The 72,089-nt window shown below is 39.5% G+C and overlaps 2 protein-coding genes across 3 annotated transcripts; one reads left to right on the top strand and one right to left on the bottom strand.

The window, feature by feature from the left end:
* Positions 1-16,880: 16,880 nt before the first annotated feature.
* AFG3L2 (AFG3 like matrix AAA peptidase subunit 2) lies at positions 16,881-52,321 on the top strand. 2 transcript variants are annotated; one of them, XM_039846222.1, is made up of 17 exons: positions 17,057-17,216; positions 21,696-21,795; positions 22,171-22,248; positions 24,335-24,441; positions 24,599-24,751; positions 26,834-26,908; positions 30,051-30,175; positions 31,917-32,190; positions 33,431-33,568; positions 36,095-36,248; positions 37,768-37,875; positions 37,965-38,090; positions 39,928-40,038; positions 42,879-42,994; positions 45,976-46,176; positions 47,522-47,716; positions 51,531-52,321. In XM_039846222.1, exons 1-17 carry the CDS (start codon positions 17,100-17,102, stop codon positions 51,771-51,773), a joined length of 2,421 nt encoding a protein of 806 aa, XP_039702156.1. In that variant the 5' UTR covers positions 17,057-17,099; the 3' UTR covers positions 51,774-52,321. The 2 variants fall into 2 exon arrangements, with proteins under 2 accessions (XP_039702157.1, XP_039702156.1); XM_039846223.1 differs by lacking the exon at positions 26,834-26,908 and having other exon boundaries at positions 16,881-17,216.
* Positions 52,322-54,816: 2,495 nt separating this feature from the next.
* TUBB6 (tubulin beta 6 class V) lies at positions 54,817-69,764 on the bottom strand. Its single transcript, XM_039846235.1, has 4 exons — positions 69,604-69,764; positions 69,117-69,225; positions 67,333-67,443; positions 54,817-56,313 (listed from the first exon to the last, which is right to left on the bottom strand). Exons 1-4 carry the CDS (start codon positions 69,658-69,660, stop codon positions 55,250-55,252), a joined length of 1,341 nt encoding a protein of 446 aa, XP_039702169.1. The 5' UTR covers positions 69,661-69,764; the 3' UTR covers positions 54,817-55,249.
* Between the last annotated feature and the right edge of the window lie 2,325 nt (positions 69,765-72,089).

Raw genomic sequence — 72,089 nt, 5'->3', positions numbered from 1 at the left:
TCTGCACTGGACTATCTGACCTATTCATGGATGGAAGCAGAGCCTTACTCATCTGTGTGTACCCAGGATCTACCCTGGTACCTGGCAAACAGTAGACACTTGACAATTGCTTGTTCAGTGAGTCAAGGGTGACTCTGAGGGAGTCATGAGCCTGGGAGTAGCTTGGCTGAGGGCTGGGTGGGGCTCCATATGGTGTAACCATGGATAGAACCATCTAGTCAACAGTTCCAGGAAGCCCTATTCCCTATCACGTATGGGCTAAATTGAGAGGCTTTTCATTTGGTGATCCTACTTTTTTTTCTTATCTATTCAGATTGTATACATAGAGATTTTGTGTCAAATTTTCATTTTTACAAGAGTCTGCTGCTAAAAATAAAGATGTTTGACAACTGCTGTACCAGAATAGTTTTTTAATTTAGGGAGAAAATCAATCTTCCAGCAGGTAAGAAGTTTTGAAGAACTTTCAGATCTGTTTCTTTCCCATTTCCCATGGATATCGCTTCATTACCCCAGGATTGTAACAAAAAGGCTTTGATTTATAATTGATTCTCAAATACAGTGATAGCAAAGACCTGATTTACAGACTCTTCAAACTGCTATGCTGGCAGAACGAGATGGCAGAAGTTCAGGGATTCCAAACCTGTGCCATCTAGAAATTTTCTAAGATCTTATATATAGAATATTATTGGAATCCAGGGACGTGTTCTCTAACTAAACTCAGAACTATCCTGAGCTTCAAAACAGCTGAGATGTACTAGATATTATTAAAATAGTATATCTCTGTGACCTTTTACTTTTCATGGTATGTGTTTCTATATAATTAATTCCTCTTCTCAACCATTGCATACAATTCCTGAAGTAAATTTCTCCAATACCTATCTTAAATTTTGCATTTGATTTCTGCTTCTTGGCACTTTAATTTTCTCCATCATAGGTTATATAGTTTTTCATTAGGAACCTAAGACACCATTTCCTTCCAAGCTTGCAAATCCCTTTACCCTTGATGCCTTCTGGCATTTGTAGTAGCATTCTCAAAAAATGAGTTATGACTAAGAGGTCTGGCATCCAAATACTTCCTCCCAAGAAGAGACGATTGGGAAAAAACTAGGAACTTTATAATTTGTATATAACTTGTAACCAACACTTTTAGAAAAATATTTGATCACTAACAAGTTAGGTGGTAATCACAAACATTCTAAATGTTCTGTTGTCATTCATGAAACTTGTGTTGTTACACCTCAGTGTTTATGTCATAATGCATTCTTTTATTCCTTATCATCTAGACGATATTAATTGGATGTTGTGTATTTTTAGATTCCATTAATTAAGGAATGTTACTGGGAAGAGCTCAGAAACTATGACCACCACTTGAAAATACCATGTTAGCCTCACCTTGTAGAAAACTTGGCATTAGGATTATTCCAGATGAACTAAAAAAATCCAGACCGGCCTGTGAACACATTTTAAGGCTTTTTTTGAAATACACAATGCTCTGTTGTTTTAGAAATTTATAGACCTCTCCTGCCACCTAGTGGGAAACCATATGCAGCACAGCTCTACATGAGCTGTCTCAAGTTCCTAGCCCCAAAATTACTTGCTAATTATTTTTATTTAAATAATGTTATAAATAAATAAACAAACAAATAAATAAATAAATAAATAAATAAATAAATAAATAAAAAGTTTAGCGAGCAATCTCTCTGGCTAGGAAATCATCTTCAGAATGAATACTGGCACATGCGAAATAGAAATAAATTGGAAGCCGTCTCCATGACCTTGTATAGAAATTGTTATACCTTTACCACAGAACACAATGGAGCTGATTAAAGAATAGGGGTGGAACTATGTGTTATTAACATACAAAAATATGTTAATCAAAATAACAAGGTGCGAGGGGGCAACCACAATGGCGTAGATAATAGAGGCTCTGTTCATCCCTCTGGCGACCAAACCAAAGTTATGATGGAAACAAGGAGCAGCAGCAAGGAAAAATCGCCTGGGATCTAGATGAACAAGTCATACAACTAGGGAGAAATCCAAGAAATCACCCTGCAATGGCAGAAGGTAGGACGGGGCGAGGACATGAGTCTGCCCAGTCTCAAGAAGCTGAGTGAGACAGAGGCTGTGGCAGCGGCAGCAGCAGCAGCAGACACCTCTTAAAGGGGCCGCATTCGAGAGAGGACTTTTCGTGGTGATGGACCTGCTTGCTCTGAGCACCAGTGCTGATTTGGCTGCACTCAGGGAGCACCAGGGACTTACAAGGAGACATTGTTGGAGGGCCTAGGTGAGACTCACACTGCACAGAGGTGCCGGCGGCATCCATTGCTCCCTGTTGAGCCCTCACCCCTCCCAGTGCACGGACACAGCACTGCCATAGCCATGATGTCATCAAACTGGATAACAGAGGTCACTTTGCCCAGAAGATTCCCTAAAACCCGCCTCCCCCAACTCACTGCCGCATTCAAGGCACATCCAGGTGTATCATCAGCGAGTCAGGTGCTCCTTGCTGAGCAACACCTAGACTCACACTAGAGGCAGCTGGCCTCGGTTTCTGGTGTGGCCTTTTGAGATAACCATAAGCACAGTATCTGTGGATTGCTGGCTGAATCTTAACAGATGGCCCCAGAGGGGCACAGGCTGAGGCTAAATTTGGCCTGCATCTGAACCCCTCTCAGGACTGTGCCACTGGACACCTACTTCACAAATCCACACTAATAAGACTGGGAGACTTAGGATCTTTGCTTAGTACATAGAAACAGACACAGAAAGGGAGACAAAATGGGAAGACAAAGAAGCAGAAACCATATGACGGAACAGAAAAGAGATCCAGATATAATGGAGTGAAGTAATCTAACAGATGCAGAGTGCAGAACACTGGTTATAAAGATGTTCGATGAACTTTTGGTTAAATCCAGTGAGAACTTCAACAAAGAGATAAAAACCATAAAAATGGAAATGGATATTATAAAAGGGAACCAGTCAGAAATGAAGAACACATTATCTGAGATGAGAAGTATATTAAATGGAATAAACAAAGGAATAAAAAAAATGAATAAAGAAGAGGATCACATGCCCTATCTAGAGGACAGGAAAGCCAAGGACAATCTATCAGAATGGCAAGAAAAAAGATGCCAAGACTATAAACAGAATTTAAAGAAGATATGGGACACTATTAAGGCTCCAAATATTTGTCTGATCGGCGTAACTGAAGAAAATCAAGATGTTGAACAGTTGTTTGAAGAAATAATGATGGAAAACTTCTCTAACCTAGTGAAGGAAATGGATATAAAACCCCAGGAAGCTCAGAGAATCCTCAAAACTAGGGATTCAAATAGATCCACACCAAGACATATCATAATTAAAATGCCAAAGCTTAAATACAAAGAAAGAATATTAAAAGCAGCAAGAGAAAAACAAATAATTACCTGCTAGGGAACACCTATCAGACTGGCAGCTGACTTCTCAAAAGAAACTGTGCAGGACAGAAGGATTTAGTAAAAATCTTTGAAAAGATGAAGACCTAGGATCTACAACCAAGAATAATTTATCCAGGAAAGGTATCATTTAGATTTGAAGGACAGATAAAGAGCTTCCTAGACAAAAATAAGTTAAAGGAATTTATCACCACCAAGACAGTATCACAGGAAATTTTGGAGAGACTTCTTTAAGAAGAAAAAACATGTGTTAAAAATAGGAAGAAAAAAAATGGTAACAAGGAAGGCCGGAAAATATGGCGGAGTGAGAGATGTCCCCAGGTCTCTCCCCTTGAAACAACAACAAGCTGAACATTTAAAACTCAACAAAAAACACCCAAACTGCACACCTGCACATCTGAGCATGGGATCTGTGCATAAGAGCTACCAAGGTCAGAACCCTGGGTGTCATGCAGTGGACTGGGAGAAATAAAGAAGCTGCTTCTCACAACTGCCGGAGCTCCCTGCAGGATGAGAGGTGGGGGTGGAGGTGTGGGAACGTCTTTGAACAACTCTGCCTGGGAATGCTGTGAGCTCCCTGTGCTGGGTGGAAGGGCCCAGTCATTAGGGCAGAGACAGAGAAGTAAGACGGGACCGCAAGAAACAACAGTTGATTTTTACTGGCCACAGTTGCAAAACCGAGGCTGAGATACAGCCTCCAACTCCCAACCCAAAGGGCCCCTCCCCCCATACCCTCCAAGACTGATCACCGCAGAGCCCCAGGGGAATCTGAGCAAATACTGCTGAGACTGTCACTGACACTGACAGGGACTGAAACTGAGGGTAGTGAGTGTGATTAAATATCTACAAGAAAATTTTTTTAAAAGGCATTTTTAACAGTTTATATAAAGCAGGGATCCAAGAAGCTTAGATGTCACCTACTGGAAACCAAAAGAAGAGCACCTTCTTTGCAGCAGGCTAAAGAGAGACTTTTGTATTATAAACCTTCTTTCTGGAAAAACAGCAGAATACACTTCTATTAATGTCCAGGCGGAGAAATAGTCCATTAAACACCATGAACAACGAAGGTGACAGGCATCTCAGAAAGAGAGAAAATCTCCAGAAAATAAGCTGATAGACATAGAAATATGCAACTTAAATGACAGAGACTTCAGGATGGTACGTCTGAAAAAACTCAGTGAGTTCTGAAACAAGCCATATCAACAATTTCAGGAATTTAAAAAACAACTAGATGAGTAGAGCAAGGAGATTGAAACCATCAAAAATAATAGAATGATCTTCTGGAGATAAAACAAACAAACAAACACACTGCAAGAGTTGAAAAATGAAATAGTAAGCTTGGGAAATAGAGTCGACCAAATGGAGGAAAGGATCAGTGATAGCCAAGACAGAAATCTAGAAATAAATCAGAAGGAAGGAGAGAGAAACTGAAGAATGAAAAATAATGAAAGAGAAATTCAAGAACTAGTTAATACCATCAGGAGAAGAAACATAAGAATAATGGGCATTATCAAAGGCGAAGAAAAGGAGCAGGAACTAGAAAGCATTTTCAGACAAATAGTGGACAAGAATTTCCCAAATCTAAGTAATCTAAGCTGGAGCTTGGAATTCAAGAAGTCAACAGAACACTCAATGATCTCAACCCAAAAGGCCTTCACCAAGACACATTGTATTAAAGTTATCAAAAATCAATGACAAAAATAGAATTCTCAAGGCATCCAGGGAGAAAAAAACGGTAACTTATAAAGGAAAACCCATTAGATTATCATCAGACTTCTCAGCACAAATCTTACAAGCCAGAAAGGAATGGAATCAAATATTTAAACTATTAAGTGAAAGGAACTACCAGCCTAGAATAATGTATCCAGCTAAGCTCTCCCTTAGATATGAAGGAGAAATTAAGACCTTTCCAGACATACAAAAACTGAGGGAATTCTCCAATAAGAGGCCTGCGCTACAGGAAATACTGAAAGCAGTCAGCTCACCTAAAACAAAATGACAACAAAAAATACATAATTAGGAGTAAAGTGACTATCAGGCAAATAGACACAGAGGAGTGCAACCCTTACTAACAATGGCATTATAAGCTTAAACAATAAGAGAATTGATATAGCAAGATAGTAATGAACATTCAGCATACATAGGGACAAACTGAGATAAGAATGACTGAAAAGGGGAGGAGTCGAAGATCCAAATTCGCAAAAGGGAATGGAGATAAGGCACATGCAGAAGAAAAGGGACGACTGTATATATACGACTATCCTTTTCATATTTGTAATGATAACTACAGGCCAATGATTTAGAACCGAAGTATATAACATAAAACAAGAAAGATCAAAGGAAAAACCCACAAAAGCCAACCAAAATAAAGAAAATAGAAACACAAGGACAAAGAAGCAATGGAAACACCGAGCTACCAAAAAACAAAAGATAACATGGCTATAAGAAGACCTCATATTTCAATAACCACCCTAGATGTAAACGGACTTAACTCACCAATAAAAAGGAACAGAGTTGCAGAATGGATCAAAAAACAAAACCCAACCATATGTTGCCTCCAGGAGACACATCTCAGCTCCAAAGACAATTATAGACTCAAAGTGAAAGGGTGGAAAACGATATTTCAAGCAAATGGCACTCAGAGAAAAGCGATGTAGCAATACTAATATCAGACTAAATAGACTTCAAATTAAAAAGGTAAAGAAAGATACTGAGGGACACTTCATAATGATAAAGGGAATCGTGCACCAAGAAGAAATAACACATTAATATCTATGCTCCCAATCAGGGAGCCCTGAAATATATAAAGCAATTACTAACAGAACTAAAGGGAGAAACAGACCAAAACACTATCATAGTAGGGGACCTAAATACCCCACTGTCAGATATGGACAGATCATCCAAACAGAAAAACAATAAGGAAATAACATCCTTAAATGACACATTAGTCCAACTGGACATAATTGACCTTTACAGAGCCTTCCATCCCAAAACAGCTGCTTATACATTCTTCTCTAGTGCACATGGAACATTCTCAAGAATCGACCATGTACTGGGACACAGAGATAGCCTCAACAAATAGAAGAGGGTTGAAATCATACACCCATATTCTCTGATCATAATGCCCTGAAACTAGAGATCAACTGCAAAAAGAAATCAGAAAAAAACACAAATACATTGAAATTAAACAACATGCTACTGAAGAATAACTGAGTCAGAGAAGAAATAAAAAGAGAGATCAAGAGATACATAGAAACGAATGATAATGATAGTACAACATATCAAAATTTTGGGGACATGGCAAAAGTGGTCATGAGAGGAAAGTTCATATCATTACAGGCCAACCTCCAAAAACAAGAATGAGCCCAAATAAATAACCTAACGCTTTATCTTAAAAAAACTAGAAAAGGAAGAACAAATTAAATCTAAAGTCAGCAGAAGGAAAGAAATAATCAAAATTAGAGCAGAATTAAATGAAATTGAAAACAAAAAAAAATAGAAAAATAAATACAACAAAGAGCTAGTTCTTTGAGAAGGTGAGTAAAATTAACAAACGCCTGGACTCACTAAAGAAAAAAAACGCTTTAGACTCACTAAAGAAAAAAACGCTTTAGACTCACTAAAGAAAAAAAAAAGAAAAGACACAAATATAATCAGGGATGAAAGAGGGGAAATTAAGACTGACATCACAGAAAGACAAAGGATCATACAAGAATACTATGAAAAAGTATATAACACCAAATTTAATAACCTGGAAGAAATGGACTAGTACTTAGAAAAATACAATCTTCCTAGACTGAATCAAGAAGATCTGAAAAATCTAAATAGACCAATCAGCAGTATGAAAATTGAAACAATCAAAAACCTACCAAAAAGTAAAAGTCCAGGAGCAAGATGGCTTCACCAGTGAATTCTACCAAACATTCAAAGAAGATTTAATACCTCTTCTCCTCAAACTCTTCCAAAAAATCGAAGAGGAAGCAATACTTCCTAACTCATTTTATGAGGCCAATATTACTCTGATACCAAAACCTGATAAAGATAACACAAAAAAAGAAAACTGCAGACCAATATCTATCATGAACACAGAGGCAAAAATCCTAAATAAGATACTAACAAAACAAATACAGCAACATATTAAAAAGATTATACACCACAATCAAGTGGGCTTCATCCCATTGGCACAAGGATGGTTCAACATATGCAAATCGGTTAATGCGATATATCACATAAAAAAATTAAAAAATAGGAATCATACGATCATATCAATAGATGCAGAAAAAGCCTTCGACAAGATACAGCATCTATTTATGATCAAAACACTTAACAAAATCAGTATAGAAGAAAAGTATCTTAACATAATAAAGGCCATCTATGACAAACCTTCAACCAACATTATATTTAATGGTGAAAAACTAAAAACCTTCCCTCTAAGATCAGGAACAAGGCAAGGCTGCCCACTATCGCCACTGTTATTCAATATAACGTTGGAGGTCCTAGCGAGTGCAATCAGACAAGAGAAAGATAAAAAAGGCATCTAAATAGGAAACGAAGAAGTCACTATTTGCGGATGACATGATTCTCTATATAGAAAACCCTAAAGACTCTAAAAACTGTTACTATTTGCGGATGACATGATTCTCTATATAGAAAACCCTAAAGACTCCACAAGAACACTACTAGAAACAATAAGCAAATACAGTAACGTTTCTGGATACAAAATCAACATTCAAAAATCCATAGCGTTCCTATACTCTAACAACAAAGTGTCAAAAAAGAAGTGGAAAAAATAATTCCTTTTGCAATTGCAACAAAAAAGAATAAAATACCTAGGAATAAATCTAATGAAACATGTGAAGGACCTATATAATGAAAACTGTAAGACCCTATTAAAAGAAATAGAAGATACAAAGAAATGGAAAGACATTCCGTGTTCTTAGATTGGAAGAATCAACATAGTTAAAAGGAGCATATTACCTAAAGCATTATACAGACTTAATGCAATCCTCACCAAAATCCCATCGGCATTTTTTAAAGAAATAGAACAAAAAAATCAGCAGATTTGTATGGAAGCACGAAAGACTCCGAATTGCCAAAGCCATCCTGAGAAAAAAGAACGAGGCTAGAGGCATCGCTCTGCCCGACTTCAAATTAAACTACAAAGAGATAGTAATCAAAACGGCATGATATTGGCAGCAAAACATACACATGGACCAGTGGAACAGAATTGAGAGTCCAGAAGTAAACCCATCTTTATATGAGCAAATAATTTTTGACAAAAAATCCAAAAACATACAGTGGAGAAAGGAAAACCTCTTCACTAAATGGTGCTGGGAAAACTGGAAAATCACCTACAAAAGAATGAAACTAGACTTTGTCTATCACCACACACCAAAATTAGCCCAAAATGGATTAAGGATCTGAATATAAGACCTGAAACAATAAAATGGGTAGAAGAAAACATAAAAATGATAGGAATGAAACTCAAGGACCTTGGACATAAAGATTTTATGAATTTGACCTCAAAGGCAAGGGAAGTAAAAGCAAAAATAAATGAATGGGACTACATCAAACTAAAAAAGCTTCTGCTCAGCAAAAGAAACTGTCAACAAGGTAAAGACAGAACCATCCAAATGGGAAAATATATTTGCAAGGAACGCCTCCGATAGAGGCCTAATATCCAAAATATACAAAGAACTCATACGACTCAATAACAACAAAGAAACAAATGATCCAATCAAAAAGTGGGCAGAGGGCCTGAACAAACACTTCTCCCTAGAGTGAGAGAGGAGAGGAGGCATCTGAAAAAATGCAAAGGAAAGGGCCTGCAGAAGTAACCTACACAGCCAGTTAAAACTGCTCTCTCCCCGCATTCTGCCCAGTGCTCTTCAGCTAATATATTTTCCCACAGCTAACTTCCCCACCTCAAGGATTCTCCAGCTCACGTATGTTGATTGATGGCTTGCCAACCAACTCATGCTCTTCCTTATCTCTGTAGTTGTGTAGGAATAACAAGACTGTGTAAAACTGCTTGTTATGTTACAATTAGAGCTCAGCCTTTGGATAGGAATCCGCTGAGCAGGGCCCATCTCTCTGTTCCAGAATCCAATAAAAGTGCTGATAACACCAGGGTGGTAGGTTCTACAAACAAACGACTTATAAGACCAATGGTCTGGAAATTCGTCCCCCCTGCAGCCTCCTACCCAAAGCTCCCCGTCCCCTTCCTGAGTAAGGAGGCACATGTGAAACCTCAGACAAAGGAGTGCCCCTTTGCATGGACACTGCAAAAGTATATAAACTGTAACAAATCCAACTAGAGCAAGCTTGTGCATGGAGTTGTCAACCCCACAAGCTCCACTGGCCTAATAAATTCTCCTTCCTCTAACAAAGTTGTCTGAGCGTCCAAATTCCTCCGTCCGGTGTCATGTCCTGCAACAAGAAGACATACGAATGGCCAACAAATATATGAAAAGATGCTCAACATTGCTATTATGGAAATGCAAATCAAAACCACAATGAGATACCATCTCACACCTGTTAGAATAGCTATAATCAACAGGATAAATAATAACAAATGCTGGAGAGGATGTGGAGAAATAGGAACCCTCATACACTGCTGGTGGGACTGCAAATTGGTACAGCCACTATGGAAAACAGTTCCTCAACAAACTAAGAATTGATCTATCATAATATCCAGCAATCCCTCTACTGGGTATTTACCCTAAAGACTTGAAAACTCATATCCATAAAGATATTTGCACACCAATGTTCATAGCAGCATTATTCACGGTGGCCAGGACAAGGAAGCAACCAAAGTGTTCAACAGACGATTGGATAAAGAAGCTGTGGAACATATATACAATGGAATATTACTCAGCCATAAGAAGAGATGAAATACTGGCATTTGCGACAACATGGATGGACCTCAAGATAATCATGCTAAGCAAAATAAGCCAGACAGAAAAAGTTGAATATCACATGATATTACTTATATGTGGGATATAAACCTAAAAGCAACAAATGAACAGGACAAACAGAGACTCATGGACATGGACTATAGACTAGTGGTTACCAGAGAGTATGGGTTGAGGGAGGAGAGGGGAGGTAGACGGTTAAAAGGGATCAAATATAGGGGTAAGGGTAGGGTGAAGTGGGTAAAGGGGATCCAATATATGGTAGCTGAAGGAAACTGGACTTTGAGTGGTAAACACACAACAGAATATACAGATGTCAAATTATAATGTACACCTGAAATTTATATAATTGTATTATCCAATGTTACCCCAATAAACTTAATTTAAAAAAAAGTAGAATGGTAACAACTACATTCCTATCAATAAGTACCTTAAATAGAAAAGAATTAAGTGCTCCAACCAAAGGACAGAGCAGCTGAAATGATAAGAAAACAAGATCCCTACATATGAAAAGGAAGGGGATGGAAAAAGATATTGCTTTGATGGACCTAGAAGATATTTAAGTCAGACAGAGAAAGACAAACGCTATATGATTTCACTTATATGTGAAATCTAAGGAATGAAAAGAACAAACTAATCAAAAACAGACTCACGAATATAGTGGACACTTTGGTGACAGACAAAGTGGAGAGGGTTTGGGGGCGCTGGGAGAATGGTGTGAAGGGTTAAAGAAGTACTAATTAGTAGCTGATGGATGGTCACAGGGATGGTGAGCATGGCATAGGGAATGCAATGAGCATGAATACATTGGCTAGGTGGAGGGTCAGGGGAGGGAGGGAGCAATTGGGGGGATGGTTTTACATACTATATAGATGTCTAACCAATATACTGTATCCTTGAAACTAATTTAAATAAATAAACTTTAAAAAATAAGGTGCATAAAGTATAATTTTATTCATGTAAAAATATATTTAATATGCTTGCAAATACATATAAATTGTATGGACACATATGCAGAAAAAAAACTAGAGAATTACCTTTGAGGAGTGAGAATGAGAGATTTTTACTTTATATTCCTCTATATTAATGAAAAAATTTTATTTAGAACTTTGTATATTAAAATTTTTATTTTTTATCAATTCTAAAACTAATATGTATTTATTATAGGATATTTGGAAAATACAAATAAGCATTAAATTATTTTTAAAGAACTTATAATTTCAGCACTGAGAAATAGTCTTTAATATTCTTAAATTTTATATTTTATTTGAACAGGTGATATATTCATGTGGTTCAAAAAAAAGGTAAACAATATGAAAAGTACATGCTGAGAAGTCTCAGATGAACCATGACACCCTGCCTTCTGTAAGTAACCACTTTTATTAGTTTTTTGTATAGGGTATCAGCCATCCCCTGGGCTACTGGCAATCACTGATCACCTTCATGTCTTTATGGATTTACCTATTTGGGGAATTTTACATAAAAGGATTCATTCATATGTGGTCCTTTGTGACTGGCTTCTTTCATTTAACATGTTTTCAAGATTCATCCATGTTGTAGCATGTATCAGAACTTTATTCCTTTTTATGGCTGAGCAATAATCCATTGTGAAGACATTCTGTTTATCCATTCATTAGTTGATGAGCATTTAGGTTGTTTCTACTTGGGCTATTATGAATAGTGCTGCTATGAACATTTGTGTACAAGTTTCTGTGTAGCCATATGTCTTAATTTCTCTTGGGAATATATTTTAAGAGTGGATGTGCTGAGTCATACAGTAATCATATGTTTAACCTTTTGAAGAACTGCCAGATTGTTTCCAAACCAATGACACCTTTTTACAATCTCATCGGTATGAGGGTTCCAATTTCTCCACACCCTCACCAACAGTTATTATATGTCTTTTTATTCTAGCCAGTGGAACTTCATTCTGGTTTTCACTTGTCTTCTCTCATGGCTAATGATGCTGAAAATCTTTTACTGTGCTTTTTGGCCATTTGTCAGTCTTCTTTACAGAAATATCTGTTTGGATCTTTTGCCCATTTAAAAAATCGCTTTGATGAAATATAATTCACATTCTATATGAGTCATTATTTTAAAGTGTATAAATCAATGTTTTTAGTTCATTTGCAACCATCGCCACAATCTTAAGACATTTTCATCATCCCCAAAAGAAATCCATACCCTTTAGGTATCACCCCCACTCCCTCCCTCCATCCATCAGCCTGTGGCAACCGCTAATCTATTTCTGTTTTTATAGATTTGCCTATTCTGGACATTTCATATAAAAGGGTTCATATACTACTTGGTATTTTGTGTCTGGCTTCTTTCACCTAGCATACTGTTTTCAAGGTTCATCCATGTTTTCCTTTTTTTTTCCCCCAGGATTAAGGCATAATATTTTTTCTTTTTCACTATGGTAAAAATCTATAACATAAAATTTGTCAATTTAATTGCTTCAAATGTACAAGTCAGTGGCAATAATTACATTCACAATTCTGTACAACCATTGCCACTATTTATGTCCAGAGCTTTTTCATCATCCCAAACAGAAACTCTGTAATCATTAAGCAGTACTCCCCATTCCCTTCCCCCCTCTGGTAAACTCTGGTAAACTCTAATCTAATTTCTGTCTTTATGAAGTTGCCTATTCTAGATATTTAACCTAAGTAGAATCATACAATATTTGTCCATTTGTGTCTGGCTTAGCATAGTGTTTTCCAAGTTCATCCACATTGCGGCATGTATTAGAACTTTGTTACTTTTATGATAGTATTTCATTATCTGTATATCACCACATTTGTTTATCCATTCATCTATTGATGGACACTTTGTTATTTCCACTTTTTGGCTATTGTGAATAACGCTGCAATGAACATTGGTGGACAAGTATGTCTGAGTTTCAAGTCTGTTGAGTATATACCTAGGAGGGGAATTGTTGGATTGTATGGCAATTCTATGTTTAGCTTTTAGAGGAAATGCCAAACTGTTTTTCACAACAGCTGCACCATTTAACATTCCCATGAAAATCATATGATCTCTGCTTGCATCTGTTTATATGTTCATGTCAAAAATGTGTTGTATTTGTGTGATATTTCTACCTCCAGATGGTACTACTACCTTGTAAAAGAGCCATGTATAATTGGCTTAAAAAACAAACAAGTGCTTGTAAGGATTGGCTATTCTAAAATTCTCAGAAATATAGAAACTAACCCAAATGCTTTTCAAGTTCATGCGATCTAAGATTAATTTTTAGTAAATTAAAGCTAGTTTAAATTTGTTGGTTTAAGAAAACAGACATGTCTCTGAGTTATCCAAGGGTTTTACAAATTCTAATTAAGATAACAGAAAAATAATATATGTTTTCAGTAAAAAGAGGTATAGGTATGGATATATATATATATATATATATATATATATATATATATTTTTTTTTTTTAAGTAATTTTGTCCTAAAAGTAAAGGCTGGTTGTTTCAGAATGGAAAAAAAAAAAAAAGACAAAATCTGAATGTTTAAAAAAGTTGTAGAAGGTTTGTAAAAATAAATCTTACAAAAGAAAATTTTGCATAGTCAAGCTAATTGATAAATTTAAGTATCGAAGTAAGCTGACACAAAATTAGAATCTTCTTCTTGATCTGAAATGGCTTTGTGGTGTTCCAGAGGGCCCCTGGAATATCTCAAAAGATTTGTTTTCTCTCTTGATAACAGAAAAATATTAAATTAATTAGGCTTATTTTGTGTGTTGACATTACATAGAAAGCATTGTCAAATAAAAAATAACATTGAGCCTTCTTGAGGTTATATTTGTATATGTTATAAATGTTCTAGAAATTATGTGAAATTCCTGGAAAATATGAGATGTACTGGCATATGATGTCTGTCATCAAAATTAAGGCACATACTAAAAGAATTGAGCTTGATTATCAGATTGCAACACAGTTAGATAAAGTTCATTCTGTTTCTGCAAAAATGGCCCCTCCTGGCTAGACTTTTGCCATCCTGATGTCCCCATAACATGACAACAGTCTGCTCCTGAATCAGAAAAATTAAGATAGGCAAACATGATTGTAAATTAAATAGTCAGGGCTATGGGAAACCCAGGACTGCTGCTTGGTTTTTCCAGGCTCCCTGACAAACCCCATTTTTCAGTTTTTACAATCCTTCATAAACCATAGTGCCTTTAAACTGGACTTCATTCAATTGCCACTTAGTATGGGCTATCAACATGTTCTTGTTGTATGTAATTTTCTGAATGGGTTGAAGCCTTCCCCAGCAGCAAGGCTGATGCCCTCATAGAAACAAAAGGCTATTAAAAACTGTTTTCTGCTACAGGTACACTTTCCAAGAGTTCTTTCAAGGCTATTTACGTAGCCCCACCATATGCCATGGGATGGTGGCTTGGGACTTGTCACTGTTTTCCTTCCCGACCTCTAGCGAAATGGGCTCATTACATCAATCACATAATGTTAACCTGTAAATATTTGTCTCTGCTACAGAAAACCTCGTAGGCCTTGCCGAAACACCCAGATGGGCCATCAATCCACAAAAGATACAAGGCCCAAGCCCCGCTATAAAGTTCCCAGGGGCCACCTGGTCTGGTAAGATGCATGTTATACTGGGCACAGTCATTGACAAGATATAACATTTTCCCACACCAAATACAGTGAAACAGTTACAAAGCTTTTTAAGCCTTTTAAGATACTGGCAGGCTTTCATTCCCCATCTGGCTCAATGTTGCAACTATTACATACAGGCTGGTTAAAAAAAAAAAAAAGATGCTTATAGTTGTTGGGAAGGTGAGCAGAAAGGGGAATTTGAGAAAACAAAAAGCCTAGTAGCCCAGGCACAGGACTTTGGTTCCCCCCTTGCTGATGTTTTCATGTCTTTGGACGTAACTGTAAGCCCTAAGGGAACTAGTCAGGCCCTATGACAAGCTCAACAAGGGAAAGTTGTCACCCTTGGGTTCCAGTTCTAATTACAGAAGAGTGCTGAGACCTGTTATTTCTCTATTAAACAATAAGTCGTGGGAGTGGTTAAAAGATTGCAACAAATAGAAGTCATCACTGCTGCCCTATCTGTGACAGTGCAGATGGGGGTCCCAATAAAGGGTTAGAAAGAAGGGTTATTTTCAAGGCCCACTTCAGCTGTTATCCAAGCCTCCACTCTACAAAAATGGCATGAATGTTTACAACAGCACAGTACCCTTTTCACAAGTCCTTTGGGCAATGAGTTACATGCCATTTGGGGGTCAATGTCTTATGAGACTACTTTAGTCCCTATTGTATAGGCCCTCTCCAAATAAAAATGCCCTCATCAGTAAGAGAAGGCATGTTTCCCATCTCTAAAAATACATGGTACAGGGACCATGGTACAGGGGACTGTTCTAGCGGAGGTAATCCTTGTGTATAGACTGAGGTGATCATACAACCCCATACAACATTGTATGGTTTGAAACGGGAGTACAACAGAGTTCCCAGTGGACAGAATAAAAGCTGTGTGACTGGTGTGAACATACAAGCCATGGCCTACATAGTCATCTGTACAGACAGGTGAGCTATATTGAAGGGTCTCATGACCTAGCTGGCACAACGGACATGAGAGGGCTGGCGAGTACTGAAAAAGCCATTATGGGAGGGAGGGGGCACCATGAAAAAGGTTACAGGAGCCAACCTCTCGCCTGACAGTCTATCATGTTTCTGCTCAACTGTCTGACTCGCCTCCTGGAAATATGGAGGATGATGGAAGCAAAGATCAGGACACTGACTCCCTTAAAAACATCCAAACTAGCAGATTGGGTGCACGAACATAGCGGGCTTCATAGTGCCCAGGTGGAATGGCAAAATAACGATGGGGGCCAGACTGCCCCTCGGTTATACTATACAGTGGCGGCAGTAACCAATTGATATGTTCTCGCTTGCGCTCCCACGGAATCCCATACACACCAGGAAATATATACAAGGCAGCCATCCCTGTACAAGACTGACAGGTCTCCACTGCCTGAAGAACTCACCCTGTTTCTCTCTGAAACAGCTCCTAATGGGCCCAAGCTAGATATCAGGGTCCCAACACTTTCATTATTGCAATTAAGTCACTGGTTTGTGATTCTTTGCATTGCTCTCCTATGGGTTAGGGATCTGTGTTTTGGCACCTCTAGAGCCTAAAATGATGTCCGCCACTGAATAGGCGCTCAAAATATTTGACGAGTGATTCACTGAGAGAGTGAATGCCAAAAATGTTGAAGATGGCTTCGCGCCCTAACAGGGCCTTTGTTGCTCCCACTCGGCGGGTCCCGGCTGCTCCTGCCCCAGCCCTCCTCTAGTCCTCTACTGTCCTCCCTTAGGTCCCGCCCAAGCCCCGCCCCACACCCCTTCACGCTCCTCCCGTAGACCCCGCCTCCAGCCCCGCCCTCCACTGGTCTTCCTCTCTCCTCCCTTCCACTTCGCGCACCGCCCTCCGCTCGCCTTCCACGCTGCTCGACTCAGGCCCCGCCTCCAGTCCAGACCGACGGAGGACGCTGCGGAGCGAAGCAGCCGCCTTGGGCCCCAGGGCTCGCCTTGCGGCTGACGTCAGCACGCCGGGGTCGGGAAAGCGCGCGTCGAAACCGTGGGCTCGCCGGTGCGCGGCGCGCGGGGATAGTTGTCCTACTCCTAGTTGTCTCCGCTGGCTGAATCCTCCGGTCGCTGTCCGCCCGCCGGCCGAAGGGCCGCGCCTGCGCAGCACCCCGGGCCCAAGCGGGGCGCGCGGGCCGCCATGGCGCACCGCTGCCTGCTGCTGTGGGGCCGGGGCGGCTGCTGGCCCCGCGGCCTGCCACCGCTGCTAGTGCCTGGCGGCGGCGTGGGCCCCAACAAACGGTCCTGCTTCCAGACGGTGAGTCTCAGGCGCCCAGTGCTCTCTGCCCCCAGCCCGGCCCTCGAGCCTGGTTCCGGGCCCGGAGAGCAGGGCGTCAAGGTCACCGGCCCCTGAGCTCTGTCGCGGACCGCGGGGCGTCCGGGGCGAGGTCCTCTGGTGAATGAGGCCGCGTGCGCTGCCTTTCAATACCAGGACGCCCTGCGTTTCTGATCGTGTATCCGCGGTTCCCATAAGCTCTCTAGTGGGTGTCAAACCCCGAGTATCGAGTTGGGTTTTTGAAAACATGCATCTCCAATAGAATCAGATTTTTGTGCGTCAGGGAATTTAAAAAGATCATTGGGGAGGGTCCTCTGACTTCATTCAGGTTGAACCTGTTTTACAGATATGTAACTGAGACCTCAAAAGGTTAAGAAACTTAACTCGACATATCTTTGGCATTGGTTGCCTTCGTTTACCTGTTTTCGTGACATTGGAAAATAGAATGCATGTGTTGTGTATGTGCTTTAAGAGTCCACAGCATTAGCACAATGTAGTTAAAGCCCAGGTTTTGGAGTTAAGCTTCTTCTCTCGGCCCCTATTTTCCCATCGTTGAATGGGCTATTGCTGGCCCTCTGGGTCTAGCACATAGCACATGACAATAAATATTAACTGTGATTATTAATAATGTCACCTCTTCAGAGTAGAGATTATGTTTTTTGTTGTATAAGACCTGTCCTCAGTAGGCGGCTATTTCTTTGTTGATAACCAGCAGATACCGAGCTCCACTTGGGTGGGCAGTGGTAATATATTTTTCTGAAGTGATGATAGTGTGTTTTGACAGAATTGGGGCAGTCATATGTCTCAAGTAAAGGTTTGTAATCAATAGTGGATATCAGTTATTTCAGTTATTTCTTGCTATCAGTTCTTTGGAGTCCAGTCTTGCACTGGTTTACCTAGAAGTACGTACTCACGTAGAGTCAAAACAGCATAGTGGTTAAAGGCTCTGGACTCAGTCACAAGAATCTTCCACTTACTAGCCAAATGCCCTTGAGCAAATTATCTCAGCCTCTCCACTTAAAAGGGGGTATTGATAGTACCTCATTCAGAGTAGGAAATGTCCAAACCTATAGAGAATTTTTATAGGTTTATTTGAGCTAAACTGATGACAATGCCGGGAAGCAAGATCTCAAATGCTCAGAAGAATGAGTTTTGCAGTTTCTTTTATACGTTTAGAATTAAAGAGGGAACGTAAGGTAGATAGATAAATGAAGGTGAGAGAAAGCAAGGCAAGGATTAGATTACAGGATAGTTAAGATTACATGGTCTCTTGAAGGTGGTTATGCTTCCAAGGAATCTGAAAAAGGGACATTTAAGAGTTATGTTAACCTAGATGCACAGAAGCAATGGAAAGGGCTTGCTTAAGGCAAAGATAAATCTTTTACTAAGGAAGTTATATACCTGGGGTGTGGCTACTCTCCTGCCCAGTTAGGAATTTATGATCGGACCACCCTGTGATGTTACTTTTAGTTAGATTTATTACAGCACCTCTTTTTCATCCATACCTGCATTCATGATTTTTACTATTTGAAGCTCCCTTGTTAGTCTTGTATTATCTTCATCTCTTTCCATACTGCCCCAGCACTAGCCTTTTTTTCAGTTTCATGCACTGCATTCATTTCCCCATCTTACCTGGTCTAATTCCTTTTAGACCTCTCCTTTTACACCTAGTGATTATTGGACTCCGACATAATCAGCAGGTAGGATCTGCCTTATGATTTTGCAGCTTTTATATCAAGAATCTTATCTAAAAGGCCTTTCTTTTGAGTGGCACTGTTGTCCCTATGAATCATCAATGCTGAGGTATAAGGAAGTCTCCTTAGCTGACAGTGATAGCTGATTGATTGGGGTGCGGGGGGGTCCATGACATATATTCGCTGGTGCTGTTCTGAAGATCTAGTAGGGACACCTGGACATTACTGTGCTTCTTGCAGGGGAGTATGATAAAGCAGATTTTTCTTTAGGTTTGTGCTGCTGTTAAAGGTGAGACAACTACTCTCGCAGTGAGATTCCTAGGGAAAAGATTTTGAGATGCGAGATGTTGGTACTCAGGTATGCTTAGAGTAATAAGACTGATGATAAAGCAACTAAAAAGTTCTCATATTGTCAAAGATAAAAGCTAATCTTATATGAGGTGCTCTAAACTTAAGTTTTGTGAATTGATCTCTTTATTTTTTGAATGGGCTGGATTAGATATATAGAGGTTTCATTTATGGTTCCTCTATAGAAAACAAACAGCATAAAATACAGTCTCAGGGATTATTGCTAGAGATATTCCAAGTCAGCAGAATTTGAAAATTGAGTCTAAAGGGGGCTTATTAGTCAATAAACGTTTATAGAGTACCTACCCTGTGTCCAGTTCTACACGAAGCTTTGTATAGAACTTGCTTTATTTAGGCATAAAAGAAACTTGCCTCTCAAATACCTTTCATAATAATTGGAAATGATCATTTAAATGTAGGTGTTGCCATACAATTTTAAGAGTGCTTTTACATGTGTCATTACAGTTGATCTTCACAATAGTATCCCTGGGAACTGGACAGGCAGAGTTGTTTTCTCCCATTACTGGTGCACTACTGAGGCTCCTAATATCATAAGACTTGTTGAAGATCATCATGCAAAAAAGTCAGATTTCCAGTTTTAACAAAATTAAAAGTTCTAACCCTGTCTGCCTGATGAACTATAAGTCCTTCAAATACCAGGCTAGATGTCACTTTTCTTGTCACATCCCTAGATTCCTTAAACATGTAATCACTTTGTCCTCTGTGCTGTCTCTATTCCTTACACTTAGAGGTTTTGTATTGTACGTATTGCACCACCCTGTAATTGGTTTATCCACAGGACTTTCTTCCTTACACTTCTGAGTTTCTTACCGGTAGGGACTTGTTCTGATCCCCCTCTGGACTCCCCACTGCTTGGCAGCACCTGCTCAGAGTAGATGCTCAACGAATCAGTGTGACTTGTAGCCTTGTGCAACTTGAATAGCAGGTCATTTTAATTTACACCCTTAATAGATGTAGCATTGGAAAAACTATTCACTTATGATACATTTTTATCCATTGTCAGTGATTATTTGTTATATGAGTGTTCCCAGGGTTGGGGAGGGCCTAATACAACAGAAGCTCCAAATTCTCTCAGACCATTATTACTGTCAGTCAAGAACAGTGTGTGTTTTTTTCCTATTTTGTTGTGTAGAATGGTTTATTAATTTGAAGTTAAATCAGCTCATTCTTTTTTGTTTTTTAATTGACATTCACATACCATAACATTCATTATTTTAAAGTGTAGAATTCAATGGTTTTTAGTATATTCACAAGGTTGTGCAACCATCACCATTGTCTAATTCCAGAACATTTTCATCACCCCCAAAAAGAAGTCCTGTAATTATCTGCAGTCACTCCCCCTTCCTCCTTAATCATTCCTCCAGCCCAAGGCAGCCACTAATCTACAGTATTTATGGATTTACCTGTTTTGCACATTTCATATAAATAGAATCATATAATATGTGACATTTTGCGTCTGGTTTTTTAAAAATAGCATTAAGTTTTCAAAGTTTATGTGGCAGGATTTATATTTCCACTTTTGGGTTATTATGAATAATGCTGCTGTGAACATTCATGTACAAGGTTTTGTTGGATATATGTTTTCAGTTTCCTTGAGTAGGAGTGGAATTGCTGGATCATATAGTAATTCTACATTTAACATTTTGAGAATTCCAAACTTTTCCAAAGTGGCTGCAGCATTTCCCATTCCTACCAGCAGTGTGTGAGGACTCCACTTTTTCCACATCCTCACCAATAACTTGTTTTTATCTGTCTTTTTGATTATAGCCATGCTAGTGGATGTTAAGTGGTTTATATGGTTTTGTGATGTTTTATTTTTCTCAGACCATTAAGTAGGCAAATAATGATGGATGCTATTACAAATGAACTTCACTTTAAACATTCTCATCTGTATTTGAAAGCCTAACCTCCCAAGGTTCTCAATGGGATGACAATTTAGCAAATGTTACTAGTATAAGGATTATCAGTAATGTAAATTTAGTATCATGTTTACAAGCAGCATTGTCCTGTAATTTCAGGTAAATAATCTTGCAGTATTATAGACCCTGCAGATAAATCAGCATGAAGCAGCAGATTTTCTGTGTCAGAGTTTGTCTTTTGAATGCTGCAAATTAAGTAAACAGTACCAAAGTGAATGTGCTGGCAGAGCCTTGTAGTTTGGCTACAATTCTAACATATGTGTGATTTTGAAGTACTGTTGTCTTCCATACCAGAATTTCCATCTCATGGTTCTATTGCTGGATAGAGTGGCCCTGTGCCAGACAACCCTAGTTCTCCTTAGAAAGGGTATTTCTGTGCTAGCCGGTAACCACCTGTTGAATAGAGAAACAGTTCATCTATTTTTTAAAAATTCTTTATTTTGATATAATTCATGCTTTTATTCTATGTCATGTTGCAGCTTTATCGATATGTTACAACTCCAGAAAGGATCAGCAGAAATTCTCTTTTGACAGATGTAATTGCTGCTTATCAAAGATTCTGTTCTCGACCTCCAAAAGGTAAACACTTAGATGTGATCATAATTTTCTATTTTCTTGTTAAAGAGCCATGCCACAGCAGGTGTATACTGAGCAGGCGCATAAATGGTCTTTCAGGTTGTCTCCTTCAGTCTGATTGCAATGATGAAAATGTGTCACCTTCACATGTGGCACTTGTATAGGTAATAAAATCGGCATGCAAATGAGACTTCTTCCTTTTACACCCCCGAGCTGTGAACTGTAATATTTAGACTGATTTACTCCTGTATGAGAAATGTTATACTTACAGCTTATGCTTTTTAATGACGTATCAGCTGTTCTAAAAATGAACACACATATACAAAACCTCATGACTTTTGGTTTAAGGATATGTATTATTTTTTCCTTTCCTAACAGGATTTGAAAAATACTTTCCTAATGGAAAAAATGGAAAAAAAGCTAGTGAACCTAAAGACGTTATAGGAGAAAAAAAAGGTACCTTTTAAAAAGATTGTTCGAACTTACTGTTTTCCTCTAACATATGATGTTGGTGATAGTTTTCACTAAACAAAGTGTTATCTTAAGGCAGTTCTGAAACTTGTAGTTTACAGGTACATATAAAATTCTATAGACTCTATGTCTCATTTCATCTTTAATTTATATTTTCTTGTCATTTTTCAAATTAAATTAATTTAAGGTAGAGATATTGACTGATCAATATCAGTTAACTGCATATTTAGTGAATATATTTGACACATAATTTAAACCACTGAGAAAAATCTTAGAAACCTAATTAATACAATTTATTTGACACATGTGGTGGTATAGTGCAGTCTTTCAAGTTGTTTTTCAAATTGTACTGCAGAGCCTTACCTTACTTTAGGGAATCAGAGCCAGTTTCTTAGGGCTGGTTGGGGCACCATGTAGGCTCCAAGACTCCTGTCTCCCATTTCACATGTGTAATAGCATTAGCACAGTGCCTGGCACATGCTGGCATTCAATTGCCATCCTTTCTTTTTTAGGGAAATGTAAGGAAAAATATAATAAATCCTTTGTTTTTAAATGAACTTGGATCTAGTTGGAGAGACAAATATGTGCTCAGAGAATTCAAGGAACGAGAACAGGGCCACGGGATAAGGGAAGGGAGAAGCACTTGTTGGGCTAATTGAGTATTGGTGATACAGGTGACTTCTACTGTGTTGCCCAGGGCAAGGTAGGTAGGTAGTCTTTTAATCTTGGTTTGGGGGCAAATTAATGATATTAGGTCCAACTTTTAAACGTAACTTGTTAGGTACTTTTTGTATATATGTTACTTTGTCCCAGAGTAGTGTGGACTATTTTCATATAGCTTTAGAAATGTGCTTACTCTGTTTCTCAGCCCTGTACCTCCTTGCAGGTAGATTGTATCTCTCTCAGACCCTGCCTCACTTAAGACGGGTGCACAAGCTCCTTATATGCCTCATGGTGGGGTGAGTGTGTCAGGAAGCCACAGTGCCATGTGGCCACTAGGGGTGACTGGGTGCTGCAGCCTCCCATCCTGCTCCATAGAGGGGGTGGTTTCACAGTGGTTGAAGATGTTAGAATGGCATTTGTGGGTCTTTGAGAGGATAGAAAAGTGGGAAGAAAAGGAAGATGGTAATGACTGTATTAGTTCCTAGGACTGTCATATAACAAAGTACCACAGATAGGTGTCGTAAGCAACAAAAAATGTGTCTCAGTCCTGGAGGCTGCAAGTCCAAGATTAGTGTGTCACTGGCAGGATTGGTTCCTTCTGAGGGTCATGAGGGAAGGATCTGTTTCAGGCCTTTCTCCTTGGCTTGTAGATGGCTGTCTTCTCCCCGTGTCTCTGCACAATGCCTTTTTTCTATGCATATCTGTGTCCAGATGTCCCCTTTTTTATAAAATACCTATCATATTGGATTAGGACCCACCAACACGACCTCATTTTAATTTGCTTATTTCTATATAGACCCTCTCTCCAAATAAGATCACTGGGGGTTACGACTTTAACATATGAATCGGCAGGGACATAGTTCAACCCGTAACAGTGACTGATTTCAGATTCTTGCAAAATAATTTTATATGGGTGAGGTTTCTTTTTTGTTTGTTTATTTTTAGCCAGCTATCAAAACCATGTTTTTCCTACAGAAGAAACTGTTAACAGCGTTCACTTCATGGGAGTGGGAAAGGGAAGCACTTAACTTTTTACGTTCAATTTGGGAACTCAGAAATTCACTTACCGCATCACACCCTAACTCTGTCACTTAACACTGTAACAGATTCTTCGGCAAGTTACTTAGGCTATAATTTCTTCATCTGTAAAATGGGAATAGTAGTATACTTATTGGGTTATTGGATTTTTGTGTAGATTTCATGAGATAATACATGTAAAGCACTGGCGAGCCTCCTTGAACGTTAACTCTTTGTATTAGTCTCATCTTTCCTCATAGTACTTTATTTAGTAATAGATTTGCACCGTAATGTATTTTGCAATGCATCTTTTATTAACTATTAATGAAAAAATTGTTGAGAGATGTAAAAACCTGCTATGCTGTTGTATATGCTCTTTGTTTATGAACAGAATCGAAGTCAGCTGCTACACCACGTCCTTCTGGAGGAGGAGTTGGCGGCGGCGGAAAACGAGGTGGCAAGAAAGACGATTCTCATTGGTGGTCCAGGTTCCAGAAGGTTTGATTCTGAACTATGTATTAATTTGGAGGCTCTGGGGTGGCCCCAGGAAAGGATGAGAGACATTAATGGCATTGGAAGTGATTCGTGTTCAGCATAACATAGATCCTGTTGTCACATTTCATTCTTCACAGAAGTTGTCTCTGTCTTTGCCCAGGGTGACTTTCCATGGGATGACAAGGAATTCAGGATGTATTTTCTCTGGACTGCTCTGTTTTGGGGTGGAGTCATGTTTTACTTCCTGTTCAAGAGCTCTGGAAGAGAAATCACGTGGAAGGACTTTGTCAATAACTATCTTTCCAAAGGAGTAGTAAGTATTTTATGGGATTGCTGGCTATTGTGGTTTAAAAGGTGAAATTCGGAAGATTAGACCAATAAAATGACTGTCAACAGGTTAGCCAAGCTGGTCTGTCTTAAAGTTACTATTGGATTTTTTTAATGCTAAAAAGTACTGCAACCAAAAACCTGTTTGTTTTGACCCAGCAGTCCCCAGATTTACCACACAATGCTTTTGTTTCACTTTCTACGAGAACCTAGTTTTGGAATGACATCTCCTGACTCTTGCTCTAGCAGACCTGTCTGCTTGCATCATTTTCTCATGTGCCCTTGCCGGCCTCTTATCCCCACTGTAGTGTGCCAGCCTCTCCCAGTGCCTTTACATCTTTACTGCTTTCATCTCCTGTGGGCTTGGAATTGGATGAGCAAGTCACTCAGAATGTTTAAAGTGAGACCAAATGGGCTTTAAGTGAGGGCCCACATTGGGCTGCTCAAGAGGCTTTGTCACTGCCGGCGGGTCTTTACCCAGTAAGACCCTATTTCAGCATATTTACGATGATGTTGATTGTAAGACATACATTATTTTGTGTATTACCAAGAAAAATATAGTAAGCTTCCAGTGAAACTATGAAATACCGTTAGTTGTCAAATGTATCATAGTTTCTGAGATGTTAAAATATGAAAAATGTCCGTGTTAGAGTTGATGAAATATAAGAAAGAGGGCCAGGATTTGCTGTATAAACTTGAGGAAATTACTTAACCTCTCCATACTGGAATTTTCATCAATCAAATGTATAAAATATAGATAAAATATTAATACCAAGATAGTATAAAGAATCTAAAATGACTTTTAAAGGTTGTACAGTAAGGTGAGGATGGAAAAAATGGAAATAATTATCTACTCAGATTTTTGAAGTGTTTCTCTCATGAAAGTGACGATATTATATAATTCCCAGATGTTGGGAATCTGCTTTCTAAGAAGTAGCTCCCATCCATATGTGGAGACTGCAGCTGTCTTTCTGAGGGTGGTGACAGGCCCTTGGGGAGGGTTCTCCATAGCTGCATCTTCTTTTGACCTGCTGGTTTTGTGGCACAAGTCTGCCATTGCCCCAGCAGGAGCACTTTAGTTGCTTGTTTCCAGACAGACTGTTTAGGAACAGTTAGTTCCCTGTTCCAGCTCCTCCTGGAATTATCTGGGGCTCCCTCACTTTCCAGTTTGACTTATACTTTCCAGACTTTCTGCCAAGACAGACTTCATGACAGCAGGAAGTAAGCATCTCCCAAAAGGCTCATCCTCCGAATCAGCCAGAAGCCCTGGGATAAGGTTAAGAGTATTCTTAAGCATCTGATGTAGTTAGGAGGTTACAGAAAAAACAAGTTTAAACCATTTTATACCCATAGAGTGACAAAAATTAACAAGTCCTATAATAGCAAGTGAGGATGTAGAGCACTAGAATATTTTGCTGGGGAGTGTGAATTGGAGAGCAGTTTGGCACTGTGCAGTAAAATTGAAGATATGTATACCCTGCAGCCCAGCCTCACTGTATCCATCTACAGGCACATAACCCAGATAAAGTTTTGAAGATGTGCCTAAGCAGGTTTGCAGGAATGTTCATAACAGCATTGTTTGTGATGGTGAACCTTTCGAAACAGCCTAAATGTCTGTCTTTTAACAGAGAATAGGATGTGCTCATAGAATGGAATACCCCACAGAACTGACATATCAGCATGGATAAACCTCATAAATATAATGATAGGAAGAAAAAGAACTTTGTAGAAGTGTATATTCCAAATGAGATCATTCTTAAAGTTCAAAACCCGGCAAAACTGGTTGTGTGTTTAGGGTTGCTTGTGTGCATGGCACAAGTGCCAGGACATGCTTGGGACTGTGTGCACCTAATGCAGAGAGTGGCCCACCTCTGGAGAAAGGGCAAGACTAGTAGCTTCAACAGTGTTGGTGATGTTTTATTTCTTAAGCCAGATGGGTGAACATGGGTCATTATATTCATTATTCTTTGTATATCTGAAATCTCATACATTTTAAATGAGCTTGAAAGTATATCTCAAGTTTTTTTCTGTAAATTTATGTTGAATATTTAACTTTTTAAAATTCCAGGTAGACAGACTGGAAGTCGTCAATAAGCGTTTTGTTCGAGTGACTTTTACACCAGGAAAAACTCCTGTTGATGGGGTAAATGATTTTATTAATTGATGTGAATTAGCTATAAGCTAACTTGAGGTTTAAAGCTGAAAAGCAAACATTCTCTCACATTGCAGTGGGTATACACTCTGGTCATACCAGAATTGGGCAGTGCAGCATTTGTAATCTTCACCAGCATAGGTGAGAATGTGCATAATTGTGCTATGAAGATTGGATCAATGGTTTTGTTTTGGTAATCATTTTGGCTGTACATTTGGGAAAGTGAGTGAAATCCCAGTTTTCAGTATTCCAGTATTGTCTATGATTTTTCAAGAAAAAATAGTTTTTTGGTTAGGAAATATATAGTAAGATCTGAATCGTTTTGAGACAGTTTTTTTCCAAATCAGTTTAAGAATTATCCTCATATCTCTCCCAACCATTTCGCGATCTTGTATTATTTTAATTTCCATCTCTTTTCCTATTTTTAAAATAATTTGTGTTTCCTGTCCGGCCATTTGAACTCTATTTCAGAGACCCCAGACTGGGCTGAGGGAAGGGGAGGGGCAGGTGATGTTCCCAGGTGAGTCCCAGCCCTCCCCTGGGCCTGACCCCTGGGCCTGACCCCTGGCCCCATCCCTAGTCCTTTGGTGTCCTGCAGTCTTACCACCTTCCCCCAGGGCCAGACATCTCTACCAGGCTGCTTCTCTTCTCTCCGAGGATGGTTCTGTTTAACCATTCCTAGTCATCTTGATTAGTTGGGGCAACATTTTAAGGAAAACTAGAGCTGATGGTGACATCAGTAAATATAAGAATATTCATGAAGTTTATATGTCTTGGCTATTTTAGTCATTTTTAGGAAAGTTATTTTAATTATTTTTCCCCCCATTCTCTTCACCTTCTGGTGAAATAATTAATAACCATGCTACTTTTTTTCCTTAGAACTATCCCTCAGACTTTTATTGCTGGGAATTAAATTGCCACTCCTTTCAAGAGGACAGTTTGACAGTGTACATATCAGTTTTGAAAGTACACCTGCACAAGTAATTTTGCTTCAGTAATAATCCTAGAGAAATACTTAGGGATGCATGTAAAGATGACTATACAAGGATGTTCTCCAAAACACTGATTATAGAGCAAAAAATTAGAAATAGATAAATGTCTACATTAGGCCTCCTGGTTAATGTTAGGGCTTCTCATTTCTCTTGAACTTTAACCTCCCTGCTGGAGTGGTGGCTCTCGCTGGACAGTACTCTTTCCAAAGGGCAGTTTTTACATTTAATACTGGCAGGCACAAGCATTTGCACATTGAAATTCATACTATTTTATTATAAATTACTTTCTTTTTATTTCTCCTTTATATTACAGTTAAGGTTTTACATTGATTTCTTTTCAAAATTGTGCATGTGCTTCAAGATTGTAAAGTGAGTATTATATAAATCTTGAAAGAATGACATCAAGATTGCTAATAGTGTTTATCTCTGGTTGCTGACATTGTAGATGCTTTTGTTTTCTTTATATTTGTATAGCCTTAGTTTTCAACAGAGGACATGTATTGCCTGCTTGATAGACTTTATATTGAGACTTTATATTAGTGTCCTACTACTTGTGAAGTAGCGATATTAATTAGTGTGCCGTGCTTTATAAGCACAGGCTTTGGAATCTGACAGACAGCTTCACATTACCTCTACTCTTTACTAGCTGTACTGCCTAACTCCTCTAAATTTTGGTTTCTTTATTTCTAAAATGGGAACAACAGTAAAACTGTTTTAGGGCTTAGTGCTTAAATGAGAATCATGAAAGTCAGTGGTGATTTTCAAACTTCAGGGTGCGTAAGAATCACCTGGAGCGCTGGGACCCATCCCTAGAGGGTCTTCTCCAGACTTTGTTCCCAGAATCTCCATGCTGCTGGTCCTTGGTCCACCATGATTTTGTGATGTGAGTCATGCATTTAGCATATTGCCCAGTTATAGTAGGTGCTAATTTAGGAATTTCCAATCACATGTAGTTAATCTGTTGTTGATATGTTTTGAGGCTTGTAGCCACAGGAATTTTGTAGCTTTGTCAGTCTTACCAAGAACAACTTACCAAGAATTAATGTTATATTATAAAACTTAACTCTTCATCTTTTGTTTTTAGATACATGGAGAGAGATACCAGAGTGATATTCCCCACTCAGTAACACTGGTTGGTGGGAGGAATATGGGATGACATGTTGCTCTCTTCTGTGTATAGTTCCCAATCGTCTGAATTTTATATCATAGACTTACCGTTTTGTTTAATAAAATATTTTTTAAAGTGGTTGCATGTTAAAAGAAGAACAAAGTCTTTTTGTGCTATAAAATGTGGCTAATGCAGAGTGCTGGAACAGGGTCTAGAATATAGTAAAATTCCATAAATGTGAGTTGTTAGGATTAGTGTTTTTGTGATTACATAAGAGAGGTAGTATGATATGGTGGGTATGATCTCTGGATCTAGAGCCAGACTGCTTGGTTTCAGATCCAGACTCTTACTAGATGTATAATCATGGGTAAGTGAAGTCACCCCTATGGTTTTTTCATCTGTGAAATGGGGACAGTAATAGGGCTGATACTCAGCTGATAAGCACTGACATAATATGAAATACTTATGTGCTGGGAGTAAAATAGTCATTGTCTCAGGCCCTTCAGGTGTCCCTCCCTAGGGCCTCAGTATGTCACCAGAACAAGTGAATAGAAGGATAACAGGGTAACAGTGCTTTCCTAATGTTTAGATTTGATTATCACCCCTGGTGATGGTACCTACTCCTTATGGTAACTCTGAAGATTGAGTTAATTAATGTATATAAAGGGCTTAGAATAGAACATTACTGACAGTAAGTGCTCAATAAACTTTGGCTGTTATTACTATGTCACATTAGCTTCTAATTTGGAAAGAAGTAGCTGGGAAATGGAGAAGAGGTAAAAGACGCATATTTATTTATGAAAAGGATTGTATTTTCAAATAGATTTTTTTATTATTATGAGTTTATAATTTTAGAACCACTGAGTGAAACTTAATCACCATATGATTAAAACCAGTCTTTTATTATTGTTGAATTTTTAATTTGTAAATTTTCAGTATTTCTGAAAAATTCTTTAGAAGTTGAATCCTTTAATGAATTAAACTCTTTGTCTCCCCTTCATTCTTAGGGTATTTTGTTTTTCTGTTTTTCTAGCAATACGTCTGGTTTAATATTGGCAGTGTGGACACCTTTGAGCGGAATCTGGAAACTTTACAGCAGGAATTGGGTATAGAAGGGGAGAATCGGGTACCTGTTGTCTACATTGCTGAAAGTGATGGGTAAGAAGCAGTGCAAATATATAAACATGTTGAAGACTGTTCACTATGTTCTACGCAGTTCACCGTTCTGTCACCAGGTGGCAGGTTACACGTTGCATTCCCAAACAGGCCTTGATGTGCCCGGATTTTTTTAAACCTTTGGCAATTTACTAGTTTTTGCTAGTAACTGATTGATATTCTACACATTTGTGTTTATCTTGATTAAGCAGTAGTTTGAGACATTAATATCCAATGACTGTCTTCTAGTAGGATTTTAGCATGAAGAGCCTTTTATGTCAAAGAGAAGCATTCCACCTTTTAACTATCACTTACATTTATATTTCAGAGTTTTCCAAAATTATTAAGCAATTCTTCCTTTATTGTCAGAACTCCTGCTTCTCTTAAGGGTTATTTGTCTTCAGTCAGGCTATTTACAAGTCTGAGTCTTTCAAGAAGGGTCCATTGATTTCAAGTCATTTGTCTTTGAGCTCCTTGAGAGTTATATTTCCTTTGAGTGCTTATTCGGTACATCCAGCTAGCTCTCCCGGAGTTACTCCATTTGCATTAAATACAGAAGGTCTGCCTTGCTATAGAGTTACTAATTCAAGAGTAAAAATAGAAATAAATCTTAATTTTTCTGTAAAAGAGCAGAACAACGGAGAACTAGTGTGTTAATTGAGCTGATAGTGTTGCTCGGTTTTAGGGACTTTCTTGAGTCTTAGTTTGTGTAAACCTACAATCTACCTGAAGTATTTAGATCCAAATAGCTATTAAAATTGTTTCACATATGATATATCCCTTGGCCCCTAAGGTTGTCATATAATTATTTAACTTTCTAGGCTGATGCTGAAACATTACAAAAGTTTTATCGCACCATTTTTATTGTTAGTATGTTTTTTTTCCTCCAGAAATAAACCAAAGGTAAATTTTTCATGGTTCTTGCTGCCTACTATAGCACAATTTAAAATATTAGAAAAGATGAAAAATCAGTAAGTCCTAGTTTTTGTATTTGACCTAAACTATGTACAAGGTCTGGTCTAAATTTCTTAGGGCAAGTTAAACTAAATTGCATTATATTAACCAATGTAAGTACATATCTATACCCATAGTTGGGTTGAAATTGACTTTATTAAACAAGGCAGAAGGCATTTCTAGGCTTTAAGTCACTCCCCAACAGGTCCCTCTACAGCAGACAGGAGGTTGGAGGGCAAACCAGTTCCCCTGCAAGTCTGTCTTAAGCTGCACAGAGTGGCCTGTGCAGCACTCATTGCCATTGTACACAGGACTTTTGAAATGATATGTGTTAACTTACAAGGATTTGATATTTGGAAGATATCTCTTCAGAATAAATTGAAGCATTTCAATAAGAGAACTGGAGTTTCTGCCCAGGCTAATACCAGGATCGTAAAATTTTTAAGTAATTCTAAAGAAATTTCTTTGAAACTCAGATATAATGATAGTAAATCACAGTTAGGTCTATACTGTGCATAAATGGTGGTTATTGGGATAGGAACAAAATATCAATACGTGTTAAGAATAGTTTTTTCTTTGGTATTATGTGCTTGTTCCTGAGTGATATTGACACACTGAGATTCTCCTTGTGCCTCAGATAAAATATTAGAATATTCAGGTTTTACAAAAAAAGAAAATATGCAATTATGTCGCAACCAATTATCAAAAAGTATGTCTTGCAAAACATTAAAAAGACCAAAGATTAACAGCCTTAAAAATATGTCACTGTTGTGTGTGGTTCTCTTTTTAGTTCTTTCCTGCTGAGCATGTTGCCCACAGTGCTCATCATTGCTTTTTTACTGTACACCATACGAAGAGGGCCTGCTGGTATTGGTCGAACAGGACGGGGGATGGGTGGACTCTTCAGTGTTGGAGAAACTACTGCTAAGGTCTTAAAGGATGAGATAGATGTGAAGTTCAAAGACGTGGCTGGCTGTGAGGAGGCCAAGCTAGAGATAATGGAATTTGTAAACTTCTTAAAAAACCCAAAGCAGTATCAAGACCTAGGAGCAAAAATCCCAAAGGTAAAATTAACTTTCATAAGATTATTTTCAATTTATTAACCCAAAAATCTTTTGGATTATTTTTTGATCTCTGAAGTTATAATTTTATGAAGTTTGATTACTTATTATACAGTAGCCGTTGTCCTCCTTCTTCTATCTTAACTTACTAGTCTCTGCTTACTGGTCTCTGCTTAACTCAAGAGCCTTTTTTGGGTCATTTGTTCTGTATGAACGTGTCTTCTTGCATGTAGTGTATATAATTTCCAAAAAGATTTGTGTTCTCCTCTCTTGAAAGCCTTTCTTGATTTGCCTTCCTTCTACCTCCAGTCTGATTTAGTCACCCCATCTCTCAGCAGCCGTAGTGCCTTGAGTGTATCTCTTCTTGCAATCACCAAGTTGTCCCTCCCTCAGCAGGTATGAATGGACCGTCTGCCTGGACCTGGCACTTGAGAGTCATGGCACAGAACTCAGTGAAGAGACAGCCAGCACTAATTCCCACTTTCCTTCCATCCAGCAGATATCCCTATGCTCACTGCTGGCGATGGGCCGGCCTTATTCATTTTTGTATTCCCAGGGCCGGCTTAAGTCATAAAGTAAATGAGTCAAAATTTTAAATAATTAAAAAAATCTATTAATAAAGTTTATTTTAAAGGAATCCTTTGTAAAGGAAATCATCATTTCCTTAATTTGATGTCCTACTTATATGGATAAAAAGTCATATAATTTTATAATTTGCTGTTAAGTACCTGTTGACATCATACTTAGGCATCTCCACAATTTAATTATATTGTAAAGCAAACACATTTTTTTTCTTTTTAAATTCGCCATTGGTCATTAGATTTTTACTTCATTTGTGAAAATTTAAAGGGAAAAAAATAAGCAAAATGTACATTGTGAGTGTGATATTTGTGTCTCCTTGAATTATTTAAGTAAACCTCGACTGGTTTATTAATAGTTTCTTAGCTTAAGTCACCCTTTATATACTGTTAGGTTAAAAAGTAACACTAAAAATCTTATCAAATAAGGGAAATATTTAAGATTTCACATTGTTACCAAAGTTTTAAAAACAATAGGCTCTAATAATCTTTTTCTTACTCTTCTTACTAATATAAAAGTATTCTACCATAGTTCAAATGTTTAAGGAATATTTAGAGTGTATCACTAAAATTTATAAACAGATCTATACCTAGGAATTATTTATGGATATACAATTTACTTTTCTGAAATTATAGTTAAATATTCTTTTTCTTTATATCTGAAGGGTGCCATTCTTACTGGTCCTCCAGGCACTGGGAAAACACTGCTAGCTAAGGCCACAGCTGGAGAAGCCAACGTCCCTTTCATCACCGTTAGTGGATCTGAGTTCTTGGAAATGTTTGTTGGTGTGGGTCCAGCTAGAGTAAGTCTTTCGTTTTATTCTGATGATACAGCTTTCTCCTTCTTCTACCTTGTTTCCTCCAAATGGAGATTTGGTAAATATGGCCATTACTCGAGTCCCATAGAGTGACTTCTTACCATACACTGCCTTGAACACTCTTCTAAAGCAAAACCTCAGCAAAGCCTATGACTTCTAGCCCACTTTCCCTCACCCTGACCAGGATTGCAATTGCAGTCCGTTAATTGAGTTATCTTTTCATTGTTGTAAGAATTCTTTATATATTCTAGATACTAACTTCTAATCAGATATATGACTTAAAATCTTTTCTTCCGTTGCATGGATTGTCTTTTCACTTTCTTGATACTGAAGCACAAAAGTTTTAAATTTTGATGAAGTCCAATCTATCTTTTTTTTCTTTTATTGCTTATACTTTTAATGTCATGACAAAGAACCTGTTGCCAAGTCCAAGGCTATAAATATTTACTCCTATGTTTTCTTCGGAGAGTTTTATAGTTTTAGCTTTTTTATTTAGATCTGTGATCCATTTCAAGTTAATAGGATCCATTTTGAGTTAATCTGGTGTGAGAGAGGAGTCAAACTTTACTCTTTTACATGTCTGTATCCAGTTTCCCCAGCACTATTTGTTGAGAAGACTGTACTTTCCCCTTTGGTCTTGGCACCCTTGAGCATAGATAGATAAATTTCTAGACTCTTAATTCTACTTTATTGACCTGTCTATCTTTATATCAGTAATCCAATGTTTTGATTACTGTTGCTTTGCAATAAGTTTTGAAATCAGGAAGTGTGAATGTGGATTAATTTTTAAACACTTAAATTTTTACTCTTGTATATTTTACTAATGTCAAAATATTGACTTTTTTTTAAGCACTGTAAAATGCAAAGTGCTGTTGTAATTTTTAAACAATACAACTACAAGTAGTTACAGTGTTAACAGTTGGCAGCAATTTTTTCTCAGTGGCAGGTATAGTAATGATGGATTGGTCTTACCATTTGTTATTGGCATTTTAGATTAAATGAACTATGATAGGTAGAGTTGGTGGATTCATATCGGTTTTGTAAGGCAGATAAGTCTTAGAAAAATAGGTGATCATGGAGGAGTTGAGTGTTTATAGTGATGGGTCACTACAGTATAATCAAGGAGGAAATTGAAGACCCGAGGGAAGCTATAGATTGTGAGAAAGCAGTGGGCCTAATGGGCTGGAGAGCTCAGAAATAGGTGAAGAATTGGTTGTGGGAGGTGCTTAAGTACGTGGGCAGGCCAGACTGGCTAGAGGGCGAGCGGTCAGAGAGTAGGCTGCTTGAGGCTGGTTGTTTTAGAGGAACCTTGGCAGTGGTGGTCATGTCAGAGTGTAGCAAAAGGTCATTGAAGAGGTGGGTCAGGCAACTGAGATACCAAGATCTATACAGATGTGGAAGACACTAAGCAAATAGTGCTTGTGGGGTAGGAGAAGGCTAGAATGGCTGCCTCATGGCAGGAGCCTCAATGAGTAAGGGTTTTTCAAGCAGAATTGTTTGGGCAGTAGTAAGGGGGTATGAGGTAGACCCCAGCTCCACCTGGTCTGGAGGGAAAGGTAAAAAGCCTTCAAATTGAGAGTTTTCAGGGACAGCCAAATTTCACTTCGGGCAAGGAGGTGAAGGAAGTATTCAGGGAGGAGCTTGAGGGGGTGGGGGTCTGTTGATCACAGATCTGGAGTTCAGAGAGGAGGTTGTAGAGGGACATGAGTTACGTTAGGGGATGTGCTCAGCGCAGTATAGCTATGAAAACCCCAGAAGTCAAGGCAGGGGAGGATGACGGGAGACTTGGACTTCTGGTGAGTGAAGTAAAAAGGTTATGAGGCATGGGGAGTTTGTCTCTCAGTCTCAGTAGGGGCAGGTGATAGAGTGAGACCTTGAACTCTGTCAGCTGATGGTGAAGCAAAGAGGTAGGTGTTCTTTCTTCCACCTAAATTAGTGGCCTAAACATGGGGGGACATGCTGAGTGGGACAGAATATGGGTTCAGGGACCTCACAGCTGCTTCCTGTTGCAGCAGGGCTGAGGGCACCGTTGGTCACGCTGGGGTGATCGCTGAGTGGACTTGTGTAGGTCTTTCTGTGTATTGCCTAGATCTTTTAGTAAGTCTCTGTTTGTTAATAACTGCCTCAGCCACAAAATTTGAACCGGAGTAGTATGAACTTTTAAACAGAATATAAAGTTTACAGCACAACTATGTTATCTTTTTGTAGGCCAAAATTATGTCGTATTAATTTGTTGATGTTATAAAAATTGAAGGTATTGTTAGTACCTATTACATATACAATAATTTATGAGATTATAGATTTTATTTGTTCACTTTAAATCAGTACCTGCCAAGTTTCTCATCACTTGCCACTTCTTTGCTACTTGTAACTTTTAATATATATACCATAAAGTGTTTAACACAAAAAGATTGTCTTCCTGTGGGAAAAGAGACTTGATCTTAATTTTTTATTAGGAGGATAAATAATATTCACTCGTTAAGTGACTCTAGTGTTTATATTTTTATCTAGGTCCGAGACTTATTTGCCCTTGCTCGGAAGAATGCCCCTTGCATTCTCTTCATTGATGAAATAGATGCCGTGGGAAGGAAGAGAGGAAGAGGCAACTTTGGGGGCCAGAGTGAGCAGGAGAATACACTCAATCAGTTGCTTGTGGAAATGGATGGTGAATATTCAAGTCTTGTATTTTAAACACTAATTATTTTACATATTATATCTAAAAGAAGAATCCTTATATTGATATTAAATACCAAAAAAATTAAAAAGGGCATTTTCTAAAACAAACAGCCCTTTTAAAGGCTCTTTATACCAGTACAGATAATAGCAAAATATTCTTGACTGCCATAACTTAGTATTGGTGTTAAGATGGTATCTGTACCTGGTGTTGAATGAGAGAAAAATTGGTGAAATGATTCATGAAAGAATTACAGTCTCATCTCACAACTATTTATGATTCTGAAGCATCATGAAAACCCATGTGTAACCAAGTGTGAATTTGGCAGATTTTGAATACTCTTACTAAAAGAATATCAGTCTTTCCACATTAGTCAGCATTTTTTTTTTATTTTTTGGAAAGCCAGTTGTTAGGATGTGTCATGTCCTTCCTGCTGTAAGATATGTGGATGCTATCTGATGCTCAGAAAGGGGAGGCACAGTGCCAAGTATTGAGTGGTTTACATTACTGAGTGGATATAGTATCCAAAATCAGAAATTATAGCTCCTCCTCCACTCTGCAGTCATCAGTCCAGGTGTAGTTCCACATGTTTAAATCTGAGAACCATATTTGGGGAAAATCAGCGCCTGAACTCTTTTAATGCCAGGGTCCTGAGGGTGAAGGCTCAGTGGGCCATGGCCTTGACATTTGAGAATGGCCAATAAAACCGAACAAGTTGAGCCTGGAGAAGAGGTTGGAGGTGGAAGTTGATACCTGTCTTTAAATATGCAAATGGTTGTACGTGGCCCAGGGAGTTTAAACACATCATTTGCAAATTGCAAATTTAATCTTACTGATTTTAAAACATTTTTAAAATTGACAACATAATCTAATTTTCTAATTAAAAATTAAAATCTTTTGGTAATTCATCTTTAGAAAATTGGTTCTTAAAATTTTAAGTTGTATATGATTAATATTAACATTAAGGACAAGATGAATAATATGAAAAATCATTTATGTTTGTGACTTAAAAAGCATTAGATAATTGAAAAAATTTTTGAAGTGAACATATCCTCAAGATTTTATTATCTTTATAATAAAACAAAATATGAAGCTTAGAGCTGGATTACTTGGCCTTTTCTCTTCTTATCTTTTCTCAGTTAAAAATGCTTCTATCTCTTAATAGTCAGTATTCTCTTAGATATGCATTTGAGCTCAGCACATTCAAGCCTCAGGACAATTTTCTTTGTATTTTTAACTTTTTTATGGCTTAGTCTGCCCACCATAACTACTCTGCTTCCTGTCATAACACCACTTTCCCTGCACATACAGAGGATCCTTGCCACACTTCTTACAGAAAGCCCGGCGGGTTTTAGGAATGTTCACTATGTTTGCAACAGCCCTATCGGCATGGAAAGCAAAAAAAATTTTTAAGCAGCAGTATATCTATAGTATTCATACATTTTTAACAGGCACACTTATTTTCTGCCCCATGTTATTTAATAATGGTTGTATCTTTGTTATTTTTTAGGTTTTAACACAACAACGAATGTAGTCATTTTGGCAGGCACCAATCGACCAGATATCCTAGACCCTGCACTGATGAGGCCAGGCCGCTTTGATAGGCAAATCTTTATTGGTAAGATGATTTTCACAGAGTTCAGTCCAGTTTTCATGAGGATATCACTGTTTCATTATTTTTTTTTACCTTAAAAATAATTTCTCAAGGACCACCGGACATAAAAGGAAGAGCCTCTATTTTCAAAGTTCACCTCAGACCACTGAAACTGGACAGTGCCTTGGAAAAGGAGAAACTGGCAAGAAAACTTGCATCCTTAACTCCGGGGTTTTCGGGTGAGTGCAATGTAACCTGCTATTCTGTTTATAAGTCCTTTAAATCAATGACAATTAGCAGATATCAGTTCACTTTGTTGTTACCTCTCACCTTGGGGCTTCCTAAGTATATAGTTTACTTTTTATTATGGGAAATTTCAAATGTAAAACAGAAATTGAGAAAATAGTGTAAAGAACCCTCCGCACGTATCACCTAGCTTTAGGGACAGCTAATACGTCATGTCCAACCCTACCTATACGCTCACCCTCTTCCTTCTGTCTCTGGATAATTTGCGACGAATTTCTTAACAGCAGATCATTTTATCCATAAATGTTACAGAAATTATCTGGGTTTTTAAAAAACAACTCTATTAAGATAACATACCATAAAATTTACCTGTGTGTGAAGTATACAATAGATTTTAGTATATTTACTAAATACAGAGTTATGTAGCCAATCACTGTAATTTAAAAACATTTTCATCACCTCAAAAGGACCCATTAGCGGTCACTCCCTTTACTCCTAGCCCTAGGCAACCCATAATCTACTTTCTGTCTCTAGATTTTCCTATTCTGGACTTCCATATAGATGAAGTTATATAACATGTGGTCTTTTGTGCCTGGCTTTTTTTATATAGCTTGATTTTTTTCAGAGTTCCTCCATGTTGTAGCATGTGTCAGAACTTCATTTTTTTATGGCCGTGTTATAGTGCATTGTATAGATATACCACATTTTATTTATCCATTCTTCATTTAATGAACATTTGTGTTGTTTCTGTCATTTGGTTATTGCGAATTGCTGCTGTTAACATTCTTGTACGGATTTTTGTGTGGTCTTATGTTTTCATTTCTCTTGGTTATATACTTAGGAGTGGAATTGCTGAATCACTTTTTTGAGAAACTACCAAATTGTTTTCCACAGTGGCTGCACCATTTTACATTCCCATGAGCAGTGTATGAGGGTTCCAGTTTCTTCACATCTTGGCCAATGCTTGTTATTGTCTGCCTTTTTGACTATAGCCATACTAGTGTATGTGAACTGGTGTCTCAGGGTTTTCATTTTTACTTCTCTAATGACCAGTGATGTTGAGCATCCTTTAAGGCGCTTATTCCAAGAGTTTTTAAATGTAAAATGTGATCCTTTCTTGCTGTTCCCTATCTCCCTCTTCTAAACTTAAAATGAAATAAAAAGGAACATTTGAAAAGTATGAGATTATATACAGTATGGTCAGAGGAAGGTTGGCATCTTAAACGTCCCAGGGGTCGTTTTTACTTTTACTTTTTACTTGTTTTTGTCTTTGAACTTTATAACGTTTTAATATTTATTTATTGAGTACATATATTGCATTACCGTATACTCTGTCTGAAAAGTGAATTCAAAGAGCCTTATAGATCTAGAAAGCATTTGGCACGTTTCATATTTGACTTGTATTGTTTAACTGAATGTACTAGGTTATTTTAATGTTTGTTTTTCATTATATTTTAGCATATTGTATAATATCCACATAAATCACATTCCAAGCAGAGGTGGAACTAAGTTAATGGGAATTTTTAAATACAATCTTAATTTGCTGTTATACGAGCATATTATCTGTAAAGATAAATATTTGCCTATAATTATCTATTTACTACGAATACTTGCATCTCAGTTTAAGGGCCAGGATTGTACCAGGCTGTTATCGAATGCTGGAATACCTCAGGGTTATTATGAATCACACTAAATTATATTTACATAAAACTCTTATCTAGTTCTGCTGGTTGAGAAATTGACTATGGATTTGGTTGTCCATAACATGTGACTAATCAGTTTGATTATACATATTTGGTGGGTATGCTGTTCTGTATGTTTATTTTGTAGGAGCTGATGTGGCCAATGTCTGTAATGAAGCTGCTTTGATTGCTGCGAGACACCTTTCAGATTCCATAAACCAGAAACACTTTGAACAAGCAATTGAACGAGTGATTGGTGGTAAGGCAACTGAATGTAACTTAAGTCAGAAGGCTGATGAAATGAATTTGAGGCCAGGGATTTCTCTGTTTTGGCTAGATCTAGAAGCAAAAGTATATATTTTCCCACCCTTGGGGCTCACCATGTACCTGCTATCTTCCTTTGGTGCTGTGAGCTTCCTGTCCTCCTATGCGGCCTGCATGGCAATGATGGTGTAGGTGCTGGGTGAGTCTGAGATAGCAGGCATGCACTGCCGCTCTCACACAGGCAGCGAGCAGCGAGCAGCGAGCGGCCTTCCCTTGAATTACACCAATCCAGTTTTCTTGTGAATGCTCACAACCTTCCTGTTTCCAAAAATTCTATCACATGAGTTAAATGTGCTCTGTGATAGATAAACAATTGCAATGACTGTTTAACCAGGAAATGCTCACCACACCAGCACAGTGTTTTCCTTGCTTTCTAGAGAGTTTTCAGCTTGATACTCATAAAAAGGAAACTAGCAATTCGAGAACTTGGGCATTCAAAAGAGGGAAAAGACTGCTTTTAGAAAGTCTGCACAGAAGAAGATTTAAACTGGATTAATAGATAAATGGAATACTGTGTGAAAGTAGCATGAACAGAAGGTGGTTTGGTGATGGCAGTGTTATACCCTGTGTTTCATGGAGGGAAAGTAAACTGGTCAGGCTCAAGTTCCTGTGGGAAATAAGGCAAAGTTGGAAAAAGGTATTTTAGTCTAGATTTTAGAAAGCCTTGAATGTTAAGCTCAAGGACTTTTTAAGTATCCTATAGCCACTATTGAACTAATGTGGGTTTTCTCCTGAGCCACTAAGTAATGCAGTAAGTTATTGTTTAGGCAAATGAGTCTGACCAAAGAAGAGGGAAGCATCTGGAGGCAAGGAACCTTGTAGTCATTCATGAGAGAGAGCAAGCAGAAAAAAGGACAGCCAGAAAACTTGCAAGAAGAATGGGGTGCTCTGAGGTGTCTGGTTTGTTAGAAAATGAGATGTGCTGAATTTGAGGTTGTAGGTGTCTGCATGGAACTCTGGCACACTGCAGAAGCATAGGCTTTGGTTCCTGTGGTGCATGAGAGGGCTCAGGGAGCAGGTGCCTGGTGGAAGGAGCAGGGCCCCACAAAGTGAGCATTGCCAAATGTTTATATTTGGTAGCAGAGAAGAGGAAAGTCAGCAAAGTCACTAAAGCTGCTTATGTGCTACAGGCCCAGAAGGTGCATCAGCATTTAAGACCAGGAAGACGTGCCATTAAAGGAGACCCAGGAGGTTTTAGGAGAAGGGAGACAAGAGCGTGAGCATGTTTATACAGGAAGAGTTGTCAGCAGGATCAAGTGATGTGGGGAGAATGACCTTTTGGTTGGGCAGTGAGACTGTTCTTGGTGACTTTTGACGTGATAGTTTCAGTTGATTAGAGAGTACAAAGCCAGATTAATGGAGATTCCAGTGAGGATCTAGAGCTAGAACAGCAGTGTGCTCAGTCTGGGTTAGGCGCTAAATAACTATTGAATGAATGACTAGACCATTTATTCTAGACATTTGTTAAAGGACATCCAGGAGGTAGAGACCCAAAGGAGACCCAAGATGGTAGAGTTGTAGGTAGAATTAAACAAAATAAATCACTATAGAGATGTGTAAACTGCATATTTGTGGCTTTTTAGGTTGGGGGGAAGCTATGAGTGCTTAGAACAAAGTGAGTGTGAAAGAACAGGGTGGCGGATAGAGTACAAGGCCTTCCTCTGAAGTGAGTGGGTGTTTACCTGTTCACAGCTCAGCCATGGGCAACCCTTGTTCCGTAATTATATACAGAAAGTGAAAAATTCCTGTGATAAACTATGGGGAAATTTTTAAAAGTCTTGTTTTCTCAGGTAAGTAAGAACTGTTTATTTTTGGAAAACAAAGCTTTTCCAAAGGCTTGTTTATACACACTCTACAATTTCCTATCCTGGGATATACTTCCCAACTGTGGTGTACACTTGTCTTACACTGTATCACTGGGAACATAGTGCTCTTTTTAAATCTTCTAGACTCTTTTATATGTTTTCACTTGAGAAATTCTTTCAGGTGAGTTATCTTGAACACAGCAAAACTACTTTTGTCATGGTGTGATGGTTTGTATTAGTACAGACTGTGTGGTTAGTTTCTACATTACGAAGGTGCATACAAGGTTCAGCACCCACGTTTATCCAAGCCAGAGAAGAATCACACTTGAATTAGGTGTCCTTCAGTTCTGTAGTTGACACATGAGCCCAGCACATCTTAATCATCTCTGATCTACCCTTCTGTTGCCTTGTCTGGCTGTTGGAACCCCTTGGGCTGTTTGATGAGTGTGCTGGGTGCTGCAGCATTGGCTTGACTGAGTCAGTATTTTCAGATATTTAGCTCAGTCCTACTATCGTTTTCCTTCCATCAGAAACGGAAAACAGGCAGTGTCTCATGGCAAGCATCTTTGTTTACCCAGTGCTTGATAATTCTGAATATTTAGACTGAGCAGTGAGTTCTTTCCAGACTTCTTTGTTTTCTATGAATTGCATATGTTTTAAGTTGATCTAAGTGCTGAATTTTATTTTGCATTTCTGATTATTTCCCCAAACAATATGTGACTCAAAAGAGTGGGAGAGTTAGGAGGAAAATGGGCCTGGATGTAAGGATAGTAACTGTGTTTTTGCTTTAGCTGGGCGTATTTTGAAGTTGATTTTTTGCTTTTATTGTTACCTTGATTGGTAATTTTTGGATAATTGGAAGCATCTTAATCTCTAAATCACCTTTTGGATAAGGCAGTATTGTATTACTGTCTTTTTATGTCATTTTCACTAAAGCAGTGGTTTTGGTTTTCTGTTTTTATTTTGTCAGGCTTAGAGAAAAAAACCCAGGTTCTGCAGCCAGAGGAGAAGAAAACTGTGGCATACCACGAGGCAGGTCACGCGGTCGCCGGTTGGTATCTGGAACATGCAGACCCACTTTTAAAGGTAAAGCAGTTTATGTTGAACAGCAGGCAAGCCAAATGATTGTGTGAGAAATAGCTTGAGGAAACTGCATTGCCATAAAGGATAAATAGATGAGATGTTTAAATTTAAGGATAAATAGATGAAATGTTTAAATTTAAAGAAATTTAGCAAAAATATCTGGTAATAATAGTGGGATAAAGTGGTTATACAAACATTCCCACAGATAAGTTATAAAGTTTTGGAAAGAAAACTACAATTAAAAGGGACTTGAAAAGTTTTCAAAAGCAGACCAAGGCCGGAAGAGAGTTTACTCTCGAAAAGCAGTAGGTACAATGAGTTAGAATTGGGTGCTTCTGGCTTTATTGCTTAAGAGTTTTCCACAGCGAGTGGTGAAAAATGCTGGCCTTACCGTATTGAGGAGACAGAGAAGAAAGTTTAGGATTTGAAGAATACTGAAAATTTGACAGGAAAATCCTGGAAGCAAGAAAGCTACAGAGGGGCAAGACCCAAATCTAAGTAGAAACTGCCCAAATCTTTGGTTGACCACTAAATTATGTCTACCCAGGGAAACCTCAGAGAGCCTGAGCAGAGAGCAAAGAGACAGAGGGTGAGATTGTTAAATTTTCTGCTTTTTCAACTGCGTGTTGAAAAATACAGCATGAATGACAGGAAGCAGCCTAACTAACTTGCAGTGTTGAGACAGCTGGAAATTGATACGAATTTCCTGAAGAAAAGGGACCACAGAGAAAATAACATTAAAGTATACATAAAACATCCTAAATAATCTAAAAAGAAGCCACTAGACCTAGTAAGTGCAGTTAGCAAGGTTGCAGAAATCAAAGTCCATATACAAAGACCAATTGTATTTCTGTATATTCGCAGTGAACAATTGGAAGATGAAATTTTAAAATTCAATTTCATTTACAACAGCATCCAAATACATGAAATACATAGAGATAAATTTATCAAAATATTTGTAGGATCTGTACATTGAATTAAACAAGACCTAAATAAAAGTAGAGGTACACCTGTTCATGGAATGTTATGATGTCAGCTTTCTCCAAATTGATCTGTAGTTTCAATGCAGTCTATCATCATTATAACAGACTTTTTTATAGAAATTTACATGATGCTCTAAAATTTGTATGGAAATGCAATATCAATTAGAATAGCCAAAACAATTAAGTTAAAAGGATTACACTAACTGATTTTAAGATTTCATATACAGCTACAGTAATGAAGACTAGTATTAGTGAAAGGACTGACACATAGATCTGGTGAGATGGAATAGAGTCTAGAAATAGACCTTAATATAATTGGTTAATTGATTTTCAACAGAGATACCAAGGTAAGTCAAGGTGAGGAGGATTATCTTACCAATAAATGGTTCTGGCAACTCATTGTTTATATGAAAAAAAGTAAACATCAACTCTCATATCATGTAAGTACTGCGCACTAACCGATTGCGCTACTGGAGCTCCCAGCACTCGTAGCCTCTGCAAAATAAATAATTCGGAGTAGGTCATAAAAGCTAGCACTATAAAACTTCTAGAAGAAAACCTAGAAAAAGTCTTTATAACTTTGGGTAGCCAGAAATTTCTTAGGACACAAAAGCAGTTGATAAATGGGATCTCATCAGAATTAAAAACTTTTTGTCTTCGAAAGACATCACTAAGATGAAAGGCAAGCCATACACTCTGAAAATACTTGCAGTACACATATGTGAAAAAGGACTTGTATCTAGAACATATAAAGAACTCTTAAAACTCAATAATAAGAAAACAAGCAACCCAGTGATAACCAGTAAACTGGGCAAAAGATGTGAATATATATTTCACAAAAGTTGGTATATGAATAGACATTAAGCACATGAAAATTTCAATATTATTAGTCACCAGGGAAATGCAAATTAAGTCATAAGAAAATAGTGAATGGTTAAAATTTAAAAGCCAGTCCTAAGTGTTGGTAAGGATGTGGAGCAGCTGGAACCCTCACACATTACTGATGGAAATGTGAAATGATGCAACCATTTTGGGAAACAGTGTGGCAGTTTCTTATAAAGAGAAATGCTACCATGTGACCAAAAGATCCCACACCTAGATATTTACCTAAGAGAAAAGGAAACAATGACTCTTCCTACTTTATTAATTATAGTGACAAACTGGAAACAACCCTGATGCCTCTCTGGGATGAAATGGTTATGTGGTATGTTTATACAGTGGAGTGCTGCACAGCAGTAAAAATGAATGAACTGTTAATACACACAATCGGAGTAAATCTCAGAAACAGAGAAACTGGACATAATAAAGTACATACTATATGATTCCGTTTACATGCAATTCTAGAAATTGTAACTAATCCTCAGAGACGGAAAGGAGATCTGCAGTTGCCTGAGGGTGGGGGCGAGGTTGACTACAAAGAGACAAAAGGGAACTTTTAGGAGATGAAGAGAGTATGTTGGATCTTCATTGTGGTAGGAGGTCATGTTTGTCAAAACTTATTGAACTGTATACTTTAAATGGCTGCATTTTTTATATATAAATCATCTCACAATAAAGCGGACTTTTTTTTCTAAGAATTAAAAGAATTTACTCAATTGCAAAAAGAGGTCTAGAAAAGAAAACGAAGGCTGCTGAACATCATGGTCTGCCTTACCCCTTCAGCCGTGCCCGTGATTGTAGATGACAGTCAAGTTGAATCTAGCCTGCACTGTATTCAAGCTCACTCGCCAGCAGTCTTTTGTCAAAACTGAATAGTTTCAATTGAGTTTTATAAAAAGACAATACTTTCTAGAACTCTTAATGTGAAGTTATTGCTCCTAAGAGTAAATATTCCTCCAGAACAGTCACTCCTGCTAGATCTCATGTAGCCAAGGCTGATGGATTGCTCAGCTGGTGTGTTTATTTTTTATCAGTGAGTTTAGCTGTAAAAAAAAAAAAAAGTGATCAAGTCTATATTTGGTGGTAGAATCTCCAACAGTTTGTATGTTTTTTGCTTGCCAGGTGTCTATCATCCCAAGGGGCAAAGGACTGGGTTATGCTCAGTATTTACCCAAGGAACAATACCTGTACACCAAAGAGCAGCTCTTGGATAGGATGTGCATGACTCTGGGGGGCCGGGTGTCAGAAGAAATCTTCTTTGGAAGAATTACAACTGGTGCTCAGGATGACTTGAGAAAAGTGACTCAGAGCGCATATGCCCAAGTAAGTATGAATTAGAGTGCTTCTTCCTCATCTTCTCACATTTGCATGAGAAATGATCATTCATGAATGTCACTGAAACAATACTGTTAGATTTGAGTGGTTTAGACTTTCAGGCAAGGATTATTTCTTAAATCCTTTTTTAAGTAGTCAAAACTTATGAAAAGAAATGATTTTATTTGAGTATTCCTGTTATTCATGTTAGCTCTTCGGGGTCTATGACTTTCTTAGTCCTTTTTAATTACCCATTTAAAATACATATATTTTTTATTGTTTTCTTTACCTTCTATTTTTAAGGGCATTATTTGTTGTTTGCTCTTCTTTTTAGATTAATCTTTGTTTTTAAAATATTTTTATATGTTTCCTCTATTCTAGCACCTCATCTGAGTTTTTCTGATTTTGATTTGTTATTCCGTCATATTTTCTGTGATTTTCCTGATTTAGTCTATTTTGAAGTAGTACGTTGTAGTTTTCATCTGTTCTATGGACATGTCTTCCCATTGGCTTTCTCTGTGGAGACATTATTCTCCTTTTTTCTTATAACTTCATAAAAGATTTTTCTTTTGCCCATTTTTTACATGAAATTTGTTTTCCTGACTTCTTAGGAGCTTTCCTAGTTTTATAGCTTTTGAATTCCCTTTTCTGTTGTTTTCACGAAGTTTTTAAAAATGTGCTTCCTACTTTCTGAGTTCTCCTGGCTTTGTTCCTGCTCCCCACTTTTATCTGGGCCTTCTCTTTTCCACTCAGTTTGGATTTTACTTCCAGAAACTTCCTCTTACTGTGGGGCTTATTCTGGTTAGTTTTGGGAGCTCATGGCCCAGAACGAGCCAGCCTCCTCGCATAGTCTCCTGGCCCCCTGGACTCGGGGAATAGGGAAGTGCAAATGCCCCTTCCAGGTTCACTTGTTCTCAGGTTGGCAAAGCGCTCTTTGTAGGAAAAGCCTGGAGAGTTTAAGGGTTCTTATTTTCTTGGTGCTCTCAGATGCTTATTGCTTCTACTTGCCCTTGTGCAGAGAGTGATATCATGCAGGTCTCATAGCTGTTGAGATTTGTCCCCACTTGTTTCTCACCTGATTTTGTTGTAGAAGTTGTCTATGGCTTCTAGTCTTATGTTCCTAGTTGAGGAATTTCAGACACTATTCATTGCTGCCACCATCTACACAGAACACCCTTATCCAGTCAGCCAACTCAAGGTTGCCATGTAGATTTTGCCAGGTTGAAGAGTAGTATTGTAGTGAAGTGTGGAGAGTTAATGTCATTATAAAGAAAGACTAATTGGCAGTTTATAAAAATATGTTAGCCTGTCAGCACAAATGGATGTCTCCCACTGATCATGTATTCTTTTTCAGATTGTTCAGTTTGGCATGAATGAAAAAGTTGGGCAAATCTCCTTTGACCTCCCACGTCAGGGTGACATGGTATTAGAGAAACCTTATAGTGAAGCCACCGCAAGATTGATAGATGATGAAGTACGAATACTTATTAATGATGCTTATAAAAGAACAGTAGCTCTTCTCACAGAAAAAAAAGCTGATGTGGAGAAGGTAGGTGCCAGTTGTACAAATAATTCTGCAGTTTTGTAGAGAAAGATTAAAGTGATGATTAACTTTTGATTGGCTTATAGATGTCAGCATTCCCTATATCTGGCAAACTCTTGGGTTCCTTCCTTCATTCTGATATTTCTGTCTGCCCTATCTTTGTGAAGTGGTGGGAATGTGGTGAGCAAAAGCAGGCATGATCCTGGCTCTTGTGGCTCTTAGGGATATGAATGAGGAATTAATGAAGTCTTTTAACAACCACCAAATAATCAAATCTGTACTCTTCCTCACCAAGTATTTTACCAGTACAGTAAATCCTCACTTAATGTTGTCAATAGTTTCTGCAACTAAGCGAATGACATATAAAGAAACCAATTTTACTCTAAGCTAATTGACATAAACAAGGTCCTATGGCCTCTCATCAACATTATAACAAAACTACATTATTGAAGGCCCTGCTATACTCCTCAATTTGGAGCATAGTGGACTGATAGACATTTACTATTGTTTTTTATCTTTGGAATAAACAGGTGGTGACAGATGAAAGGGCACATAAAAGAATTAGCCAAACTTGGTAAGCAGGAAGTCACCACATGAAAACTACATTTGCTTAATTATGAGCATCCATGAATTAACTTGCTTTGTGTTTTTCAATGTTGTGCCTCATTTGATAGCACCTACAAAAGGGAAAGATCCTTTCTGAATTCAGTGGATTTCTTATATCCAGCAAACTTAAGTATTCAGAATCCATGCAGCCAAAATTGGAATTTTTTGTTCTTTGAGCATTTCACACTCTAATGAGAAAAATACAAATGAAAAGCCTTATAAAGAATTGACACAGATAAAGGAATATTCTAAGGTAGGCTATTCATCAGCAGATCTTCGGAGAAACTTCCTGTGAGCCTGCCCTGTGCGATGGAACTCTAAAAATCTGTGACATCTTTTCATAAAAGTATAGAATGTCTGTGGTGTCTGTGAAACACTAGAAAACATGCAGCAGGAGCTCTGAGAAAGGAAAGATCAGAGTAGTCAAAGAAGGCTTCATATAGAAGATAGGGCTTAAATTTTACCTTGAAGCCTAGTCAGGTTACAGTGAATGGGAAAGGAAGGGAGAGGAGGTGCTCTCAGTCTGGAGACGTGGCAAGCAGAGAAAGGAGTAGGGGAGAGGGCAGGACTGAGCCAGCCTGCCTGGAGCAGATAATGGGCTGCAGTACCCAGGTCAAAAGCTAGGTAGAAAATTTAGAAACAATTTTAGGAATAGAAGTGACTTTCATAATGGTCTAATTCAACCCCTTGTTTTATGGTAGAGAGTCAGAGTCCTTAAAGAATCTTGAGTGGAAATGATTAAATTTCATCATTTAAAAGGAAATGTAGCAGCCATGTGCCAGCTCCAGTGGGGTGACAGAGATAAGCTCAGGGCTGTTGCAGGCATGTGTTAACATTTGTGAGATGGTGCTGGTGGTGGCAGATCTAAAAAACCAAGAGTTACTGATGCAACTTAAGATTTATTAAGTAGAGAATGAATGGGAGGAAAGCCCTCAGAATGACTCCAGGATGCCTCCTAGAGGCGGTATCTAATCCAGGGAGTAGATGAAACAGCCTGGGGCAGGGTGGGGAGAGACTGAGGGATGGGGGTGAAATTTGGTCTTGACAAAGAGGACATAAGCAGTAGGCATTTGCAAATGGAATATGCATAGGATCTCCAGGCCAGACATAGGATATTTTGGTTATGCCCCTACAGCCAGTTGTTAAAAAGAAGGAAAGGAGCTGTAAAAGGGCGGAAAGGCTCGCCTGAGATGAATAGTTCTAGGAGGATAGAGTATGAGTACAGGGCTTCCACATGCCCACCACAGATGCTCAGATGGGTCCAGGGAATTTCACTCAGTCATTTACTTTTCCATATGTAAAGTACGTGTGCTGACAATGGTAACAAAGAAGTGTTTGTGAAGGGAAAATTGGTTCGACAGAGTGAGGATCTTGAAACACTGCAGAGTTCTAAAGTATTGCCTGGTCCATCAGAGAAAATAAAATCTGTTAAGAATAATGTCGAGCCAGCCAGGAGATAGGGAACCTCAAGAAGAGAGGTCACTTTGCTGCTAAGACTAGTGCTTTCCAAACTCTGGGCCTCACTTTACTCAAGTATGGGATGGGGAGTTGGACAAGTTGGTCTCTGAGGGCTGAGCTTTAGGAGAATAAGAATAAGCAGCTGGCATTCACTTAATAGCTTATGTGCAGCAGGTACTGCCTGAGACGTATTAACTTCTCTAAAGTCCCCTGCAACTTCAAGAAGTCACTACATTATTACCCCCATTTTACAGATGAAACTAATACATAAAGAAACACTGTTGCTTGACTTTGCTTAAGGCGTCATCATGCAGTTAGTTGGTAAGAGGTAGGACCAAGATTTGGACCCAGACATCCTGTCTGCAGAATTCTTGCTATTAACTTCTAACCAAGCCTGTGGTGTCAGCTTGGCTAGTCTGGATTGAGATGTACTGTGAGCATAAAATGCACACTGGATTTTTAAGATTTAGTATGAAAAAAAGAATGTAAAATATATCATAATTCTTAATATTACGTGTTGAAATGATAATATTTTTGATATATTGGGTTAAAATATATTGTAACTTAAGTGATTACCCACAGTTCTGTAAATAAGCAAATGAGATTTAAAGATGGTCTAAGAATAAATCCTAAAGTTTTTATTTCTCCAAATCTTACATATACAAACAATATGTTAAAAAGTCATATTGTTTTAGTATTCTGGTTATGTTTTTTAAAGTCTTTATCTCTCAGTGATGTAGACAAAAATATATGGATAAAATGATACATCTGGAATTTTCTTCAAAATAATCCAGGGAGTAGATGAAACAAAAGTGGCTCTAAGTTGATAATTATTGATAATGATTATGTGGGGATTAGTTATCCATTTTTTCTACTTTTATATGTATTTGAAATATTCTATAATAAAGTTTTTAAAGATTGAATAGACAGAAAATTTTCATTTGGTATTTTTAAAAACATAGTATTTAATGTAAGCTACAGACATGTTAAATTTCTAAGTAGGGAGTTACCTACTAAATCTATTTTATGAGATCAGAGGAGTACTTCGTTATCTTTATGGTAGTCAGATGCTCTGATATAACTACTCTCCCCTGCATTCCTGATGGTGTCACTCACATCCGTACACGTGCTTGGCCAGGTATCCCCTTTTCAGTGGCCTGTTAAAATGTGTAGTGTCAAGTTTGTGGTTCTGCCATACAAATGAATAGATCTTTAAGATACAAATTTTTATATTAATCTTCCTGGCTTCATTTTATGTATTTGCCCTTGTTTGTCATGATTATATTTTACTAACTTTAAAATTTTCCTGTCCATCCTATTTCTGTTCTTTCCAACTTATCCCCCAACCACTTTCTTACGTATCCTTCTAGAATTTCTTTATATATGTACACATAAAGAAATGTATTTTTCTTTCCTTTAGAAAGAGAACATAGCGTTCTATAGACATTTTTGTTACATTCACTTTTCTCATTGAATATGTCCCTCCGAGATGTACATAGATGAGAGAGATACTTTATTGCAGGCACATAATCGTTCATTATGTGAATGTAACAAATGTATTTAGCCACTCCCTTACTGATGGACATTTGTTTTGCCAGTATTTTGCACGTTACTGCAAAGTTATGTGACCTTTTATATATATCTTTTTCAGTGGTCTTAAACCTTTTTGGGGGATGGGGTTGGCTATAAATAAAAACATTTAACTTTAACTAGACTTTGCTGAGTAACTGTTTAATTGGAATTGTTCATGTTTCAGGTTGCTCTTCTATTATTAGAAAAAGAAGTATTAGATAAGAATGATATGATTGAACTTTTGGGCCCCAGACCATTTGCAGAAAAATCTACCTATGAAGAATTTGTGGAAGGCACTGGCAGCTTGGATGAGGACACTTCGCTTCCAGAGGGCCTTAAGGACTGGAACAAAGAGCGGGAAAAGGAGAAAGAGGAGCCCCCAGATGAGAAAGTTGCCAACCAGATCCAAGGAGCCAGGCCATTTTAACTTGTATTGTGGTTTCAATTTGCCCATTAGTTCAACTCTGGCTTTTCCTCAGAATGAGAACACTGCTAAGTTGATCTTGAGCAGCTGCTGACCAGTTGAAGTGGTGGAAAAGAGGAATACTTAATCCTCAGCCTCGGGGGTCCCAGTAGGGGTGGTAGGGTGATTCTCCCTACCCCAGGCTCAAGCCAGAGCTGGGAGAGTAGAGATTGGTGCCTGGCGCTCTCTCCCCGTCAATGAAGCCAGCTGCACGAGTGTCAGGGAGAGGAATCGGAAAGCTTGCCGATGTGGGAGAGGTCTGTTGTTCACTTTCCATCACCCACTCTTCATTCCCATTTCCCTTCAGAGGCTGTGAAATTAAATTGGAGTCCTGATAAGAATATTTTAATTTGACTAATACTTTAAAGATTGAATCCAGATCACATGTTGCTGTTTTAATGGAATGGTTTTCTACAGAACTGTAACATATTTAAAAATATGAATGTATTATGTAAATATGGCTTATTTACATCAAAAATAAAGTGTAAACAGTACTTTTTTTCTTCTGAGCACACAGAAGTCACTGTTTATGCTTGGGATACTTTCTTTGAGAAAACAAAATGTCATTCTTTCCGCTTCTCATCAGCTCCCACAGGAGAGTGAGGAACTTCTAGATTTGTGTGTCCTGGAATGATGAACTCTAGATATAAAGTGTGTTGACACCAAGTCCATCAGTGCAAGAATCTGTGATAATGACATCAGTTTACATTCTCACTAGACTGGTCATGCCCACAGCTGGTCACACTATCTAGGTCTGGAAGTCAGTGTGTAACCATAGTGGGTCTTGTCCCAAGCCATCACTTGGCTTTCAGAGAAGGTGACACTAAGCTAGGAAGGCCCCTGTGCCCTGTATCTCCCATGACTTCCCAGACTTTCTGAATTGGAAGCTGTTACTATAACTATTAGCAGGGTGTGTATGGTCCCAAAGGAGCAAGAGGGCTGCAGCATTTCAAGCCTCAGTCAGATGCTTAACAAAATATGGCATGAAGAATATGCACCAAGTCTTCAAATGCCACTATTTGGACTTGGAGGTACCAAACATTTTTAATTTATTAATATTTTTTTAGCAGCCTCCTTTAATGTTATTCCAGTTTGCCTTGTGTATTCTTGATGTCCTCAAGTATGTTGTGGGAACAGTGACTTCTCAGACTTAAGGTACAGAACCGAGTGGCATCTCTGGAGCAGCACTGGGCTGATGGGGTGGGAGGTGGCCTGGGCAGGCCACTCCATCATGTGACCACTCTTCCAGGAGGGCCAGAGATGCTGAACTCCAGCTTGCCAGCTACAGAAGCAGCTGTCCACTAACAGCAGTACTGTCAGAGACCTGTGGAAGCCACATTGACTACATCCTTTCCTCAGAGGATGCTCGTGGGAGATAGTGAGGAATTGTTTTAAGGCTCGACCATCAGGGTTTTAGCGTGCTGTTCTCCACACAAACAGGAGATGAGATATTCTGTACCCCTTCAACGCACTGTAAGGAGGTACCAGTGCGTGTTATTCTGGCAGGCCTCAGCTGCAAGGCCTCCTGGCTGGAATAAAGTGAGCTGTGCTAAATGTAAGTCTTGTTTGATTCAGTAAGAAAAGTGACAAAGCTGTGCGTGAGAATTGGTCAGCTGATAACCCACTTCTCCCCGTGTTCTGGGATGAGCTATGATCAAGCACTGCAGTCAGACCGCTGGCCCATATGGCCTGGAGAAGCTCCTGCAGCCCTCAGCAGGCCTTGTCTGTACAAGAACGGTCACACCTGCACCCCGTGGCACTGTGGTGTTACCTGTGTTGGGGCCTCAGTAGAGCTTGGCCCACAGCAGGTGCTCACAGCATTCGTCTTCTCTTCCAAGGTCAATCCATCCTAGCATATTTCCAAGTTAGATGGGGATTCTTATTGTAGCCTCACAAAACAGTTCAGAGCTCTGCAAAAAAGATCTCACCTCAGTCCAAGTCATGCTCCCATGTTTAGTGATTCACTTTCTGTCTGCCCAAAGCTGGGGCTTAGCACAAAATAAATGTGGTTCCTGGATGTGAACCACTGCATCACAGCACTGGTGTTCTGCCTGATGGGGCTAGGTCACACTGTGGGGTGCCCCTAGACCTCAGTGACTCTAAGATACAAAGGCTTGTTTCTCTTTTGCCCTTTGTCCAACAAACGTCGGGGGGCTCTGCTCGAGTTACTCAGGGACTAAGACCGATAGAAATGCTGGGTCATCTTTACAGGAGGAATTCGGGTCCTCACTCAGGAGGTGGAGCAGAGGGCAAAGCACTAACATTTGCTTCCACCTGGAAGTGACATGCCACTCACATTCTTTTGGCTAAAGCAAAGTCACATGTTCATAGCTAACTTCAAAGGGGGCAAGGACAAATAACCAGTGGTGAACGGCAGTGTCTGCCAAAGATAAAAATAGCATGGTCTTGTCCTGTGGAATTTGACTTTACAAGATCTCTTACAAAAATGACTAGTTACAGAAATAGTAAAGTGATTTGTTATACAAAAAGCCATCACCCTCTGTGGTGGGCCAGGCCGCTAGCCTGTACTCTGGGTCTGAGTGCCCTTCGGTTTTCATTCTGGGCCAGGCCACTGGCCTCCACTTGGTCCGAGAGCCCATGGAAAGAAGCTCTGTAGCTCTCAGAGCCCACGCTGCCCAGTTTCCCCTCACCCACCGAGAGCTTGAAAGAAGTCTGTCATTTTCTGACTTCCCTGGCAAATCTCTGCCAAGTTGTAAGGGAAGCCTGAGACCCACTAGCCCAGGACACGATGTAGGCAGGTGAAAGTTTCCGTGGGAAGATTATGTGCTAGATCCAAATAGGGACGATGGCTTTTTATGTGTGTACTACCTTTATTTAGGCTCAGGAACATTCTGGCTACCACCCTTAAAACCTGCAATTCAAGAAAAGCCTCTTTCCTCTCAGTTCTTTTAGTGAGCTGAAGGGGCAGTTCACCCAGGAAGGGACCAGACACCAGAGCGACCATTGTAACAATGCAAAGTAACAAATCTATCACATAAGCAGAGGCTGGAAGAGACAAGGGAAAAGTTTTATTGTGACTAAATTGTTTCAAAGTTTAATACTGCATATATGATGTCAGGCAAAATGCTCAGCTTCAGGTTTCATCACAAAGAATGAAAACTTTCTAACTTCTCTGCTAATTTTCAGACATGGTTGAACACTTTATAGAAGGGGAGGTTTATTTAGCCCTTTATTGATGGCACATTAGTTCTTCCAAGTCCTCCAATAGAAATATCTTCCTAGTCTGATCTGATTGGGTAGGACTGCCAATTCTCTATTTAATGTACTTTATTCCAGATGACCAAAACTACAATTTTATTGCATTTAGGAGGGCCTGTACCCATATATTTAGACAAGTACACCATTCGGTGGCCATTAGAGTTAAGGCACCAGAGTTAAAGAAAGAACATCTGAACTGTATCTGAGACAGGGACGCTCCTCTATTCATTGATCTCCTCTTCATCATCTTCAAAAGCTTCTTCGCCATCATTGGCCGTAGCTTCCTGATACTGCTGATACTCCGACACCAGGTCATTCATGTTGCTCTCTGCTTCTGTGAACTCCATTTCATCCATGCCCTCTCCAGTAAACCAGTGCAGGAAGGCCTTGCGGCGGAACATGGCAGAAAACTGCTCAGAGATGCGCTTGAACAGCTCCTGGATGGCCGTACTGTTGCCAATGAAGGTGGAGGCCATCTTGAGGCCCCGAGGAGGGATGTCACACACGGCCACCTTGACATTGTTGGGGATCCACTCCACGAAGTAGCTGCTGTTCTTGTTCTGGATAGCCAGCATCTGCTCATCCACCTCCTTCATGGACATGGGGCCCCGGAAAACGGTGGCCACTGTCAGGTAGCGCCCATGTCTTGGATCACAGGCTGCCATCATGTTCTTAGCATCAAACATCTGCTGAGTCAGTTCTGGCACCGTGAGGGCCCGGTATTGCTGACTGCCTCTGGCAGTCAGTGGGGCAAAGCCAGGCATGAAGAAGTGTAGGCGAGGGAAAGGGACCATGTTTACAGCGAGCTTGCGGAGGTCAGCATTGAGCTGGCCCGGGAAGCGTAGTGAGGTGGTGACCCCACTCATGGTGGCTGACACCAGATGGTTGAGGTCCCCATAGGTTGGCGTGGTGAGCTTCAGGGTGCGGAAGCAGATGTCGTACAGGGCCTCATTGTCGATGCAGTACGTCTCATCTGTGTTCTCCACCAGTTGGTGGACTGACAGGGTGGCGTTGTAGGGCTCCACCACGGTGTCCGAGACCTTGGGGGAGGGCATCACGCTGAAGGTGTTCATGATCCTGTCAGGATACTCCTCTCGGATTTTGCTGATAAGCAGCGTGCCCATGCCTGACCCTGTTCCTCCACCCAGGGAGTGGGTCAGCTGGAAGCCCTGCAGGCAGTCACAGTGCTCACACTCTTTCCTCACCACGTCGAGCACTGAATCCACCAGCTCTGCCCCTTCTGTGTAGTGCCCCTTCGCCCAGTTGTTGCCGGCACCAGTTTGTCCTGGAATAAGGAAGAGAGTAGCATGCAATTTAAATAGGGTGATACAGGAGGGAACCACTCATTAATATTAATACTTTTTAAATGGTGCTGGAAAAGATGTGTTATGAAGCAGTTAGACTAGACAACACAGTGTTGGCCAAAGTCAAGGGGTGAACAAACAGGCACCTACCAGCACTGCTGGTGAACACATGAATTAGTCCAACCTCTTGAGACAAGTTAAATACCGAACGATTTTTAGGAAGGACATATGTTTTGACCAGGTAATTCCATTCTGATTTTTAAATAGGTAATTCACGCACGTGGTAAAATTCAAAGGGAGCAAACATATACATTAAAAAACAAGTAACTTTCCCTCTCCTGTAAGTTTTCTAAATTTTGAACTATGTACCATAATTCTTTTCAAAATGGTAATATTTTTCCCGTGAAGGGAGTCCCTCATTCATCATCCAGAGTTACTGTCACAAAATTTTCTGAGCATCAACTATTTACTTTGCACCTGTAAGTGAATACTCACAGGAAGTGATTCCTGCTCTCAAATCACTTCCAGTCCAGTGGTGGAAAGGAGATTAACATACTCGAAAGGGTTTTGTATTTTTATCCAAGGAGATCAAGTGGCTAGAAGGAGACTTTCTAGTTTACCTGTTTTCTGCACAGTGGTGCATTTTCCACAATCTACTTGTTTATATCTTACTTTATGGAAGAAATTTTGACTGAAAGGTTGGCTGTGAAAACAAATTTAAAATTCTATTTTTCAGTTCTCATTATAGAATTAAAATCTATCAGTAGAAAATGCATCTTTCTTAAGTAATAAAATGCATCTTTCTGAGTAAATAATACAGCCCTCCATGTGTGTATCAGTGGACACAATTAAAAAGAACTGATAAAGAGGACTGGTGGAGATTTAGTTTTTGTTTTCCTGGACGCTGCACATTTCCTATAATGCAGTGCTCTTCAAATATAGCTCTGAAGCCTTGAAAATATTTTAAAACTTATATCCCTCGTACATTTTAAAGTTGACATCTAATTTGTCTTCGTAAATTTGAACTGTCGTAAATGACAATTTTAATTTCTAGAGTACTATAAATACTCCCTTTTAAAAACAAAACTGTTATGTCATTTTGTTAAACGTATCCAATAGTCTATATAAAATGAGAAATAAATCCTAAGTTGAAACTGATTGTTGTTAAATTCCTATGATCACGAGGTGCCAAAAATATGTCATTATAACTGCATTTTTTCAATGAGTTCATTTATCCGAAGGTGAATATTAAATATTGCTGGAATGAAACCAAGTTTGGCATCAATTTTATTCCTCTTTGTTTTTGCATATAAATATTGAGAAATCTTGTTCACATAAATATGTAAATGAGAACAAATTGTATTCTAACAACGTCATTCAATTATTTGATCTTCTTCAGAATTATATGCCAAAAATCAAATAGTGATCTAGTATCAAAAAGTCATCTTTCAAACAAAAACCAATTTTGTGGAAAGCAGAATCAGAAACAATCTGACTTAAATCAGTAATTCTTTTCTTCTGTTTCTGGAAGATACCAAAAGGTTTTATCAAGACTTAACCAAATGCTAACTGTTTCAGGCACTTTCATCCAACATACTTAGAAAGAGTTGAGAAAATTGAAAATATTAATTTCCATACAACTTTGCCAATATATTTTTTAATGAACTGTTTTAAATATATTTTTGTCAAAATGTTTAGGGTGCAGATTTAGCTTATTCAGGTTATAAAAACTATTGCCCATATCGTTTAATTGGCAAAGACAGTCTTCATTATCAGACCAATCCTCCAAATTGGACTTACTATCAGAAAAACATTATTTTTAAATTCAAATGGGTACATTAATATGCATTTTGAGAAATATTAGGAAAACCACTGAGAACTAAATTCTATAGCATACTGTAAATTATGAAAAGCAGTAAAATCAAAGTAAACGATACAGAGATAATATGTCTATTTAAAAATAAACTATAAAAACAAGGTACTACTGTTTCTCATTACTTTAAGTGGTAATAAAATATAGCTAAAATTAAGTTATTCAGAAAGCAGGGAAGATTATTAAAAGGCACTGTACTTTTTTAGTTAATGGGTATATCAAACTCTGGTTTTGAAAGGAAGAATCATGTATAAAAAATTAAAAAAGAAACCCATTAGCACCCTATCAGGCTTACCCCTATTGAATGAAAGAGACCAGGACACACTGCCGAAAGAGGAGCAAGCAGGTGATTTGATTGCGTCAAGCAGCCAGAAGTGAGAAAAGGCCGAGTTGCCATGGCCTGTTCTCCTGCTCAGGGTTAGGACACTAGGGGCACTGTACTGTACATATCTCTCCCCTCTTCCTGCCAACATTAACTTGATTTTTGTCTACACCTGGCTGGTGGCAACAGTTCACAAGCACAGCCTAGACGCCAGCTTTTCTGCTCCATGTGGGCAGGTCGATATATAATGCTGTGCACCAATGGGGGAAACTGAGGTAAGACGCAGTGAAAACACCAAGGCTGTCTATTGAGACCAGTCTTGTGTAACATCAGCTAAAATAAATAGATGGAAGGCTCTCATGGACTCTGGTGCGTCGAGGGAGGGGGGACCTTACACTGAGGTCCACTGACAGGCACCCATGGGTCCTGGGAGAATGAGTCTTATCTCAAATTTCTTTGAATCTTCCATAGCATTTATCAGTGCTAAGCACTGTGGCATTAATGAAAGTCTGTAAAACAAGAAAAACTCAAATCCTATGATTCAGGAATTTTAAAATATATTGACTAGTAATGACTCATATCACGTATAATGGGATACCCTCTTTAAATATCTAACGTCCTACAAATTGGTAAGGAAAACAAAAGCCTTTAGGGAAATAGGCAAAGGATATAAACAGTTCACAGGGAAGGAAATTCAAGTAATTTAAATATTTGACATTCTTCATAAGGAAAATACAAATGAAAACAAGGAGATTCAATTTCTCTCCTATGAAATTTATAGAGATCAAGAAGTCTGATAACACTGTTAGTGAGAGTCTGGTGAAAGGCTCCTTCTGGAGCTCCTGGATGCTTAAGAGGACAAGCCCCTCTACAGAACACTTTAGCAATATCTATCAAAGTTATTCTCCTTGGACTCAGCAATTCTACTTCTATAACTTTTCCTAGATAGACCCATATATGTGCAAAATGACAAATATTCCCTGAAGAGCAGTTTGTAATAGTAAAGAAAAAAGGAAGCAACACAAATATCTTTTAAAAAAGAGGATGATACCTATGCAAAGGCATACTATCAACCACCAACCATAGGACTCAGATGGAAAGATTTTCAAAATATATTGCTAAGGGAGAAAAAAACCCAGACTACTAAATGGTGCATGAAGTTAACTATCATTACATGTGTGTCATAGATATATATCTGATAGGATGTGTACAGAATACATCTGAAAGGACAGGCAAGAATCTGAGAGTGGCTGCCTCTGGGAAGAGCCTGGGTGGGCACCAGCTTGGAAAGGAAGGAGATCAAGTTTTCACAGGACACTGTTTTGTTCCTTTTGAATCCTGGCCATGTGAATGTTTTACCTAGAAAGCTAGCAAAATGAATGTTTCAAACTTTATTAAAACATAAAAAAATGCATTTTGGAAATAAATTGGAGAAATACACACTGAACCAATAACTGTCTCTGAAGGATGGGACTATAGGGAGTTCAGTTTCAACATTTGCTTATATAAATTTAACTAAACATATATGCATTTTACGACAATCAAAAGAAAAACGAAAACACCTTTAAGGAAAATTTTGAAGAATCATCAGTAAGTGAGGAATTATTAAATCATGACACAAACACACAATGGAAAGGCACTGTGACTATCATGGGAGATGTCTGAGATGTTAGTGACCTTTTCAAAGAGCTGTAAATGCTATGTGCAGCATGATCCTATTTTCCAAAAACAAAATCAGCTGTGTGTGTGTGTGTCTGTGTGTGGTGTACATGTGCAAGGTGCATGTATACACAGAAAGGGTCAGGCAGGACACACCTCCACTGCCTTTGGCACTTAGTTATCCCCTGGGACTAAAATCTAAGGGGCCAACAGTGGAAGAAATGGGGGGTTTCCGTATTTATACTATATACTTGTGTATTGTTTGAAAACAACAACAAAAAGCATGCGAAAAGTCTGTTTTAACTTTGTGGTGAAAACGTTAAATGTGTTAAGTATTACATAGCGCTGTTTCCAGAAAGGCAGAACCGCCCAGCTGAAACAGACCACGGCTGGCTCCTGCGCTTGTCTGTCTTAACCCCACCTTATAAGTGAGCTCAGCATCACTCCTGCTGTCTTTGCCTCATTTAGCCAAAGGCACTAAGGCTAGTGGCACGGCAGGACTTGTGGCTCAAAGTAAATGATGCACAGATAATGTACCTATTTAATAATACACTACACAAACAGACCCTCCATGCTTTCATCAGACCCTGAGGGCACTGGCCACATCGGCCCCCTCAGGTGGCCATTTCCTTGTCTAGGAGGTGATGGCGTTTTCTCTTACAGAGATTCTCACCCCACCCTCTCCCTCTCGTCCAGCTGAGAAAGTAAAACCTGGCTGGCCGCCTTCTCTTATCAAAATGGTCACTGTTCTTCCTATATCCCTACAAACTCCTGTCCACCCACTCTCCACCCAACCTGCAACCATCCTGGCCAGACCAGAGCAAAGGCAGTGAGAACAAACTCGGGGTTAGCTTTATACCTGGGACTCAGTGTAAAACTATCACACCTGTAGGAAAGACCGAGTGCAAAGAGACTAGAAATTATTTCACTAACATAGAGTAAAAACTACTAACTGAAAATAAACAGGCAGCTTTAGGCAGATATACAGCCATAGCAAACCAAGCTCACTCTAGTGTTAAATGTACAGAGAAAATGAACTTGACCCTTTCTCTTCCACCAGCTCACATAATCCACTAGGCTTCCTCAATATTTATAGCATGATTAGCCATGAAATTTTCTCTGCTCTTGACAAAAGGAGGAAGCTGGTGACTTCTGAAAATATTTTGCCACTGTCTCATAGCAACAGACGTTCCCAGTTAAATATTTGGGGATCATGAGCTGAACATCTTCTGTAATGCGATGTTGTCACATTAATCAGTGGCTCCAGACTGCAGAACACAAGGCTGCAAACTCTAAGCTTTGGCAGTCAGGCTGCAACAGATGCCCAGGGTTTTCTCAAAGTCCACCCTCTGGTTTACCTCCAACTCACACTGGGAGGTGGATTAAGTTTTAAGGTTGTGTGCTTGCTCCCTGATCCTTCTTCCCAGCCCTAAATCTGGAAAAAAAACGTACAAGTGCAGAAAGAGGCTTAAAAGAAAGTTTCATTTTCTCCTATAAGATACTTTCTCACTATCTTATTATGCAACCAGAAATTTGTTAAGAAGTTTTTTTAAAAGTATATCCATGTTCAAAACTCAAGTGCAGATAACTTTCATTTTTAGAATTAAACATACTTCGTCTGTTTTTTTAAATTGTTTCAAACTATATTTAAAAATGGGCTGACATTTGTTTATTATAATTTACCAACTCTGAAACAATGAACTAGAAAGCCATAGTGTGGGGCGGGGGCGGGGCGGAGGACAGGGATGAACCATCTCCTATTCATAGACAATTCTGCCTCTTTTACTAACTGGAGAATGACATAAAAACAACAGTTTAGCCAAACAATATGATATGTTTATATATGCTGGATACCCCTCTATTCCATGTAACAAATGTGCTATTTTAACAAAGTAATTCTTAATTCAACAGTATCAATTTTTTAAAATTTCTATTAAATAAAGCTATTTCACATCAGTACAAACTGTTAAAAATTTTAAATATTCTTAATCAAAAAATAGGGACGCATGTTCTGGCAAGACGCAAAGATGCAAGAAGTAATCCTAGAGAGAATTTAAATGCCAAATATCATATCTAACATTTTTCAAGGTTTATAAGACAGTAAATTAGATAATTAAATGGTTACTATAGGCCCATCTTAATTTGTTCTTAAGCTTTTAGATCTCACTTATTGACACCTAGAAAAACAAGACCAGACTTTTATTACACTCCCAATATTCATTTCAAATTTATTAAAACACAGAAAACATCCACGACTGCTAGAGCTGCTGCTCTGAGAAGCTGGCTTACCATGACTTCAATAGCCTGTGATGATTCAATTATGTAAAAATCAGTTCATGGATTTGACTCTCTTTAAAACCTCAACAAGGCCTGACTACACAGGAGTGATGGCCAAGAGTGAAGCCTGACTCCTGAGCAGACATCTCGGCTGGGAAAGTGAGAAAGCAAGGCAGAGAAGGCCTGTGGCCTCTGGTGTCCTATTAGAGAACATCTCCAGAAAGTGCACAAACAGGTGCCACAGCTTCATCACGACGATATTTCTTATGACAGATTAACGCATGTAAAAGGATATGAAAAATAATGTAATTAATATCTGCTTACTTGCCACCCATTTTAAGAAATAAAATATACCAATGTTACACAAAACCTAATATAATATGAGTTTGAACATCTTAAATTTAAACGATGTAGAATTAGATTTTTTTATTTTCTCTCAAAAAGCAGTAAGGGGTGTGCGTGTGCGGAGGTGGGTGTTCAACTGACCAACCTTCTCCGAGAACAGGGTTCACTGAGTTTCATTTAATATTGTCTTTAGGTTTCTTTATGTGTGAGTCCTGTTTATATGTGCGTGTTTCTTTTTTTATACTGATAACATATACATAGAACAGCAAGATTCAGAATTGTTTTTACATTTCCTCAAGCAATGTTAGAGTATTGTCAATTATGTTGCTAAGAGTCCCTCTAGAAAAAGTATGTGGTTGATACATTTCTTTAAAACTTTCACTTCAGGCAAAAGCAAAGCAAAAACTGCTCTCAGACACTGCTGGTGGCAATATCTGACTAGAAAGACTACAGCAAATGAATAAAGGGTTAATTAAATACGTTCACACTCTTTGACCCACTAATTTTACTTCTGAGAATCTATTCTAAGATCGGAGTCAGAAACACAAACAAATTTATGTGAACCAAGATGTGAACATCTATACTCTATATTACTATGTTCTTTATAAGAGCAAAAATTGGTAAGAAACAATTCCCTGGCTATTGGCCATTGTTAGGTAAATAATTATACATTATGTAGCTATTAAAAATTATTACAGATTTTAGAAACAACATATGAACAGGGATCATAACTTGTAATGTAATATTCAGTGAGAAATAAGATACAAAGTGACAACTAATGAAAATCAGCAAAAGGAAAGAAACAAAAGGTGAAAATACACCTCATTGCCAACAATAATTATACTAGGTTGAGCATACGGAATAATTCATTCTAGTTTTTAATTTTTAATAATGTGGCTATATAAGTTTTTGCTGTCAAAAGCAAAGTAAAAATAAACACAAATAATTTAGAATGCAGGGGTATTTCCCTTTTTAAGACTGGATATATCCCTTTATGAAATGATGACAACAACCATGTCCCATACTGTGCTTCCTTTTTTGAATTTAGTTGCCAGACACCCAGAGTTTAAGTTATTTATCAGGCACAACTGAATTAACTCTCATGGCTGACTGTGTTTTAAACTGCCAAGTTTCATGGTTGTCTTTACTATATGTTGTTTCATATCTTTCTTAGAAGCAGGAAAGATAATGTATTTTACATAAAGCTTTAAGATATTTTTATATACAAACTCACGTATTCACTTCTAATGTGCTTCAGGAAGGACACAAAGTCAGCAACAGGACTTGGTCTCCTGGGAGGGGAAGCAGGTGGACAGAGAAGAGAGGGACTAACTTTCCACTGAATAACCTGCAGTATTTTTGAATTTCGTACCATTTACATACATGTGCTACCTATCAAAAAAAGTGTACTTTTCTTAATGATGAAATATATTCATTTTGTTTGGTAAAGTTTACTGAGACCAACTGGATTCAGTCAACTGTAATTCAGATTCAAGAAACCTTAAATAATCTCTCTGATTCTTACCAAAAATCCATTGAACCTTCAAAGGAAGAAATTTTGAGCACAATTCTATATGGAGGTGTATTTTTATGGAGGTAAGCCCTTCGTTCCAGTCTGCAAAGCTGAAGAAGCCCCGGGAAAGGAACTGATGACACCATCAAAGGTGGCAGAGCTAATTTAACCAAGTTTCCCTTCTCCCGATTCAGTGATCTCTCTTCTTGGCTACGCTAACTCAGTAACCCAGCAAGGTGGTTCAGAACGTCTATAGCTGCCAATAGCCCATACCTGCTTAGTAAGAGAAAGGGAAAGATAGTGCTGATCTATAAAAAGAAAGTAGGGAGAGTTGTCCTTTTTCTCTCCTCGGCATACAAAATATTAATGTTATCCCAGCCAAGTCCTTATCACAGAATGCAGGGAGCAATGCACTGAACTGGCAAAGGGGCTGCAGAGTTCCTGGACACCACGGGAGGCCATGTCAATGGGGTTCAGCTCTTTGAGAGACTGATGTGCAAAGTCCATGTCGCACATGCAAGCATTTCTGCAGGACAAATTACTTGAACTGAAACCGTTGAATTAAAATTCTTGATTTGCTGAATGTATTAAGTTGTCCTCTGAACGTTTAAAACTGTTATTCCCCCAAATGCCTTCACCAACACTAGCTATTGGCAGTTCTTAAAATACTGGCCAATCTGATAGGAGAAAAATATCATTTGCCTTTAACTGACTCTCCCTCATTCCTAATTACTAATAAATTTTGTCCCTGGATATTTGTAACTTTTATTGCTATTGTGAATAGAATATTTTCCTATTATATTTTATAATTATTGCCATTCAGGTGATCAGTTTGTGCCAGTTTGCCTGGGACTGTACCAGTTTCAATTTGCAGGGTCCTGGGAAACCCCTCCAGTCCCAGGCAAATCAGGTCAGGTCACCCTATTGCAATAATGTCTGTATAAGTGTTTTTATCTTGTGTCTGGCTGCCTTACTGAGGTCTTAAGTGCTAGTCATTATTCCACGGATAGCCCGTTTGGAAACTCCAAGACTCATTCCATTTACAATAACAACTCTGTCTTTTCCCTTAAATGATTTGTAGCTCTTTTCTTTCTCTGGCCTTTGTACACTGGCCAGAGCCTTTGGAACATGGAAAGATAGAAGAGACCGTGGACATCTTTTTTTTATACCTCACTTTGTTGGGAATACTTCCAATGCTTGACCAGTGAATATAGATTAGATAGATAATTCTTAAATAAAGGAAGTTTCTTTCTAATTCCAGCTTACACAGAAGTTTTTTTGTCTGCTACAAATCAGGAACATATACTGAATTTTATCAAATACTTTTGGGCATCAAGATGTTGTCTCTCTTTATTAGTTGACTTCTTAATGTTGAACCATCTTTAACTTCCTAGAATGTTGCTAATACTTATTAAGCATTTACTATGAATGAAGTATTCCAAATACGTTTTAAATAACAGAGGTTACCCTCAATGAAACCATCTCTACCTGGTGTCTTTTGAAGAAGAGGTTGCAATGTAGATTTTTGATATATTCAATTTCTATATCACAGTGCCTTTAAGCCAGGAATCAGCCTTAAGATTATCTTACTTCTTTGTCAGACACTTTGCCTTTTAAGGGTATTAAAATTGTGTTTGTTGATTGACTGGGGTATTTCTGTCGATAAACAATATTTTTTCCCCTCTAGGTGCATTTCTTAATGGTAATTTTTGAAAAATAATATAAATGAGTATGTGATGACTAACATGGAAAACTTTCAAATCTGCCACCAATCTTAAGATAGAAATGTCTATGAATGGCTATGTGTTTGCATAGTGGCTTTTCATTTTCTCTCTTCATTCCTCTAATTTGGTAGAATATCTGTATTAAGGCCGTGAGCACAGCCTTAGTAACGGAACTGTTCTATATTTACACTGTCCAATATGGTGGCCACTAGCCACACATAACTATGGAGCACTTGAAATATACCTAGTACAACTAAGGAAGGGAATTAATTTTAACTTTAATTAACTTAAATTTAAATAGCCACATGTCGCTAGTGGCTACCACATTGGGCAGCAGAGTCTAGATGCATCTTTACTTGGGGCCAATTACAGTCTCTATTTCAGCAAAAGGCAAAGAATATAAATGTCTCCTTTTGTTTACTATAAAAATATTGGTAATTTAGGTTTTCTGATGTAAGAAAAGGGGTACCAGAAAGTGTAGTCTTGGTCTATTTGAAATATCAAAAAAGAAAAAAAACCCTTGAACAAATTACCATCAGAAGCTTTACCTGTTCCATTGGTTTGTAGGTTGTCATGGTGATGGGGAAGCAGATGACACCCAGAGGACTCATGAACATTTTGAGAATGTTCATCTTGCTGAGTCACCTTTCTAACAAGTCACTGCCTGATTCTGCTACAAGGTGATCAATTTATACATCAATAAAATCTTCCAAGATTCTGTACCTTCTTGTATACTTTGAAGTAACCTTGACACTAAAACCCATGACTACATGGTGATGGAGGCTGATAACACTAATGGTGCCACTTCATTTAATTTTATATAATTATTTTTTAGGAGTTTGCTGAGGGACAGGCACTATTATCATTTTTTAGGTAGAAGAAGGGAGGGGCTGATTTGCCTAATTCTGATAAAACAAAACTCATGTGGACCAGTCTTTAAAAAGAAAGCAGAATAACAGTCTAAAGATAATGGGAAAGAAATATAGGTAGAAACACATTGAAGTAAAAGATGAGTTAAATAAGAATCAAAAACAATTATTATCATATTATAATAATTTAAAGTCTAAATTTTTTTTTAATAAAAACAACTATCAATATAAGCATTTCATTGAAAGATACAGAGGTTACTTACCTAAAGAAAAAGTCAAAACTTTCAAGAGATGCCTGTGATGAAGCTGGAACCTGATTTTCATCCTAAGCTTTTCTACGCTGTGTGATATATTTAATCTTGCACATAAATTAATTTTATGTTTAAAGAAAGAAAAAAGCAGGAAGGATGGAACCTACCGAAGATGAAGTTGTCAGGCCGGAAAAGCTGCCCAAAAGGCCCAGACCGCACACTGTCCATAGTGCCTGGCTCCAAATCCACCAGGGCGGCCCTGGGCACATATTTCTGAGCTGGAAGAGAACAAAGTCCACCCACAAGGGTCACTTTCTGGTTTCTAGAGCAATGGACATCCCTACAGCAAGTCCCACCAGCACGGCGGCCTTGAATGTATGAAGCAGGGTTTCTTCAGAGAGAGTACCTGGCTTTCTTTGAATCACAGAATCTTAGCACTGAGCAAACGTAATCCTACCCTTGAATTGTTCAGATGAGGAAACCAGCCCAGGCATGAATGCACAGAGAAGTTCCAGGAATAAGCAGAGTGAGAATCAGGTCTTCTGACTTCCTGCCTCTTATATTTTCCAGTTTACCCTGACACCTCTTTCCTGTTGGGTATTTTACTTTTTCTGCTTAATGGGAATAAACTGCTATCTGTTGAGGCCAACTGCCATCCTGCCATGGCATTCTTTCTGCTTTTTGCACCTCCCTCATGCACACGCATATATGGACCCAAGCTATACTCTGAGTACCTCGTTATAGGTACCATTCCATGGGCTGTTTCCTGGGAGACACTCTCACTTATGAATAAGTGCCACTGTGTAGCATTTTCATTTGTATGCATTCTTTTGTGCCAATTGAGCAAGCTGTTCTCAGTGAGGATAGGGTTAATATGACTGCACACAGGAACTGCTCTACAACTCTTGTCCTGCTACGCGCACACACCCAGAATGAAAAAAGGATGTTACTAAGCTGGACCTAAGGGTTACCAGGAAGTGCAATGTATACTGGAATTTTCCTTAGTGCTACTAGAAATTTCATCTTCTTGCCCCTGCTGTTCCAGACCTTTTGTCATAGCTGCTTAATGAGTAAATTCCAGTGATTTATGTATCCTGCTCTACTTAGCTTTTGTGTGGACAAGTAGTTTGTGACTCTAAAAAACTGAAAGTGATTATCTCTGGGAATATATATCCTGTGTGAAAGGGAAGCATCTATCATTTTCTGGGCATTCTTTTAATGGATTTTTTGTTGTTGACTTGAAGGGCATGTATCATTTTTATAATCATAATTGTTACAGAGATAATATACACATGTAGCCACAATATTATATGTAGAAATCCAGGATAGGGGTGATATTATTCTCAAACTTGGATAAACGACAGCCTGGATTTTTACTAAAGCCCATAAGACAATTACCCACAATTGTCTAGTTTCAGCTTGCAGGGAGCGTAAAGTATTTTTGGAGGTCAGCAAAGGTCCAAAAATTCGTTTAAGGGGGTGCTTTTCAAATTTTTAGCCAAGAACCTCCATTGAGAGATACATCTTAAACTGCAAAAAATAAAAAAATAAAGCCGGGTATCACCCACTAAGTTGATTTCACAACACACACGGGTGGTCTGGTTCAAAAGCTCAGACGCGCGCAGTTGGGCTATTTGAAATAAACTGACCGCGCATTTCCTGCCCCAACGGGAGTGAGGGTGGAGCCGAGCATCCTGTTAGATTCCGGATGAACTTTTCCTAGAGCAAACTACCCTCGCGTGAAGGCACACCCCGAGCACCAACGCCGGTCCGGGTGAAGACGGGTGAAGGCCGGGGTCCCGCAGCGAAGGGCGGGGTCCAGGAGGAGAATGGCCGAGGGTCCGGGAGGGTTGGTCGGGGCGACGATGGCCAGGGTCCAGAGGGGAAGGGCGGGGTCCGGAGGGGAAGGGTCGTGGTCCGGGCGGGTACCCGACCGCGCCGCGCTACTCACACGATGACTCATTGTAGTAGACGTTGATTCTCTCCAGTTGCAGCGCCGAATCGCCCACGTAACCTCCGGCCGGGTCGATCCCATGCTCGTCGCTGATCACTTCCCAAAACTTGGTGTAGGGCGAGGCGGGGGTACACAAGGTCAGAAATCAGAGCTCAGCCTGCACCCCCGCCCCCGACGCGGCTCGCCCCAGGCTGGTCCGGACGGGCCTGGGCTCGCGGCCGCCGCTGCCGAATTCCAGGCGCGCCTGAGCCTGCGGCAGCCGCTCCCACTGGGGCGGGGATGGGAGTGCGCGGCAGGGGTGGCAGGCTGTCCTGCCCCCTCCTCGGCAGCGCCACCCCTCCAGCACTTCCCAGGCGACGCGCGGGGCAGGACTGGGCTCCCAGTACCGCGGGGCAGAGCCGCTGCGCACCGGGGCGGGCCGCGCCGTCCGCCCGCGCCGACGCTCCAGCCCGCAAGCTGCCCGCCCGCTCCGCGCCCGACGCACCTTGGTGCCTATCTGGTTGCCGCACTGGCCCGCCTGGATGTGCACGATCTCCCTCATGGCCGGCGCCGGCTCTGCGTCCCAGGCACTCACTCTTCCAACCGCGGCAGCCGGACTGCGGGCCAGCGGCGCGCTCCCGGGCCTCGGCCCTCCGCCCGCCCACCGCCGCACCGCCCTCCGCCCCCTGCCTCTGGCACCAATGGCGGCGGGCCTCGCCCTCCGCGGCCGCGCCCTCTCCGCCCCGCGCCCCGCCCCGCGCCTCCCTCCGCGCTCCCCGGCCTCGGCTCGCCGTCACCGCCCCCCATCCCCCGCCGCCCCCCGCAGGCCTCCCTACCCCGGCGTCAGCGCCCTCCAGGCTCGCCGTCCCCCGGGCATCCTCCCGGGGCCGCCCTAACCCTGCACGATCCCAGAAGGGAGAACAGACAGGGGACAGCTGAGGGACCTCTTGCCAGGGGAGTCAGGCAGGGAAATGAGCCGCTCCCTCGAGCGCCCACCGGTGCGGGTTCTGGGGTGTAGATGGGATGAGACCGTGGGGACTTTAAAACTGGAGAGGCAGACGAGAAGGACAAAGTGGATCCGGCCCCTCCACCACCCCATTTTGCTGCCTCAGCGGCTGACCCGCCCCCGAGGGAGACTGAAGACCCCTCGGGCTCGAGAGTCGAGGCGCTGTAGTGTTGAGAGTTCCCGCTGAGCCGACGTGGGCAGACCCGGTGCCACCGGGAGCCGCCTTGGGTGGGTTCCGGGATCGCGCGGGCCTTGGAGGGTGCGCGCACGGTCCCCGCCCGCCTGCGGGTGCAAACCCAGAGGATAGAAGGGCTTTGGGACACGAAAGTGGAATTTTTCAGGGTGACTCTGACTCGCGCCAGACTTCACCGCGGGCACACATTATGTCCTTGCCCTCCTTCCTCTCCGTCTGTAAATACAGGTAACGTGCCATTCTGACGACTCCAAATTATTTGTAAAGCTTTAGTTAAAGTGAATATGTGGTTGCCCCCTGCAGCGTCGTCTACAGAGTCAGGGATGAAAAGCGCTTTGGCCCGGGAGGACGCAGAGATCTGGACTCTATGCTTGTCATTCCCTTCCCCTGCTCGTGGGTCCTGGGGACCCCATTTTGCTGTTTGCAAGGAGGTGTGGGTGTTGTTTGGATAAAGTGCAATGCTGAGGACACTAGAAAGATAGCTTAATCCTACAGAGTTTGGTTTGTTTCTCCTTAGGGGGCCACTGAAAGACTGGGGGTTTCCCTGCAGGATGAACTAAGCTCTCCCTGGGGACTTGCAAAACAAAGCAAAATTTTGGCTTCATATTTCTTTTATAAAATGATATAGCCCTGACCTCTCTTTGAACTCCAACCCTCCCAGTTCCCAATGTTTCCTGGCCAGGTCCTCCTGGGTACCTACTCTCCTCAGGCCCTCCAGCAGGTAAACAAAGTCAACTTGTTCGCCCTTGCTTCCAGGGTCCTCTAGTTCTGGGTCCCCCACCACTCTTTCCACCCACACACACCTGAGCCCTGCAGCTCCCAGCCCTCCCACAGGCGTCCTCCACCACTCTGACACCTAGAACTCCTATAGGCAACCCCAGCTGGCAAGCCTCACTTGGGTACTTTTGTGGCAAATACTTAATGTCTGCCAGGTGTAAATCAAGGTTACTTCTGGGCAGGAATGGGGTCCAGAGGAACCAGTAATCTATCTTCTGGGAGGTCTTGTGTGGTAGAAAGAAATGACCACTGGATGGTGAGTCAGGGTGACTTGGACTTCAATTCCAATCTGTTTCCAATTAACTCTGTGTTAAGTCACTTAAATTCTGTGGGCTTCAGTTTACTCATCTGTAAAATGAAAAGATTATCCTAAAGGACCTGATTCTGTGGCACTTTCAGTCTGAATATGCACCCACCAAAGGCTTTTGCATGAGTTTCCCCATGTGAACACTTCAGGTGAGGAGACTCTGGAAACCTTAGACTGCGCCCCCCTCCAGGTTGAGTGTTCCATAATTTACACCAGCAGTTTCTTTTTAGATACATGAAAACTTTGGGGGAAATCCCAACAAGTGTGCATGTGGTTGGAAAGAGGTAGAGAACTTTAAAAAATTTTTTCTTTTGGAGTTTTTCAAATGTTTCCAATTTTAGGGATTAATTCTTTAACCTTTGGATCCCTTCCCCTTCCACTCCCCCTGCCATGATGTTTCTCTGCTTCACTGTAGGTCCCTACATTTCTCTTTATATATAGAACACTCCCAGGGAAGCAGGTGAGGCCATAGCCTCGTGCTTGCTACCCCATCAGACTGTGAACCTGAGATGACCCAGCCACCCTCCTCTGAGTACTCAGCATTGTTATTTAGACTGTTGCCATTGCACAGTATAATTATTATCTTCAAATACATGCTCCCTTCACCCATCCACTGGTGCAGGGAGTCTGGCAAGTGGAGGGCCTGTGGTTCCTGGAAGAGCTTTCCCTCAGCTCTGGTCACTCAGTCCCTGTAGAATCAAGCCACGA

Source organism: Pteropus medius, unplaced genomic scaffold (assembly GCF_902729225.1).
Source record: "Pteropus medius unplaced genomic scaffold, Ma_sr-lr_union100, whole genome shotgun sequence".
NCBI classification, from domain to species: Eukaryota; Metazoa; Chordata; class Mammalia; order Chiroptera; family Pteropodidae; genus Pteropus; species Pteropus medius.
Note: the sequence above shows the minus strand (reverse complement) of the source record. Positions and strands in the feature narration are given on the sequence as shown.

Excerpts from the sequence above, each read along its gene's own strand:
- TUBB6 (XM_039846235.1), bottom strand. The coding sequence starts at position 69,660 with ATGAGGGAGATCGTGCACATCCAGGCGGGCCAGTGCGGCAACCAGATA. Across the intron at positions 67,444-69,116 it reads CTACTACAATGAGTCATCGT|CTCAGAAATATGTGCCCAGG; the intron begins GTGAGTAGCGCG and ends GTTCTCTTCCAG. Across the intron at positions 56,314-67,332 it reads GCCTGACAACTTCATCTTCG|GACAAACTGGTGCCGGCAAC; the intron begins GTAGGTTCCATC and ends TCCTTATTCCAG.
- AFG3L2 (XM_039846222.1), top strand. The coding sequence starts at position 17,100 with ATGGCGCACCGCTGCCTGCTGCTGTGGGGCCGGGGCGGCTGCTGGCCC. Across the intron at positions 22,249-24,334 it reads CGTTATAGGAGAAAAAAAAG|AATCGAAGTCAGCTGCTACA; the intron begins GTACCTTTTAAA and ends GTTTATGAACAG. Across the intron at positions 37,876-37,964 it reads TGATAGGCAAATCTTTATTG|GACCACCGGACATAAAAGGA; the intron begins GTAAGATGATTT and ends TAATTTCTCAAG.